Below are 72,089 nucleotides of genomic sequence, written 5' to 3' on the forward strand. Positions count from 1 at the left end.
CAATTCAGGTAGTAAGGATCAACTAGAACTAGAGATGGATCCTTTAATGCTCACTACCTTTCTGGAGACATGCATGAAGGTGCTCCGTGATAGCAAGGTTGTGAAGGGATTGCAGGAACTTATCACTAGGTGTGTTGGGTCAGGAGAAGTGTGAGTAGTTTGAAAGCTTGGAAAGCACACATCACGAACAGGAAGGGAAATGAGATTGACTGAGCAAATCAAAGAATATAAAATGGATCAAGTGACTCTAGATCTAGGATCAGACGTGAATGTACTGCCAAAATAGACATGGGAATGCATGGGTAGGACCGCGTTGCAATGGTCTCCTATCTAATTGTAAATGGTGAACCAACAGAAGATCCTACCAATAGGAAGATTGTAGGGGTTAATGGTAGACATCGAACGTGCGAGCGCGCTTGCAGATTTCGAAGTGATAGAGATTGTTGATGACAACAATCACTATCCCGTGCTAATAGGAATAGATTGGGCCACTCATATTAATGGAGTGATAAATCTAAAGAAGCACAAAATGATTTTTGAGAAAAATTCACTATGCATAGTGGTAACTTTAGACCCTATGGAAGGATAGCGCTAGACAGAGCCAGTGTGCGACGACAAGAATGATGATGAGCTAGACTGTATCTACAAGATAAGTGCTTGGGAACATGATTAGCTAAATCCTATAGCCGATCGCAGGATTTCATGGGAGCGTGAAAGATCCTGCACATCAGATTCAGAAGAGGAAATAGAACGATGGCAAAATCGGTTACACGAGGTAACCACGCTACATTGTAACATGATGGTAAGATCACTGCGCTACATGAAAACATAGGTAAGGGATCTGCCTATGTAAGATTGGTTGACAGCGGTGGATGAATTCCTGAACAAATTTGAAAGAGAAGTGAAAGAAAAACTCCAGTTTGATGCTCTAAAATGGGCACTGCGTGCTACACCTGCAAAGTGGTGGGGCATGCACCAGCAGAATTTCAGGGGTTGGCACGAATGCAAAAAGATGATGCACTTATGATTTTTGAAGCCTCAGATGTGGATGGAAGTTTGGCATCATGAATGAAACAACTTTCATGCCCACCTTTCTAGATGGGTACACGCGTATGGTACGCAGCCCGCACGAATGCACACCGTTCTCATGGTAGAAAACAAGAACAACAAGTAGAAGCAGGAAGGACAAGTGCACGAACGATGAAGTACGATAAAACCTAGTGTGCCAAAAACCATACACGGGGAAGCATTTGACAAGATGTGCGAAGTGTTGAACAGGGTCCACTATGTGAGACGCATCGACTAGGATCTGCGCGTGCCAGCGATTGTATGGGCTTATAGGACCATGTGAAAAACTCTAACTGCGCAAGCACTTCCGAAGCTGAAGTATGAAGCAAGGGCTGTATTCAATGTGGAGCATGCGAAGCCGATTCCATGCATAACAACACCCTTAGATACGACACTCTGTGTAGTCCGGAACAAATAAATCACACAGCTACGAGAAACAAAACATATAAGACTTGAGGAAGAAATCTGACAAGGAAACTTTAGACTTCGCGAACTTGAAAAAGACTGGGTAGGGCTAAGGGAGAAAATCATTTTAATGGACGCAGAGGTTAAGAAGCTGGAAAATGAAATAAAGGAAGCATTTCTCGTAGAAAAACTGATGATGGCAAGGCAAGGTGCGTACGATCGTATTGATGAATTGGAGGACTATCGTTGTAAATTGGTTAGTCTACTCCCGTGGCTTGAACCACATATCACCAAACGAAGTGACCAGGGTAGCACGTTGCAAGTAGTAAAGTGTGTGGTGCTGATCACCACAATGACAGATGAGGATTCTCTGTGAACCATGGTCGATGTCACGCCCCTACACCTGCGGTAGTCTTTCAACCGCTTGTAGCAAGGTGCGGCACCACCGAACGCCTTCTTTTCACCAATACTAACATTCGTGGACTACGCCTACTTTCATATTAACATACTTACCTTGTGTTTCGTAACTAAGTAAAAGCAATTATCCTTTATACTTAATGAAGCCCATACTCATTCATTATCATCATGCAATTAACCAAGAACATCAACAATTGCAACAAGTATAAAGGGGAGGGGCAACTCCCTGTAATGTGAGTCTGCCCGACAATATATTATATCAGTTTTTCAATAAAACAATCATCAAGTATACTTGGAAAACCTCCAAGTCTATACTTAGAATATTTTACAACCAAGGCATAAAACAACCTTTTACAATCATGTGCACCCTTGCACAAAGAGAAGTGCTCACCCGAGCCACTTATACCTCTCTACCAAGTCCTGCACAAATCCGCATCCAAACTGAACCCCGACACACTTGCCTTCACCTCACCCGGCATAAGAATTCACCAAAACCGCACTTAGGTAGAGCGCATGAGCTATGCGCAGCTCCTCTTACTCCTTGTGCAGTTTTACCCCTTGCTAGTGCGTAGAAGTGATGATCCAATTTGTTGTGTTGAAATGAACCTTAAACTCCATTAATATATACCATACTCAACGTATGCTTTAAGGGGGTGTGCAGCCCCATGGCCGACCCCATAAGTTAGCACATACGCCCACATGTAACTCTATTACAAGTCGGCTTTACTTCTTTTAACCATCGCATATATGTATATGCTTAACACTTAGTCGAATTAAGTGTTTTTCCTTATCGTCGCATTTAACGTCGCATATTGTTGTAAGATTGTCGTATTTCCTCCGCACAAGACTTTGTCCGCGCGCCCGCGCGCCCGCCCGCGCGCCCACTCTCGTGCATGAGTCCCCGGTGCCTGTCGCACTTCGCTCACGAAGGCCTTACATCCTCCTCCACCTGAAATCGTTGTCGTCCTCAACAACATATCATCCTGGTAGCCATCCACCAAGATCATCACTCATCTGTGATGTGAACTCCTCTTTGCAAGGCAAACATCCTTGCAACATATGTAGAGACTCTTCTCCACTATGTCCCGGCTCAATGACCAGCTGCCACCAAGCTCACCATACCAAGGCATGTACCTCTACGGTATGCTCTCCATAAGATGTCATCTTGATCCATATGTCATCATGTGAACCTCGTCATGATACTCCAGCATAATGCCAACACATCTCTGTACACTACGCGTCCCCATGTCTGAACTAGTTGGGTGATCAGTCCAACCATACGCCCAATCCATGAGAGTGAACATCCTCATGTCATCATCAGCTGTTCCTCAAACATCTGCCACATCCTTGACTCATCAAGAATCTATCTCCATAATCCATGCTCAGGTCCATGGAAACTCCATCCATCCCATCTGCAACATGTCATGATGCTTGATGCCAAGCCATCCCTGCACCATCAGTCATACCTGCTCAAACATGTTTAAGGACTCACTGCCATGAGCAGCTAACAATGAGCCCCATCTTCTTCATCCATCTAAGAAGATGTAGAGGGAGTAGAGCCTGAAGGCTCTCCCTCACTAATCAATTCGATCCACCTATCAGGATCCTCAATCTCCATCCTTTGTAGATAAGCAACCCGGTCTTCCTTCTGGACATCCGGCCTCACATATACCTCCTCCTCATCATCATCATCCTCCACCAACTCTAGCCTTCTTGTCAAATCCAAGATGCTATCTGAAAGTGTCTTGATGACCAATGATTGCTCGACAAGCTTTGTCTCAACACTAGACAACCGCTTGTTCATCTTCTCCTTATCCTCCATTTGCATCACTCCTAATTTACAATCAGGCCTTGTCACACCAATGGTTGGCACACCAATGGGTACATCTTCCCTTCCATCATAAATGTAGAGCTTCTTCAAATGTGGAATGATCATAGCATCGAATTGTTTCATGAATTCCATCCCCAATACAGCTTCATAGTCATCAATCCGCACTATAGTGAAGTCCACCTTCCCGGTCCATTCACCAAGTGTAGTGTCCACTCTCTCAGATATACCAAGAATCTCAATAGGAGGAGAATTCACTGTCTTCATTTATGCCTTTGCCGGTACAAAATTCAACCCAATTCTTCTCGCAGTATCTTCGCTCATGAAGTTGTGAGAAGCCCCACTATCCACCATAGTGAGTATATCAGCACCTCCAACCTTCATCTGAACATACTCCAATCTGTTCCTCTAAGGATCCCTCCTAGAGGCCACTTCCGTAGTAGCAGAAGCACCAAGTATCTGCATCATCCCTACAGAAGCATCTTCATTCTTTCCATCAGACTCAACCTTCTTCTTCAAGGCCTTGAGATGCCTTACCTCAAGGGCTAGGAAATCCCACTTCTTCTGATTCAATTCATGTCTTATCTCTAGTTCCTTGAATTCTGCTTCAAGCAAGTCCATTTCCTTTGCAAGTTGAGAGGCTTCCTCCTCATTCTAGTCAGGAACCCCTTCTTTAGCCAAGGCATGAAGAGCACTCCTTGTTTCAAACAACCTTTTGCCATATTCCGCAAACCCTTGTCTTATTTCTTCTGACTCTTCAAGTAGACTTCCTTCAAACTCTTCAAAGGTTGCAAAACCCAATCTCTGCCAGATAGACATCTTTACCAAGTCACCTGCAACCTGAACCAACCCTTGTTCCACTTCGTGTGAAACGGTTTCCTTCACCTGCAAGTACCTGTCACGAGCAACCCTGCTCACCAGCTTCAAACCGAAGTCTTGTTCTCACCTGTTAAGTGTACACAAGCTTCAATGCTTCAACACCTGAACCTATTCACAAGCTTCAATCTTCACGAGAAAACCTTGCTTTGATACCAACTATCACGCCCCTACACCTGCGGTAGTATTTCAATCGCTTGTAGCAAGGTGCGGCACCACCAAAGACATTCTTTTCACCAATACTAACATTCGTGGACTACGCCTACTTTCACATTAACATACTTACCTTGTCTTTCGCAACTAAGTAAAAGCAATTATCCTTTATACTTAATGAAGCCCATACTCATTCATTATCATCATGCAATTAACCAAGAACATCAACAATTGCAACAAGTATAAAGGGGAGGGGCAACTCCCCGTAATGTGAGTCTGCCCGATAATATATTATAACAGATTTTCAATAATACAATCATCAAGTATACTTGGCAAAACTCCAAGTCTATACTCAGAATATTTTACAACCAAGGCATAGAACAACCTTTTACAATCATGTGCACCCTTGCACAAAGAGAAGTGCTCACCCGAGCCACTTATACCTCTCTACCAAGTCCTGCACAAATCCGCATCCAAACTGAACCCCGACACGCTTGCCTTCACCTCACCCGGCACAAGAATTCACCAAAACCGCACTTAGGTAGAGCGCATGAGCTATGCGCAGCTCCTCTTACCCCTTGCGCAGTTTTACCCCTTGCTAGTGCGTAGAAGTGATGATCCAATTCGTTGTGTTGAAATGAACCTTAAACTCCATTAATATATACCATACTCAATGTATGCTTTAAGGGGGTGTGCAGCCCCATGGCTGACCCCATAAGTTAGCACATACGCCCACATGTAACTCTATTACAAGTCGGCTTTACTTCTTTTAACCATCGCATATATGTATATGCTCAACACTTAGTCGAATTAAGTGTTTTTCCTTATCGTCGCATTTAACGTCGCATATTGTCGTAAGATTGTCGCATTTCCTCCGCACAAGTGTCACACCCGTCGCACACTTTGTCCGCGCGCCCGTGCGCCCGCTCTCGTGCACGAGTCGCCGGTGCCCGTCGCACTTCGCTCACGAAGGCCTTACAGTGGAGGACGAGATGGAGCCCCGCACGAGTTGTACGACCACCTGACTAGCCGTCAGAAGAACAGCCTTAACTCTCTAGGTAGATGAAATGGAGTGCAGGACTATAAAATATTATTTTTTGTAGCTGTGTGATATTGGAGATGCGCACAAAATCAAAACATCATAGGGTTGCGACTGCGCATGGAGGGTTGTGTTGCCACACGGATTCGCTGGCAAGTGACCATTGGTGTCACTATTCACGATGAGATGTTCGATTTGAGGCTAAATGGAGGGGGCAATGGGCATTTAGGACGCGAGTTATGGGCAATATTTGTGAAAATTTCCACCAAGAAAGCATTAATGGCTCAAAATTGGGGGGAACGGTCAAATTCGAATTCGAAAGGAATTATAAAATTCAAAGGGCTGGCCAGTGAGTAACACTTGGTCATTTTAGAATTGAGCGCTTGAGCAGAGCACAGAACATTGAAAGTTGAGTGATAATTGAGCCCCTAAGTACACGAGAGGCAGAATACAACCTAGATATGATGATGACCACTAAGGATGGGTTGGGAATTAAAGAGGTAACCACCGACGAGGCCACGTAGACCGAGATAGTGGAGGATGTTCCAGAAGGCGCTGGGGTAGTAATAGAAATCCACAAATCACCACGAACACAGAGGCTCAAGAAGGATAAATAGGCAATGTGTCTAGTATGCATGTCCCCGAGGAATCTGCGGCACAAAAAACTATCCATGGTAGAGAAGGGGAAACCAATCACAATAGAAACATATGAGGAGGAAGAAGATTTGCAGGCCCTGATCGCTGCAACAACAGAAGAAGAAGACATGGAGGAGGACATCCAACCATTGCGCTCTGCAACAAAACTACCCATGTATGTCCCTCCACGGAAAGGAAAAACCAAAGTGCCGAAGGACCTGGACGAAATGAAGAATTCACTCCAGACCCCGCTCCTCCCTGATGGCATTGTATTTGAGGGCACGCACCTAGGCTTCATGCCAACCATGAAATTTGAAGACTCAGACCTCGCTGACCGCGAGAAGTTCCCTCATCTAATGAAGCAAAAACTGAGGGGGCGGTGATAACGTTAGAGCTGCGAAATGGCTGCGCAGTGTGGAAAAGGCTGGATTGCTGCACTTATTATGGATACACATTTCCCCCGTGCACCCATCACCATTTTCGTCATCAGGCAGCTGCTCTTCCTGGTGCATGATGGGTATCTATTGATGGAGGAGCCTATTCCCATCATAGCAGACCTCATTCACTGTATCTCTCAGCTCCCTTATAAAGGAAAGGACCCCACGACCATAGCTGGAAAAGGTAGCGATTTGGCTCTTGCAGAAGCCATGAAGAAAAAATATAAGTTGGAGAAGAAGAAGAGGGGCTATTCCATCTCCATCATTAAGGAAAAAGGAGTGCGCGTAGCAACCCAACTCCCGGCTGACAAAATTATGAGAAAATGTTGTGTCGATGAGGTACCAGTGCAACAAATGTGACTGATAGATTTTCGGTTAGCATGTTGAAAGGACTTGGCCTTAATTTGGTTGCTCTTCCGCGAGAACACTGTATCAACTATAGGATGGGATAACGGTAGAGTTGCACGCTAGGGAGAGCCGCGTGATCCAAGTCCTTGGCGAGAAGAAAATAAACATAAAACAACTCAGCTTGCAACATGACGAGTTGGTGTCGCAAAATCAACAATTGGTGCAGATGGTAGATGACACTTGCCAACGCGTCCCGAAGTTGACCATCGCAGCAAATCTACTGGTAGAAGTGCGGATCGACAGTTTGGCAACCAGAGTCGGTGAGGCTAGGGAAGAGACGATAGAGGTGCAGTTGGAGCTGAATCTCTAGATCGCTAAGCTACGATTGAAGGTGCAGCCTTCCACTCCCCCAGAAATCAGAGAACAGTGTGCTAGTGCTATTGAAGTAGGGTTGGAAGAAATTGGAGGTGTAGTGAGCGATTGTACCGACATATTGGAACAGGTACCTGAGGTCCTCACGACTTTGTAGGAGGGCCCCAACATCTAGTAGCTAGAGATAGAGGTGTGCGAACTCCAACAACAGTATGATAGTGTCAGAGGAACTACGCAGACAATAGTCCCCACTCAGTGACTTGCGAGAATGCAGAAAGTGAAGGCATTAAAGGAACATGTGGATGTGGCACGCCATAAAGAAATAATTCTCAAAGCATGCGTTCAACCATGGATTGATGAGGCCTTCACAATCACGGCAAAAATCGAAGGTAAGCTTGCACACATCCAAGGGATGCACGCACAGATGCAAGAAAGCACGCTGGCCACAGAGGTCTCAGAAGAACGATGCAACAGGTTCAACAAGCAGCAGCTTAGTGCACTGCAGACATTAGTACTATTCGAGAGCAGTTGGAGGGACTCCGAGCCGACAGAGTGACTTGAGGGAAAGTCACGACATTTGTGCTGAGGGCCTGTTGGGCATGGAATCCCCCCACAACATGTTTTGGGGCTCAAAGCCAAAGTTTTAAGTTGATATTATTGTAAAGCTCCACAAATTGTGGGTGTGAAATGTATGTTAGAGTCCTGGAGTTGTCCGCCCTAAGTTTGAATGTAATGTCGGCCTATCCATGGTCCGCGAACCATGGGATTGTATAAATAGAGCGAAGCTCTAAATTGTAAAAAAAAGAATGTAATAGAGAATAGGCATGAAGGGTCTTAGAGATTAACTGGAAGTGCGTAATGTGTCTTGTGTCTTAGAATAGGAAAAGGCTTTGTAGTTGAGTGCACAAAGGCCTAATAGAGTTCGCAACTGAGTGCGTGGACCCCTGCAGCTGAGTGCACAGGGTGAAATAGAGTCTATAACCGAGGGAAGAGAATAATAAAGAGGAGTTTTATCTAAATCCTATGTATCTGTTCTTGAGTTATTACATTTTTGATATCAATTGTTAATGTACTGTTTATTTACTGCACACACTTGTATGAATGATTTATATTGCTAAGTATACTTTACACATGCAAGTAAGATACGTTAATCAACTAATATCGGGTTACTAGTAAAGTCTTGGGTAATAACATTGTTTGACGCCCGAGTAGGGCTGCGCGAAGGCAGTATCTCAGGCTGTGAGGTATAGAAAAATGCGTGTAGTAGGGTCAAACCGCGGACCACTTGAACTCATCAGACATCTCCAGGGTGCGGAAACTTGGTTCTAGCACCCTCCCATACTACTTCGAGTGAGGCCTGAGTCCACGCTCGACAGACTGTTGCCGAAAGGGCCATTAGTACCGGGATTTGTTGGCTAAATCACCTCCGAACCTGGATCAAGCCCCAACAAGCCAACAGGCCCTACGGGTCTATGGGGGTGAAGGCCCGATTCTCAGAAGCGGGCCTCCACCCCCATGGGTGTGTTAGGCCGCAGTGGTGGGTGCTGCCAACGAGCATGATCAGCCCCACCGTGCCCACTGTGGATGTAGTGGCCTTCTTCCTACCATGAGGCTGTCGGGTAAACTTGGCTCATTTAAATTTTTATTTAAATAAAAATCTAAATTTCAATAAACCTATTGAATTTTAAAACTTGCACACAACAAAAGGGAAAATAACATTTGAAATGTGATAATCTCCTGTTGAATATGTTGTCAATAACAATGTAGTTGCTCCACAAATTCACTCCAAGTCTTTTAATGTACCTCAAAAAGCCTTGATGTGATGTAAGTAATAGAGATAATACAATTTATGATATAATGGAAATTACGTAATTGCTTTTACTACACAGTTAATGTGGGATTTAAATGTTTTAATAAAAGCTTTAACATATAAAGATTTTTATGGCGATATAGCAAATTTTGATATCACGAACATTATGGAATTTTTTTACCGCATGGTGAATGTGGTATTAATTTGTTTTTATAAATACTTTAACATATAAATCTTGCTATGACGATATAGTAAATTATGATAAAGCAAATATTGCATAATTGTTTTACTGCATGGTGAATGTGGTATTCTTTCTTTTTTATGAAAAATTAACATATAAATCATGTTATGACGATATAGCAATTTAATATAAATGTGTGATAGAAAATATAGTAAAAATTAAAATAAACATTCAATTGTCTAGTAAATGCTATATAGTTTAAGTAAAAAATTAATTTAGGTAAAAGATTTATTTTACAATTTTAATTAAAATATTAATTTCATAAGAAAGGTTTAGTTAAAAATTTTCAATAAATTTTAGAAGAGAATTATGGAAGAAAATACATGAAACAAAATTTTTGGAGGGAAACATTTTGGCGAAAGATTTTAGAGGGAAACTTTGGAGGGAAATTTTCATTCTTTAAGATATATATTATGATTAGGAGAGAGTGTTTTTGTATCGTTCAACCTTTTCTCTTTGAAAGGCATGTATTCTTATGATAGTTAAGTTTCACTTTGTGAAGCATCAACATCTTCGTCGCATAACAAATCTATTCATATTGATGAATATAACGAAAATTCTTCCACTATGAATAGAGAGTCAAATATTCCACTTAGTCCCAATCCTAAGGACTATGAGATCAACATTAAAGGCAAGATGAAGAATTTCAAATAAATAAAGAGCCATGGTTTTCACTTAGTCCTAATTCTATGGACTATGAGAGTAGTAGTGATGAAGAGAATGATGAAGATTTTCAAATAAATAAAGAGTCTCAGTTTCCACTTAGTCCTAATCATATGGACTATAAGGGTAGTAGAGATGAAGGGCATGATGAAGAATTTCAAATGAATAGAGTGTCACGTTGTCCACTTATTCCTAATCCTATGGACTATGAGAGCAGCAATGATGAAGAGCACGGTGAAGAATTTCAAATGAATAGAGTGTCACAGTGTCCAATTAGTCCTAATCCGATGGACTACGAGAGCAGCAGTGATGAAGAGCATGATGAAGAATTTCAAATTAATAGAGTTTCATGGTGTCCACTTAGTCCTAATCCTATGCACTATGTGAGAATCAATGATGAAGAGAATGATGAAGAATTTCAAATGAATAGAGAGTCATGGTTTCCACTTAGTCCTAATCCCATGGACTATGAAAGTAGTAGTGATGAAGGTCAAGATGAAGAATTTCCAATAAATCGAGAGTCACATTTTCCTCCTAGTCCTAATCTTAAGGAATATGAGAGAGGTAGTGACGAATCACAACATGAAACACTTAGTCCTAATCCTAAGGACTATGAGAGTAGCAGTGATGAAGGGCGGGATGAAGAATTTTTAGTAATTAAAGAGTCAAATTTACGATGTATTCCTAATCCTATGGACTATGAGAGCAACACTAACAATGCACATTATGAAAAATATCCAATAAACATCGAGCAAAATTTTCCACATAGTCCTAATTCTAAGGACTATGAGCATAGCAGTGAAGAAGGGCAAGATGAAGAATATCCTCCAAGTCAGTATTTCAAAAGCACATATGATCATAGTGAGGATAACATTCCTCATAATGATGATGAAAATGCTTATACAAATGATGATCCAATGTTGGAGATGTTGCCAGGAAATATTGTATCGAAGAGTAGAAGTAGACATTTTTGTATCAATCCAAGATTTTCTAGATATACAAGGGTTAGAGAAGAATATCTGACGAGAAGAATTTCTATCAATGCTCTAATTTCAAGTGAATGCTGTAAAAAATATTGCTTGACACATATGGATTTCAGGTTTACATTAGAGAAAAGGAAGATATATTTGTCAATGAACAAAAGCATGCAAAATTTATATTTAGTGGCGTGCATGCAATCTATATTGTCAGGATATGATTATTGTATTGGGTCTTTATTTATCTATAGAAAGGCTTTCAAAATGTTCCATTCAATGGGTAATTTTCATCTGTTAAGAATCCAAGAAAATTTGGAAAAGGATCCCACATTTTATTCAGAAGTACGTCATAAACGCCAGTTTGGGCCATTATCAAATACTACAATGTCATGGAAGAAAGATTTCTTTTCAAAGCATGGAGAGTGTATGCCAAATAGAGAGACAATAAATATTCCAGATAATTTCTTAGGACGAGAAATCTACAACTTATACAAAGAATATGCAGAAGGAACTGAAGAACATGATTGATTTATTACATATCAATATTTTGTGAAGATATGGAAGTTAGAATTCAACAATATCCATATTCATTATAAGGCAAGGATGGTGATTTGCAGTACATGTGCTTCTCTTAAATAAAAAATGGATACATGTGAAGGGTTAGAAAGAGGTAAGCATTCATAACTTTAACTTTTAAAATTGTATAGTCATCAACTATTAAAACATAATTCTTAATGGCTTTCTTTTATCTTGTCTAGATTCCATTGCCAAAGCACTTCAAGAGCATTGCAAACGAAAAACAAGTGAAAGTAAAAAGTTGTACAAGAATCGAAAGAAGCTTTATGATGATCCAAAAAATATTTGGGTTTGATAATTGCTTGTTTGGACCAAAAGAAAACACTTCTACCACATTTTGTTCGCACGCACAAAAATTTACAAGAGGAAAATTTTATTCAGTATCACTTGGTCGGTTGTATGGTATTCAATGGGAAAATGTTGCCAAGGCTATACTTCACAGCTCCAAATATTCATAATGATGCAAATATGACAACAACCATAATTCCTGATGTGATTTTACATTGATCTGGTAATCTTCCGGAAGTTTTGTATCTACAATTGGACAACAATTGTCATGAAAACAAAAATCAGATTGTTTTTGGATATCTAGACATGCTTGTTGAATTGAGAATCTTTCAAAAAGTAAAGGTTGGTTTCCTTATTGTTGGGCACACTCATGACCATATTGATCAGATGTTCAGTTATTTTTCTGTCACATTGAGGAAGAAGGAAGTTGGGAGCTTGCTATCATCAATTGAATGTATTAAGAAAACATACATGCCAGAGCATACTTTTGATGTGTTGGAAGAAACTATTAACATGCAAAGGTTTATTCTGGGATCACATGATGAAGAGAAATACATTGAACAACTTAATGAAATTAGCTTCCAACATCAAATTCATATCAAAAAAATTGATGGGAAAACACTAATATGGGGCAAGAAATATTCAACTATTGCAGAATGGGCATCGTCATCAGGTTTGGCATTTTTGAAGTTCATTCCAGATCATCTAATATTTGCGTCAAATATATTGTTATTACAATCAGTTGTTGAAGTTCATAATGCACAGACACAGAATAGAGATATAAAGTATTTTAATTGCCTACAAGAAATTAAATTTTTTTTATTAGATATACATATGAGTACTTTGATATTGTTGATTCAGTTTGGTGGGAGTATTTTTCAATAATCAAAGTGATATCATTTGAAGAACAACAAATGAAGATATACCTTTGAAAAATCCATTTATTTTGCCACAAAATGTGTCAAATGAACATGAGGAAAGAAACATTTTTGAACAACAACAATCTCAAGGTATTATTAATTCTTCACAGGCAGAGGAAAGAGAAATGTATATTGGTTCCAGAAGATCGTGTGCACAACGTGAAGCCATGGAAGACCCTTTACATGGGTTTAGTATAGGATATTAAGGAGGGTTGCATGATTAGAGTGCTAGCATATGGAGATCCTAATGGCTATCCATTTTGGTTTGCTAAGGTTATAAAGGTAATTATAGAAAATGAAGATGTTGTAGGTATTGAAGTACATTGGTATGCCACAATTACACACCCATTTAATGGTGTGTATATAAGTCAGAGATTGTAGTTGATAAAAAAATTGGCAGAAAGAGAAAAAGAAAGGGTACAAATGTAAATCGTCGCCACACAAACCTCTTAAAATTGGAGGATGTTGACATACTTGTTTATGACTTCAATTTAACAAAGAGAGGAACTCTTTGGTTCAAGACGATAGATATTATGAAGAGGTTGCTACCAAAAGGAACAATGTTGAGATGGGAGTCCGTTGAAACCAGTCGTAGATCTAGAAGAATTTTGAAACTTGAAATGGTGGGCATGCATGTGGACTCAGATGGGGCACTAGTTAATGAAAGAGAAGAATATGGAACATCTTCATCTACATTGAGTCATTCATCTGAAGATGTGAATTCTGATGGTGTGCAAGAAAATATGAGTGATTTTGAATAGTTGTTTAAGACAATTTATATAACTGATGTTTGCATCGTATCTTGAAATAATTTTTTTGATTCCCATATGATGTTAAATGAAGTTATGAGTCATTTTTATGTTTTTTGGATTATATGAGTTCATTATGACGGTTTTTATTGTTTAGAATATCTACAATGCAAAAATATCTTAGAGATTTAATTTATGTTTCATACATTCTACAAGTATTGACATTTTGATTAATTTATTCATGAAATTTGTTCATAATGTGCTGAAAACTTAGAGTTTTTTAATTCTATGGTTGAAAATTTTCCAATTATTATATATATATCCTTGATGTTATGGTTGAAAACAATTAGAATTTTAGCAATCTTTAATGCCATGTTATTATATGTTTAACATCATGGATGAAAACTAATGGAATTTTAATGTGTTTCAAATCCCATTATTTTATTTTTATCATCATTACTAAAAAATGTTGAAATTATATGTGTAAAAGAAAACCATTATTCTACCAAAAACATTAGTGTGCTTTTTTCCTAAAAAACAATTGCTTTTTGCATAAAAAAATTTGGTTTTACTGCCAATTTTTAAAAATGTTGAAACTTGACACTAAAAAAAACATTGTTCCAGTATACACACTTTTTGTTTTTAGCACTGTTTTTCATGTTTTTTTTGGGGTTTTTTTCCTACAGTTCCCATTTTGCGTTTATAATTTTCATTTCAAAGTTTACATTGTTTAGCATTGCAGCGAAAAAAGTTTTCATGTAGACGAATGGGCATTTTTATGCCTACAACCATACAAACAAATGTCCCTCAAGCAAGCTAAGAAGGATAATAAATTATCACTCAAGTACTGTGGTCCTTACAAGGTGTTGCAAAATATTGGTACTATGGAATAAAAATTGGATTAGTGTTCATCTTCCCAACGACACCAAGTTTTCAATGTTTCATGCTTAAAGAAGGTTATCAGTGAGAATCTCCCAATTCAAACAGTGTTGCTAGAACTTGATGAAGAAGGAAAAATGATATTTGAGCCTGAAGCAGTCATAGAAACAAGAACCCAACAGCTACGAAGTTGATTAATTTCAGAGTATCTCATTAATTAGAAGATCTTACCCACTGAAGATTCCACATGGGAGGATGAGAATTTTATATAGAAGCATCCATAATTACTAAAGCATTGAGGAAGAAGGTTTTTTTAAAGGAGAGGGGCATGTTAGGTCCCTATAATACAGTTTATCCCCATTATTGTTATTGTTAGTGTATCCCCCTATTGTTATTGTTGTGCCCATGTATCCCCCATATTGTTAATTTTTTTTAATCCCACTATTGTTATTCTTGTGTGCTTACATTATTATTGTTATATAGGCTTTGATTATATTGTGACCCCTTAGACTCCTATATATACCAAGGAGGTCTTATTATTTGTATCATCCAAGAATTGTTCATTTATGTAATGTAAAGGAGGTTTCCCCCTTGAAGAGGATAATTTTTAAGTCATTGTCCTATATTTTCTTTTGTTTTGTGAGTTGGTTGCATAACAACTAGGCACACATTTTAGCCTCAGATCTTCATAGAGAAGTTAAGAAATATCAAAAGTCCCCACCTAGACAATGTCTGAGTTCCTTTATGCTTTCATATCATGTAAAATTTGCTTGTTCTATAACCCATTTTCTAGTCATGATGGCGAATTGGGAATTTGCAGATGAACTCATTCATATGTATTATTCTAAAGTTTAGGATACAAAGGAAAAATATCATTTATATGACATATGTAATTACTTCATTCAATTGTGTTTTATACTAAAAAACTAATTTCCTCTTAGCATCACCCAGGATGTAATGAATTCTTTCAAAGATATTGGTGATTGGTAATATAGATGAGGAATATTCCTATATTTTTTCTATGGGTGTGATGATGTGCCTCATCTATTGCACAAATCTATATCTAAAATATTGCTCGTCAAGGAAATAACATACTAAACTATTTCTATTGGTATTATTTCTTCCTTGAAAAAGAGTCAAAAGAGAATTTTGCCTTATTTTCCAATCGCAGTTGGAATTTGTATAGTAGGAAATCCTCATCATGTTGCACTTGAGGTTAAAAGGATTGAAGACATTCATTTGATCTAAGTGCACCATTTAAAATAATATGTTGCAATTAAAGCTACTGCATATAGTCATTATCATTGTCCTTTTAATATTCCATTTCAAGGAGCTCGAATGTTGAGTAAGTGTTACAAATATTTTAGGAGATTCAAGATCCCAAAAAAATAGCTAAGTTCACTATTTTCCAAGTAAATATGAGATATTCATTTTTAAGAGAAAAATAAAAACTACTATAGATTGATCCAAGGTCTAGTATTTGCGAGACAAATTAAGATAAAAAATCAAAGGCACTATTTCTCTAATTAAGAAGATAATAATTTTTGATATTGAGGAATTGGAAATTGAAGAAAAATAAGCACAACTAAAGTGGAAAATACAGAATTTGAAAAACAAACCAGAGTTACAAAGAGAAGAAAAAGAGGTGAGAAGAAGGAAAGATGAGTATAAGATATAGTGGAAGAGAAAGAAGTGTGTGGGGAAAGAGAGTGAAGAGGAAGAAGAGGAATAATGAAAAGAAATGAAAAAAAAAAAAAAAGCATAAGAGAAAGAATAATGATGGAAGAGAATAAAAGAAAGTAAAAGAAGAATCTGTATTTGTGGAAAAGGAGGAAGGAGAATTTGGGGAAATCAAACAAGAATGAATATAAATCACACTAAAAAGGAAACAAAATAAAGTATATAATATAATATATGAGACGGAAGAAAATATTTTGGAGAAAACTAAAAATAAGAAAAATTTTATTTTTATTTTTGATGTAATGGGACAATTGAAATCTTTAATAACTGCATATTCTCTCCGCAAGTAGGAATTCTCCACTACCACCAACATGATCATGATTTTCCATAAAACATTATGCTTAATGATAAATTGTATACCATGTGGCTATGGTCAACAAAGAAATCATGACAACGATGTTTCATTAAAAAATTATGTTTAATGTTTAATTGTGTTCTTTTCATCAAACGTTCCCTACAATAACATAACATGACATGATGTCTATTATAGTAGCATTGAAAAGTATCAAACTTATGTTGTTTTCAATTCTCTTCCTTTTATTCAAAAGTTTTCCTATTTACATATTTAAGTTGAAGAGGCGATGATTATTTGATAATGTTGATAATAATTAGACATGTGAGAGCCTCAACAAATCTTACATACATATATAATTATTTTTATGGGTTTTAGCCACTTATAGATTAGGAAGCATATTCTCTTTGCCTTATACGCTAGATTACAGTTAAAACTCTTATTCCTAATCATTGAATGTATAAATGATCTCTAATTTATAATTGTTATATATTTTATATAAATTATTAAAACTCCAATTATATTTTTTTTTACATAAAATCTAATATAAGTTTTCACTTACTATTTATATTAATATATATATATTTTTCTTATTTGTAATAAAACTTTGAAGTAAGTTTATCTAAACTAATATAAATTTGAAACATTTAATTTATATATATTAGTAATTGATATAATAAATTAATGTTATGTAAATCAATATATGATGATGATGGTGGTGGTAAATGTCTATTGAGACCAAATTTTGGTTTATCAGACCTAAAGAAAACGGAATATTTAGTTTGATTTAAGATTTTATTCCTGTGCTCCAAAAGCTTGGAGAGAAGCCTCCCAAGCTCACTATAATTTTGGCATTGAAGAAGGCTAAGAAGGTCAGTATTGCAACAAAGATTATGAAACTGAGATCTAATGTGGTTGTATGAGGGGCACTCTAAGAGGAAGTGATTTTCATCCTCAACGTTCATATTCTCACAGAGACGCCAGATCCTTTCCATCCATGGTGTTTTAGGAACTACCCAATGACCTGTTTCACTATGGAGCTCATGAGAGTTCGTTCTAATCTTGGCTATATTAATTTTCTTCTTTGTGCTAGTTAAAACCGAGAGATACTTTTGATCTTCTAGGGTGGGGTTGATGACCTCCTTATAATATCTTAATTTTCTTTTAGTTTCTAAATCTTTCTCACACCACATTTTTTCTTTGAACTTATAAGTAACAATATTTTTAATGTTATTAATGTTTTGCAATGCAACATTCTCGTCGATCTCCCAATGGTTCAACCAGGCCCTGGTGTCTTTATACTAACCTCGTTTGAGCCTTAGGTGGTTTTTGTTGGAATTTAAGGCTAGCTTAGGAAGTCTATGGTCTCCTATGTTATTGAGTTTGTGCTTGTACAACAGAAGCCTAGTCATAGCTAGGCTCTCGATAGGGGAAAGACCCACTTCTATAAGGAGACTAGGATAGGGTGTATTGTATTGGATTTGCTCAATCTTTCTCTAGGATTCTCCAGAGATGCTGCAACCCCAAACCTTGCATCCATATAAGATAACAGGAGTGACTAAAGTTTGAAAGAGTAACTTCTTTCTATCCCACATTACGAGGTTTGTTGTTTTACAATTATTTTCAAGACCAAAATAAGATTTCTACCCTCCAATAATCATTTTCTCAATGCTATAGTTCCAGTTGAGCTTGTGATGAATATCAATTCCTAGGTACTTGTAAGAAGACACTTCCTCCAAATTACTATTGTCATACATAAAATTAGTGTAAGTGTCCTTCTTGGATAATCATAACTTTTGTTTTGTCGGTGTTAACAGTCATACCCATGGTAGAGAAAAAATCCTTAAGAAGTCTAAGTTTCTTATCAAGATTAGATGGGCACCTTGTGAGAAGAACAATATTGTCAGCATAGAGAAGAAGGATGATGACTATCCCAGCTAAGATCATGCCAACACAATCTACTTCCTCTAAACAACCTTCTAGCTTGTCGATGTAAATGTCAAATAGGGTAGGGGAGGGGGCAACCTTGTTTAACTCCGATATTACACTTAACCTTATAGCGGCAGCTCTCAACACAAAAGGAACCTTTAGCTCTTCTAATCTATTACATAGGTTGTTTCTAGGTTGTTAGTAGTTGATATTAATTGACAATAAATTTATGTAATTTAAATTATTTATTAAATAATGATTTTCAAAGTTGAAATTATAATTTTATATAAATCATTTTATTAGACAACAACTTTTATATAAATTATTAAAAGCTATAATTGTAATTTAAAGAAGAAAAATATTTTTAATTATTTGAATTATAATAAAATTCAACATTAAAATAATTCGAAATATTATACATAATTTATTTTGTTTCAAGATTTAATTTAAAATAGTATATGCGACTTACTTTATTTTAGCACAAAGATTTATTGGGGAGCAATACCCTACCACGTGCATTCATATTGAGGGATATATATTGACGGAAAAATGACATAATATATTGAGCATATAATAGGGGGTAAAGGAATTTTATATTGGCATGTATAAAAAATGGAGTTCAAAGTTAATGCAAAATATAAAGGGGTATAAAAAATGTTAATGAAAAAATTGGATACCTTCAATATCTAGTGAATGTAGGAATTTTTTAAATTGTGAAGGTATATTGGGTTCGTATTGGTAGGGGGTTAGACAATGTGATTTTTAGAGGAATTTTCAAATATATAGTCAAATTAAAGGTATTGTCTAGTATGCCACGAACACACCTGATATGTTAGAGGGTTATTGAGTGAAGCCCCCGTGTATTTTAGAATGTTTAAACATTATGATTTTTCTTGGTGAAATAATTTTATATGATTTGTGGTGATATTTTGAGAAAGTTGTAATTTAATTTTAACACAAATTCACTCAAATTATATAAATATAAATGTAGATCCATCTTAACTCTGATTTGACTTGCACCTTGATAGATTTGATCCCTCTTGGTACTTGATAAATTGAGAGTTAAGATGGATCTACGCAAGTTATGATATGTTTATGCATGTGTTTGTACTAACATTTATTGTTTATATGGAAAAAGGATATTTCTAAATATGAAAATGGATTCACAAATTCATTTGTCAAGGCACAGGTGTAATATAAAATTATAACTTAATATTTTAACCTATTATTGGTCCCTTCCAAGGCATGACTCTAGCAACTGATTTGCTTGTTGACCACTATTAGTTTAGTTTAGCATTGACCAATACAACTTATAATGTTTGACTTTGAAAAACATATATTTATTTTTCAATATTCTTGTAAACAATTGATTGGACCATAAACTTGAAGTCCTTATTGTATTATTTCCATTGTGGATAATTGCAACTTACATAAATTTTTGATAGAGTTGCAATATTTATATGATGAATCTTATATATTTGTGAAATGATTTTTCATTGTTAATCTTAGGGAAACCAACCAAAATTAAAATCTTTCAAAATTTAAGAAAGTGTTTGTATAAAAAATGTATAGCAACAATATATAAATAAATATACTTACTAGGAGTTACTACACACCATTATTTATGTGTTATTTAGCACTTTAATAAGTGGGGGTGAAAATGTAAATGTGTAGACTTACTGGTGGTTATTGTGCACCAAAATTTATGCAACTCCTTTCCCCTTAGTTGGAAATTAATTTTTCCATTTCGTATACCGATTTGCAATTTTTATGAAAGCATAATTGCCACTTAAGTGACACGGACTAAGCTTCCCTAACAATATGATGCATTTCTCTCGATCAAAAGAGAAACTATTTTTTCCTTGAGCACGTTCTACTCGTTATCCCATAACTGACCTAAGTACACACGAAGCAATTTTTATGAAAGAATCATTGCCACTTAAGTGACATAGACTAAGCTTCCCTGACAATATGATGCATTTCTCTCGATCAAGAGAGAAACAATTTTTCCCTGGGCATGTTCTACTCGCTATCCCATAATTGACCTAAGTACATAGGAATAACTGCAGTTTAGAGTACAATTTTTTTAGCCATTAGGAAGAGAACATGCATGTTGAGCATTTCTTTTAGGTTAGATAATATAACACATATAAAGAGTAGAATACTAGATTTTATTTTGTAGTGGAACACTTGATTTTGTTTTGCGAGATTTTATGAAGAATTACAAATACATATAGTTTACATTCATAACCTTTATATTATTTATCTTAAATATGTCTCATCTCCTAATTTATTCGATGATGAAATGTGTAACTGCATCGACATGTATCCAAAACACATGGAATATGGAAGGAGTAGTAGGTGGAAGCTTGGAAGACCATTGTCCGTGTCGTACATGAGAAAGGAGGCATTTCATTCAATCAACTTTGGCATAAACAAAGGGTTTCCCATATGTATTGCTACCTGTAAATTCCTTCCATGTGCCATATGTGTATTAGATTCTAGTTGTGTATTTACAAATTCCTTCTATATTGACAATTTATATTGGAATAAAATCAACCTCGATCCCTCTCAACTCTAGATCTATCAAGTGCTGAGAGGGATCCAATCTCTCGAGAACCTATTTTCTTGCAAAACTTGAAGAATGGTTTGCACCTCCAGAGATTTGGTCCCTCTCACACCTTCATAGATCTATAGTTAACATGGATCTAGGCTAGTCTAATTATTAAATTTATTTTTTAGTTTAATTTTTATTTTTATGTAATTCAATAACAAAATCTCTTCCATACTGGGATGGAGCATGTCTCTGGGCCCAAAAATGTAATGTAATGAAATTATATATATATATATATATATATATATATATATATATATATATATATATATATATATATATATATATATATATATGTGAAATGAGAGGTGGTTTTCCCGCATGTGGTATTGATGAGCTATGGTATTGGTCCATAGTAAGATATGTTTAATAATATTCATGGTAAAGAGGAGGTGAATATCCATGGTTAAACATCTTGTTATATTGTGAGTATTAAGTTTAAAATTATTATTTTAATTTATATGGTAAAATGAACCTTAATTTACAACTGAAATATATATATATATATATATATATATATATATATATATATATATATATATATATATATATATATGTGACGGAGGTGTAGATATATCTCATAAGTAATTATAATAATTTTATTTTATTTTAGATTTAATAAAAAAGACTACAAAATTAAATTCAAATTAAATATTTATAAAATACTTTGATTGTGAAGTGAGAGATAGTTTTCACGCATGTTGTATAGATAAGCCATGGTTAAACATATTGTTATATTGTAACTTTATTATAAGTATTAAATTTTTAATGTACTTATTAGTTAATTCTTAACTTATTGGTGCTATATATATATTTTATATATTTTAATGAAATATGTATATTATGATTTTATTTTATCTAAAAAGTTATTCGTAATTTTATTAATAAAAACAAAAATCCTTCATGGATTATCAATTGGACATATTAATATAAAGTCAACATATCAAGCCATGATGTGAAATTGTTTACAAACTTTCGTACCCCTATTTTATATTAAAAATTAATTTTATTGATTAGTATCGAAACCATTTCATTCTTTCAAAGGAAACCATTTTATTTATTAATTACATTAAAATAATATTACTATTTTGAGATGGCTCTTCATAAACAATCACACCATCAAAAATTGATGGTGTGATTATTCTGGAAGAACTATCTCAAAACAATATCAATCACATTATCTCTTAGAGGAAACCTGACTACGGGAAAACCTCTAACGTAACCTCTAACCTCTTTGAGGTTGAAAGATGACCCTTCAACTCGGAAATGGATCTTTCCCTAAAACTCAACTACTCAAGCTGACCCTTCTACTCGTACATAGATCTCTCCCTAAAGCTCAACTACTTTAGGTCATTGTAGTAGTAGGTTTCACAATTGAGTTATGTGGCTAGATTTATCAAAAAATTAAGTTTGGTCAGGATATGTGAAAAATACTACCATTGGGCATGGAGTCTGATACAAAGACACTAGCTAGAGGCCATACAAATCAGTCTAACATAAGCAAGATAGTTGCAGGTTTCTTACACAAATCATTAATAAGACACTAGCTAGAGGCCATACAAATCATTCTAATAGAAGAAAGATAGTTGCATGTTTCTTAGACAAATCATTAATAAGAAATGGGATGATAGAATCTGTTAAATTTGCGATACTAAGAGAGTTGAAGATGAAAGCCACTTCCTTTTAGACTACTAAGCTGGTTGCAGGTTTCTTAGACAAATCATTAATAAGAGATGAGAGAATAGAATCTGTCAGATTTGCGATACTAAGAGAGTGGAAGATGAAAGCCACTTCCTTTTAGACTACCCCACTCTTACTCAGATCCACTCTCAATTCCCTAACATCTGCGAGACTTCCAATCTTCCTAACTTATTAAGTCATCCCAACTATAGAGATTTTGGAGTGCTTATTTCCGTTCTTTTTTATCATATTAGTGGACGTTAACCATCATCATCATTAAAGAAGAATACCATGGGTTATCAAAACCATGAGAAAAACCATGGATTGTGAAAAGTTTGATGAGTTTAACTTATTTAACTTTATAATTATATAGTTAAAATTATAATTATTAAATAATTTACCGTAAAAAAAATACCATGGAAAAAATAAGAGTCCCATAATTTAATTTATTTAATTTTATAATTATACAGTTAAGATTATAATTATATAGCCTTTTCATAAAGGTTGTAGATTTGATCATCTTGATGTGGTTCCGCTCAAAGTTTCATGAATTTTCATTTGAATTAATGGTCATAGTTTGGCTTCTGCAAATGCAAATTATACTAAAAGAAGAATACTATGGGAGAAACGATAGGTTGTCAAAACTCTAAGAAAAGCCATGGGTTGTGAAAACTTGGATTTCTATTTTTAATTTATTTAAATAAATAAAATTATAATTATTAAATAAGTTACATTAAAGAAAAATATTATGGGAAAATAGTAGTCTTATAATTTAATTTATTGAAATTTTATGCCTCTAAATAAGTTATATTAAAGAAGAATGTCATGGGAAAAACTATGGGTTATCAAAACCATCCATAGGTTGTAAAAACTTGGAGTCCAATAGTAAAAAAAGAAAACCATGGATTGTCAAAACCATAGAAAAGCCATAAGTTATGAAAAGTTAGATTTCTATATTTTAATTTAATTAACTTTATGATTATATAGTTAAATTTATAATTATTAAATAAACTACATTCAAATACTATGCAAAAAGTTAGATTTCTATATTTTAATTTAATTAACTTTATGATTATATAGTTAAATTTATAATTATTAAATAAACTACATTCAAATACTATGAAAAAAAAATTGAAAGTGCAATAATTTAATTTATTTAAACTTCTAATTATATGATTAAAATTATAATTTATAATTTTAGGTTTATTTTAATAATTTAAGTTTGATCATGAAACATTGTTTACAATAGAGGACAGGAAGGGCACCTTTCGATACAACCAAACCAATAATCTATATGGCTTATTATATTTAACTAATATATAAATATGATTGACTTTTTTATTAGAATTCTTGATTATATAATATAATTATGAACCATTATCACAGTGATCTATATGATTTATTTGTATTCAAATAATATAAGTATGGAACCATTATGTGTAGCTGCATTGAAAATAACTTATTATATTTTTCTAGGTATGGTATTATACCTTTTAAATTCTTCTTGATTGAATATTATTTTATTTTTAATCTAAAAAATTTGTAACTTTAATTTATTTTAACATTATGAATTGAATTTTATTATTTTTTATTATTATTTAAATTTATTTATCCACACTATAATCTATTCGTTTCTTATTTCACTATCTCTAATTTTTTTTACAATAATAATTTCTCGTGTCATTGTAATAATCATGGCATAAGTTTTAGAAATTGATATAGTTGTAATATTATTTCTGGTGCTATTGTAATAATTATAGCATAATTTCTAGAAATTGATATAGTTGCAATATTATTTCAGGTGTAATTGTAATAATCATGGCATAATTTCTAGAAATTGATATAGTTGCAATGGAAGACCAGACGTGTCCTTGCTGGCATGTATCCCCTGAGGATTTTTGTGCCTCTAAATATGGTGTCTTTTTCTAGGGACAATGTGAACGTTGCGTTGTCCTTCACATTCATATAGCCATTAACTATGCCACTCTCACTGCTCACCACCATCACCGACTTTTGCCACGTTGGCTTCATTCTTCACCTTGACTGTGCGTCCATCCCAATTAATGACCCACTATTAGCGATTTGTTATTTTGGGAATAGCCACGACTATTCCAACTGCTCCTGTCATACCCCTACACTGGCGGTACTCTTCCAACCGCACTATAGGAGGTGTGGCACCACTGACCACTTTCTTTTTAACAATACTTGTGATCGTGGACTATGCCTACTTTCTATACTTAGTTTATTTTTCAACTTTCCTAAGTATACTTTCATTAACACAATGGAAAATTTCTTACAAAACAGATAATAAACTGGGAGGGGCAACTCCCTGAAATATGAGTTTGCCCGATAATATCAATACTTCACAAAATATTAAGTTTTACAGTCTTTGTAGGAAACCCCAAGTTTCCTTGGTACAATATCTGTCAAATCGTGTAAGTCGGCCTACACCGTTCGCACTGCCCGAACCACCATTTGGAGTGCCCAAGGATACTTCCACTCGTCGCACCTCGTTCACTGTCACACTATTCAGCACGTCGTTCACCCTCGACTCATTCAGCCGAATGCCCTCAATTCGTTCAGGAAGAAGCCCTTGCACGCCCCCGCCCGTTCGGTCGTTCAGCCCGGTGCCCTTGCACACCCTCACCTATTCACTCGTTCGTCCCGGTGCCCTCGTACACCCTCGCCCATTCGCACTTGTTTAGCCCGACGCCCTTACACGTCCTCGCCCGAACGCCTTCGAATGACTTCGCCCGAACGACTTCACCTGAACGTTCAACCTTTTGGTCATTCACACAAACGCCCAAGCCCGAACGCCTTCGCATGACCTCGCCTGGTCGTTCAATCAAACGCCCTCGGATGCCCTCGCCTGGTCATTCGGCTCGATGCCCTCGCACACCCTTGCACAGTTGTTCGGCCCGACACCATTACATGGTCATTTGGCCTGATGCCCTCACACACCTTCGCACAACCTGCGGCTCCATTTTCTACGTTTGCCCCAACTCATTGTTTCGGCCTAAGAGTTTGCCTACACTTTACCAAATTTCAGTCCTCTCCAAGCTAGCTCGCCTTCCAGCTCACATGAACACTTGGAAACTTCACTTGATTGATTTTTCCACCATTCCAAAACTTTACTTATATGGCGGTTGGCCCATTGTTTGGGGCGTCGACTCACCAAGCTGACCCACAGTTTCGTCCAACTCACCCCAACTTTGCATCGACCCATGGTGTGGGATCGCCCCCACATATAAACTTTCCACCGCCCAAAACTTAGTCATTTTCACAAGATGACTTCGCATCACACGTTTCCTATGTTCGGTTGGCTCGTCGCACCATTCGCACGTGCACTCAACTGGTTGTTCAACTGCCCAGCTTGTCACTCGCCTTGTCAGTTAAACGCGCCCGCCCGACATGCCTAACTTGTGGGCTTGAAATACTCCCCCACTCTAAATGGTTGTCACCCTCGACAACACCATCCTACGACATCGCAAAGTGTCGCTAGCTCCAACATCGAAAGATGCCCATGCTGCCTGCCTCTGCTTTGCCATCGCATAAACCATAAAGGCTTATGTCTCCATGAATTGGAAAAGTCTCTTCAATCCATGATCATCAACCACATTCATCGCAATCCCCACATGCTGCTCTCACTGTGGAAGGTTGGTCCCTCCAACTCAAGATACATGCTTACTGCAACATATCGTGTCAACCTCATCATGTACCGCCATCGTGTGAATTGCTGCCATGATACTCCAACATAATGTTAACATATTTCTGTACACTTTCGGACCCCATGATTTGAACTAGTGGGGTAGCTAGTCCAACTGTCATGCTCAAAACCATGAGAATGGACATCCTCATGCCATCATCAGTCATTTCTCAGACTCCTGTCACAACATCAATTTGATCAAGAATCCATCTCCATCTAAGTAAGCCATGCCCAGGTCCATGAAGTAAACTCCATCTCGTCTGCAACATGTTGTCCATGATGTTTGGTGTCAATGCACAACATGAAATTAGTCGCATCTATCCCAACATCATCATCCATATGTGTAAAATCCATCTCCTCAAAATGAAGAGATCCTCTCATCAAAACCCGACTCTCGATGTGTCACATCTAGGTCCATGAAGCAACCTCCATCATATCTGTAATGTGCCATCCCTCAAGTCTGCCAAAGAAGCAAGTATACACCTGTCTCATCATCCATGTGCTGCCCATGATCATAGACCAATCAACTCCCATGTATCAAATGTGGTCAAGTCTCGGCTCAACCCATGCCCAAGTGTTGCCACGAGGGCATCATCAGCATTGCAACTCCATCACTCCAAAGTGTTTCATATCGATCATCCTCATCAGGTCACTCTCTCAAGCACACCCATACATGTACTCAAAAGTATGCACCCCATACTCCATCAAAGTCCCTGACCTCAACTTCTCAATGCATCAGATCCTCTAAGTCCATCATAATATGAAGTCCCCAAAAGTCACAACCTCATGTCATCATGAGCTCCATGAGCCATCTCCAACCAACATCCCAGAAAACATACATGTCTCGGCCCAAAGGTCCTTGCAAGATGCCTCAGCTTTCCATGTAGTAGGAATGCTCCATAGTCTGTGCACAAATCCAACGAAGTCCATGGCCTTGTTGTACAAGAGTGCACAACATCCCCATCGGCTCATAAGTAAAAAATCTCCATGTCACATCAAAAAATCCACCTGCATAACATCCTTGCTTTGGCACTCCTCATTGGATGCCCATAAGTGACACCTCTACAAGTGCTCCTACATAATGTCCTTGCATAAGACTACCATGCTCCATGTCTCCAACTCGATGTCCATGACTCAAGTTGCCCATGTTGTCTAGCTAAGTGGACCCATCACAACAATTGGTCATCCTCATCCAAGTCTGCAATGCGGCCTAGTGAACTCAGTCACCCAAACCATATCATCATCACATGAGTCTCTTCCACCATGGCTCCCCCATTGAAGGTTCCACCAAGACTTCCTCTTGGTCTTTTCCATGAGAATTCCACCCAAGTATCATCATACCTCAAGTGTGTGCCCTTCTCCAATCTGTCCATGTGTCATGCCGGGCACTTAGCCAATTTCTCCATATGGCTAAAGCATGACCCATTCCTCCACAATGATCATCATGTTCCTCCCTTGCCAAGGGCATTTGCACCTTCTGCCATAAGGTCACAAACAACTGCAACAAGCTCTATAACAGTCAATGGTCCTTGCCTCTCCATACAAGGTCTCATCGTAGACATCCATGATAAGATCCTCCATAGCATCAACAAAATGATTTTGCCCTTCCCTGCATATGGTTCATCTACCAAAAGCTCCAATGAAACACAAGTATTAGTAGTACTTACTTCATCGTGAGGCTCCTCCATGTGAGTATCTTCATTCACCAATGTCTGCATAATGTACGATCTTGGTCCAACTTGAAAAATTTCAAGTTCATTCTTCATCGTTGTCATATCTGCAACATCCTCAAACATCACTACTTCCTCTTCTTCGTCATCGCAATCTATAGCTGCAACCTACTCCATTGCCCAACCAAGTCGAACAAGTTCGTCTTCAACATTCCTTTCCATGACTTCAAGTTCATCTCGAATCTGTGGGTTCTCTTCTTTCATCCGCTTCAACCTATATAAGGTCAGCAAGAGCCTCCCTCGACATTCTTCCAAACCTGCCATGTCTTTTCATTCAGCTTGGCCCAAGCACGAAGATTCACCCCTACTAAACCTGTCACGAAGTATTACACTTCCTTCGGTAAGCCTGGTTCGACTGAATCAAGCTCTGATACCACCTTTCACGAAGTGCAGTGGGACCAGCTTTTCTAGAAATCCGATTCTTTGAATTAGGGCTCTGATGCCAACTGTCACGCGCCTACACTAGCTGTACTCTTCCAACCACACTATAGGAGGTGCGGCACCACCGACCACTTTCTTTTTAATAATACTTGCGATCATGGACTACACCTACTTTCTATACTTTGTTTATTTTTCAACTTTCCTAAGTATACTTTCATTAACACAGCGGAAACTTTCTTACATCATTCATCATTATTATATTTTACACATATATGCACAACAAGTAATAAACCGGGAGGGGAAACTCCCTAAAATATGAGTTTGCGGATAATATTAATACTTCACAAAATATTCAGTTTTACAGTCTTTGTAGGAAACCCCATGTTTCCTTGGTACAATATCTGTCAAATCATGCAAGTCGTCCTACATCGTTCGCGCTGCCCGAACCACCGTTCGGAGTGCCCAAGGATATTTCTGCCAGTTGCACCTTGTTCACTGTCGCACTGTTCAGCACGTCGTTCACGCTCGGTTCATTCAGCCAAATGCCCTCAACTTGTTCAGGCTGACACCCTCGCACACCCTCGCCCGTTCGGTTGTTCGGCCCGATGCCCTTGCACGCCCTCACCCGTTCACTCGTTTGGCCCGGTGCCCTCACACACCCTCGCCCGAACGCCTTCGAATGACTTCACTCGAACGTTCAAACTTTCGGTCATTCACACAAACTCCCTCGCCCGAACGCCTTCGCACGACCTTGCCCGGTCGTTCAGTCAAACGCCCTTGGATGCCCTCGCCCGGTCGTTCGGCCCGACGCCCTCACACGCCCTCGCACAGTCGTTCGGCTCGACGGCCTCTCACAACTTCGCACGACCTGCGCTTCGTTTTCTGCGTTTGCCCCGGCTTAGTGTTTCGGCCCAAGAGTCCACCTACACTTTGCCAAATTTCAGTCCTCTCCAAGTTAGCTCGCCCTCCAGCTCACATGAACACTTGGAAACTTCACTTGATTGATTTTGCCACCATTCCAACGCTTTACTTATATGGTGGTTGGCCCATCGTTTGGGGCGTCGACTCACCAAGCCGACCCACTGCTTCGTCAAACTCGCCCCAACTTCGCGTCGGCCCATGGTGTGGGCACCCATGTGCGGGACCGCCCCCACATATAAACTTTCCACCGCCCAACACTTAGTCATTTTCACAAGATGAGTTTGCGTCGCACATTTTCTGCGTCCGGTTGGCTCGTCGCACTTTTTGCACGTGCCCTCAACTTGCCATTCAACTGCCCAACTCGTCGCTCACCTCGTCGGTTAAATGCCCCTGCCCGACACGTCGACTCGTGGGCTTGACAGCCCAAGGAGATAACGCCTCATTAATCATAATCAATCACTCCCTCAACCTAGCCAGCTAAGGTTATGAAATTAAAAATTTGAAAAAGACAAAGAAAAATCCAACTCCAGTTAATTAAAAAAAGGGTTAAAATGCATATATTGAGTTGAAGGATTAAACATGATATCATCCTCTTTGTAGAGTCATGGCACATGTGTGTTTGAACATGGGGTTCCCTTATTTCTAATAACTTTAGGTCCGCCGAATGTGTGACTTTAGCTACGACTTTAACCATCCAGTGGCATGCATAATCTGCTGGTTTCCTTCCTTTTCCGACTGCACTTATCATTTAATGATTCTCATGTGATTAAATTTCTTTTTAAAATAATTTAAAATCTCACATATTTTATATGATTAATTTTCCTTTTACAATAATCAAGGAAAATAATATAAAATATCACATCTTTTACATCATATTTTATTTTAATTGAAAATTACAATATTTAATTTATTTTAATGAATATCACGTATTTTAACTTGATAATTATGCGTGCCAATATGTCTGGTTTAATATTGTTGCTTCTATGATGACATGTACACTCTTTAATTTTTTAAACGATTTTTTTTTGTGTGCCGTGCAATATTCTGGTAGACACCATTCATCAGGTCTACTCAGCTACTTTGTTGACCGAAACGCTACATCGAGGGTGGGTGTATTAGCATCACTAACCAATCTTGACCCTCTGCTTTTGCCAAAGTTTTGAAATTTTTCCAAATTTCATTTTAGGGTTGTTTTTAATGGTTTAACAAGTTGAGATGAGAAGGAAAGAAAATTTTGAAGTTCAGTAAATTTTATAAAAAATAATTGATTTTTTATATATATTTATTTTAAGAGGAATCTTATAAAAATAAGTTTTAAATATTTAACTTTTTATTAACTATAAAAAGTTTTTAAATAAAATTAGAAACTAAAAAAATATATTTTTGAGTTTTGTATATTTAATTTTTAAATATATATATATATATATATATATATATATATACAAAAGATTTTAGATTGAATTTCAGTTAAGACGTAGTTTTTAATTATTAAAGGACTTTAGACATCACAGAGAGATCTAATTTAGAATTTTGAAAAATATTAAATGTTTTGAAGATAACATATAAGTGTGGTTGTAGTTATTAAATGGTAGTTTTAAAACTATTTGTATTAATTACAATTATTTAAATTTCAAAATGAATGAGAAGAAAATGAACACAAGGTATCCATTATATATATATATATATATATATATATATATATATATATATATCGAAATTGGTAACTATGGCTTGAATTGGTTTTTCACTGTATATATGGATTCAACACGCTCAAAAACCCTTGGGACACTTTAATCGTGAAAATTTCACCCAACAAACTTGTCATTTTAGAAAATCCCTACCAAATTATAGAAAAATTAGATCAGAAAATAAACTTAATTTTTTAAAAAAATAACACTTAATGACTAATAATATAGTTAAAAGGGAATTTGAGTTGAATGTGCTTTTGTTGACCCATCACTATCTCGTCTAGCATATTGGTAACCTGATATAGATTTATAACAACCAAACAGAAAGGAAGTAAAAGCCACATCACAGACAATAGTTAAAGCAAGAGAAAGGCTAACCACCATAATTATCTAAAAATCATTAATTAGAGGGGAGAATTCTTTATAAGAATTTCTACCGATGGAGACTATTATATCACCACCAACTAAAAACTCTAAATTTTTCACACCACCCATCTTCACGATGTTGAATTTTTTTTTTTTAAAGAGAGGGAGGTTTGTTATATGAGTATAGATCAATTTTAAGTATGGATATTTCATTTGTTGGATCTTTTAAAGAGAGGGAGGTTTAATATATCAATATAGATTCATCTTAAGTACGGATCTAATATGAACTGAGAGGGATCAAATTTTTCTATGTGCAGATTTCTTTAGAGTGAAAAACATAGTGTTATTTTTCATTGGTTAAATTATATTTGTGAATGCTAAATAAAGTATATATATGACCAAATAAACTTTATAATCATAAAAACTTATTTTTTCATCATATATAAATAATTATTTTAAAATGATACATAATTGACATTAAAATATTTTAATAACATGTACATCGAGACATTTTATCATGCAAATTAAAATGGTTTTTTATTATTAATATATTTTTAAGTATATGTGAATATTAATTCATGTTAAAATATTTTATTGATAGCCCACATTGAATACTTTTTTATATACAACATTGACATATTTTATTTTAACATTTTTTTTCTATATATAGATATATATGAAGTTCATATCGACATAAATTAGTTAACATAGATTTTCAAATAGTTTATTTAAATTTCTTGTTGAAATATTTTTTAAAAAGTATAAGATTTAAACATCTTACTCACACATTTTTTTTACTTACAATTACTTTAGAACATATTCATTTTTTATTTACTATAGCCAACATTATTTTTATTTGGAAGAGGAATTAATGGACAAGGGAAAAACTTACACATCTTTATACATCCCTCATATTGAGTTGTAGAATAAGCCTCTAGGCTCAACAATATTTTCATTTAACTTCAGATTCTACAAGCTACAACTTCAAAGTGTACAAGCAAAGGATTCAAGTATGGAACCCAGTAGGCCTTTCTTCCTAATGTCATTGCAGGCCTTATATTAACTTTTGTAAAGTTATATCTGAAAAGGTTTTGTTTTGGTTGTCATTGAATGTCGTCCAACATTGGACTTTCACAAGAATGGACAGAATATAATACAAGATAACTGGCTTTTTATATGATACTCTTTCCATGTGAAATGATCTCTCTTTTCTTGTTCATTTCTTTCAAATTGTGTAATTCAATAATGATGGAACGTTGCCCATATGTTTGTTTTTCTATTTTATGTGCTCTTTGGGTGACAAAGAAATGGTTGAAAACACAGTTGATTTAAGTTCATATTGATTTCAATTTACCACTCCTCTTTAATCACAACTACCACCATTAACAATTCCCAAACCGTCTTTCAGATGGATAAAATTTTCACATGCTAATGGCTTTGTGAAGATGTCTATGAACTGTTCTTGTGATCTGTCGTGTTGCAAAACAATTTCCCCATTATTAATTAGTTCTCTGATGAAATGATATTTAGTGTCAATATGTTTTCTCCTATTGTGAAAAACAGAATTCTTGAATAGTGCAGTTGCATAATTGTTGTCGCAATAAATAGTTGTTGTTCCATTTTTTTTCATGGGATAAATCCCTCAACATTCTTCTCATACAAACTGCTTGACACGCTATTTTTGTTGTTTTTTGCTGCGACATATTCATCTTCTGTTGTCAACAGTGACACTATCGATTTCTTATTAGAGGCTCATGAAATGGCTCCCAAACCCAAATGAAAAAAATATATTGACATGCTCTTTCTATCATCAACACTTCCTACCAAGTCATTGTCAGTGTAGCCAACCAACCTAAAATCACTTGCAGTAGTGTATAAAATACCATATTCCTTTGTCCCATTAACATACCTTAAAAACTTTTTGGCTGCTTGCTAATGCATCTCCTTTGGTGTCTCCATGAACCTTAACACCAAGCTCAATGCATACATTATATCAGACCTAGTTATTGTCAAATACATCAAGCTACCAACCATAGTTTTGTATAATGTTGGATTGACATCACTGTCTCAATCTTCTTTGGTCATTTTCAACCCCATGACAGTTGGAGTTGGTGCGGGCTTTCTATTCTCCATATTAAACCACTCCAAAATGTCTGCTACATGCTTTTCTTGAGAAAAAAAATACTTTTTTTTTGTTTGCTTCACTTATATGCCCAAAAAATACCTTAACATACCCAAGTCTATCATTTCAAACTCACTTTTCATGACTTCCTTGAAATCAACAATAAGGAGATCATCACTCCATGTAAAAATCAAATCATCTACGTATAAAAAAAGAATACGAATCTAAACACCACTTTCTTCGATGTAGAGAGTAGGCTCATTGTCATATTTCTCAAAGCCATTGTCCATCAAGTAAGCATCTATTCTACTACACCATGCATGCGATGTTTGCTTCAACCCATAAAAAAATTCTTCAACCTATACACCTTGTCTTTTTGGCCTTACCTTATGACCAGGTGGTTGCACAACATATACTTCCTCTTTGAGCACTCCATTCAAGAATGCTAATTTCACGTCCATTTGATACAATTTCCATCTATGTTGTGCAGAAATTGACAACACTGTGCGAACTGTCTCCATTCTCACAACTAGTGCAAATGTCTTCGTATAATCTTTTTCATGTTGTTTCTTATATCCTTTGACAAATAACCTTGCTTTATTACTTTCAATCTTTCCTTCAACATTGCTCTTGGTATTATAGACCCACTTCACTCCAATGACTTCTTTTCCTTGCGGAAGGTCCACTAACTCCCATGTATTATTCTTTTCTATTGCTCTTATTTCTCCATCCATTGTCGCTACCCATTTTTCTTCTTTGATTGCATCCTAAAAATGGATTGGGTCATCTACATGACAAACTAATGCAAATAAGAAATTCATACCCATGTACTATCAACTTCATTTTGCTCATAAATTTCACTTAAATTTCTGAATTTTTGTCTTTTTATGCTTACAGAAGATGGACTTGACATGCCCCTTGATGTTGCGCTTGAATTAGATGACACTACAAGTCTTTGCAATGTACTTGGAGTAGTATTTCCTTGACTGCGCAACATTGTCTTATTATTTTTTGACGATTTCATACGTTGACTTCTTTGTTTAGCTTGAATAGGAGTAGGAGCAGTCACCATTGAGGAATTACTTGTTGCGTTCAATTCCTCTTTGTCTTCCTATGGTATACATGTTTTCACATTGATTGTGTTCTCCAATATTTCATCCCATGCTTCCTATTGTATAAAATGCACATATCTACTGATTATGACCTTCTTGGTTAATGGATTGTAGAGCTTGTATGCCTTGGATTCATCACTATATCCAAAAAATATGCAATTCTCACCCTTGTTGTCCAACTTATTCCTTAACTCATCCGGTACATGTGCATAAGCCACACATCCAATCACTCTCATATGAGTGACATTATGCTTTCTTCCACTCCATGGCTCTTCAGGAACCATATTTTTGACACTTATGGTTGGACACCTATTAATGATATATGTTGCACATGTGAGAACTTCAGCCTAATAGTCATTTGGAAATTTATTTTCCTTCAACATACTCCTTGTCATTTCCATAATGGTCTTATTTTTCGTTTCTGTGATACCATTTTGCTGAGGTGTATACCTTGTTGTAATTTTTTTGTGAATTCCATTATCCCTACAAAAACGAAGGAAGTCATTTGAGATGTATTCTCCATCTCTATCGGTCCTCAAAACTTTGATGTGATGTCTACTTTTCTTTTTAGAAAGAGATTTGTATTGGCAAAATCAAAACACTTCACCTTTATGTTTTAGGAAGTAGACCAATGTATTCCTCATATAGTCATCTTTGAAAGTCAAGAAATAATAGTTTCCACAAATTGATGGTGTCTGCATTGATCCACATACATTTCAATGGAAAATCTCCAAGGATTTCTTTGTCCTTATTGGTTTTCCTATTGGAAATTATTCTCAATGTTTCTTTCCAAGATGCATCTTTCACATAGGTTGTACGATTTTTCTATGAGTCGAAATCCCTACGCCATGCCTTTCCTATGCAACAAATTCAGATCTCCAAAGTTAAGATGACGAAATCTTAGATGTCATAACCAATTTTCATCCTTGACCTCTACTTGAAGGTTTATTTGTGTGACAACTGCAATTTTTCTTTCATCCTCGTGAATTAATTGACAATTGTGCTTGCACACCTTCTTCATTCAAATCTAGTTTTATCTTGAGAGGAAAAATTCTATGGCTTTCCATCTGAACTTTTGTAATCATTTGCTCCCTTGGAGACTTATCCAAAACTGTGCACTCTCCATTTTTGAAAAGCAAATTGTAGCCCCCTTTGCATGAGCTATCCAATGTTTATGAGGTTATGCTTTGGACTAGGGAAAAAATAAACATCTGAATTGTACTTCTTCTCCCTCTTCTTTGTTAGAATGTTGACTTTCTCTTTTCCCATGACAGAGACTTTGTTATTGGTCCCTAGTGTCACATCAAATTTCACACTTTCATTTATATTGGAAAACATGCCTATTTTACATGTCATGTGGTTGCTACATTCTAAATCTAGAAACCATACATATCTTTGTTTTTCTTGTGCTACATTACAAGATAAAAACATGTTATCTTCGTTCTGATTTTCCTTTATGAAATTAGCATTTGGTTTGTTATTTATATCATGTTGTTTCTTTTTACATGCATTTGTATAATTACCATACTTCTTACAATAATGACATTGAACTTGAGATTCATCATAACTCTGACGTTATGCTTGCTATTAGTTTGGAACTTGACTTGAATTTCGATTGTTGCCCCTTCAACTTAAACTTGAAGGGTTGCCTCTTCCACCTCTATGTGGGCTTGTGCCTCTTCCTCTGCCTCTACCTTGACCAATTGAAACTTTTGTCTTGAAGGCATGCTCCAGTGAGGAGTTTTTTTTCTCTATACAATCTATGTTCATGAGAAACTAGTGATGCATGATGTTGATCTACTGAAAATTGTGAGAGATCCTTTGTCTTTTCTATAGTCGCAACAGTAGGGTCAAATCTTTCTTGCAGACTTCTCACAATTTTCTTAACTATTCTCCTTTCTTCAAGTGTCTCACCATGAGACCTGATTTGAGTAACACGTCCAATTACTTGTGTGAAAAATGAGTTAATATTCTCAAACTCTTTCATACAACCCGTCTCAAAATCCGTTCTTAGCATTTAAGTTTTACTTCCTCCAAAAAAAATGCCTTCAAAATAGCGTTTAACACTTGTGAATTCCTTGCGATAAAAATCTACTTTGTTACTCCTTATTGAACTTGCTTTGATAGTGCATCTAAATTTAGGCAGAGGAGTCTCCTAAAAAATGTCTCCTCAAAAACAAAGTCGTGGATATTATTTCACACAATTGACTTGCACAACTAAAATAGAGCTAAAAACTCAAGAAAATTTATGCACATTGAGAACACAGTGGACATTGAGAAAAGAGCAATAACAGAGTGGTTTCATGACAAAAACTTAGACGTAAAATTTATAGGAAGATATCCCAACAAAATATACTTTTGAGTATGCTTTTCACAATACAAGAAAATATGTCAGTTTGGGGTAGCTCAATTGGAAATGAAGTTAGAGTATGCTTTTCACAATAGAAGAAAATATGTCCACTTGGGGTAGCTCAATTGGAAATGAAGTCTCACCCAAATTGGAATTCTTGCACTACTACATACAGGAGGGTTTTAAGACAATATTTGAGACAATTTTTGGGTAAATTGTCTTAACTTAAGAGAAGAAAAATTGTGTATTGTCTTAAATATTGTCTCTAAGCGGGTGTCTCAAAAATTATTATCTTAAATATTGTTGTCTTAAAGATTATTGTCTTAAAACATATTGTCTTAAAGAATATTGTTTTAAAGATTATTGTCTTAAAAAATATTGTCTCTATGAAGAGAGTATATAACACAACCATTATTGTCTCTTAAGAGACAATTTCATTTTTGTCTCTCTAAAGAAAACACTCGATTAGAGACAATATGTCTTTAATACTAGCTATTGTCTCTCTACAGACGATAATTTTTTTATTTAAAGATCACTTTTGTCTCTTTAGAGACAATATAAAACAATGAATCCAGAAATATCTCACCATTGAAATAAATCGATATAAAATACATTTAATTAAAAATGAACTACAAAATCACTGATTAATTCATGTTAGTGCACAATGGAATCGAACCACCAACCTCATGCTTGTAAAGCAGACGCTCTTCCATTGAGCTAGCACACTTTAAAAAATTGTGTGAAGAGTTATGGCAATCCTTAAAATTACATTTATAGTCATTGATTTTAAATTAAAGAAAAAAGAAAAAAGATAGAAATTAGAAACTATGAACAAACCCAAAGACCAAACCAAGTGAAGAGTTATGGAAATCCTTAAAATTACATTTATAGTCATTGATTTTAAATTAAAGAAAAAGGATAAAACATAAAAATTAAAAACCACAAACAAATCCAAACAGCTAATGGAAGCTCTGAAATTTGTGACCAAGGCACTGGTGTCTTTGCACACCCTTTTGTTTATGCACAAGGATCTCAGGTGGGATAACGTGATGAAGAAAATTGAATCACATGAGTGGTTTATAATAGAATTTGAGGATGCCATTGGTGCAGCTCAGATTGACCCTCATAATCTTAGTGGCTTGAATCATGCTCCTGAGATGTCTAGGGGTGTAGATGGGGTTAAAGTTGATGTGTGGAGTATTGGACACCTTATCAAAACAAGTGGGTTGAATTTGTCTGAGTTGTGAGGAATTTACAGAATAGATGCTTGGATCAAGACCCGTATCAGAGGCCTTTTGCTGCAGATTGTTATCATCACCTTCTCTAATTGGTGTCTTCCTTGCCTAATTACTGAGATTAGACATTGCCAACCATGGTCAATCCTCAGTCCTATGTATCCCATTATTACTATTCATAGGATCCAAAATCACATGATTACTGAATGTTGTATTATTAGAAAATTTGATATATCTAACGAAGAACTTGTTTTAGATTGTACACAAGGAAGACACCCCTTCCGAGAATGCCATTAGTTCACAATGGCGATCTCATGTAAACAAGCTGCACTGTTCATAACATTAAGCTACATTTCATAGCCTTAAGACTCGATTCTAATGGAAATAAGCATATTTCCATGTTGTTCCTTAATAGGGGGATTTTTTAAAATGGGTGTTCTGATTTGTAGCTTCGATATAATTTGATTTTTAATTCAATGAACTACATGCTTATTTTCTTAAAATAGAAACGATGTGTTTCATAGTTTGGTGTATGCCACGCTAGAGAAATTGAAACAATAGCTCTCTCCCTTTTTTTCATTCAAAGAAAGCTTTATTTTTTTATGGTTTATGGTGAAGGGTAGATGATATTTAATGCTCAATGTATCAAACAGTAATGAATGTTAAAGACCCTGTAGTGAAAGGCAAAGCACAAAAAATAATTGAGGACTCAATTTTCCATAATACCCAAGTGCAATTTACCCATGTAGAAGGCCCCACACAGTTGGACATCATATAATAACTAAAAATAATAATAATCTGAATGACCTGAATACAAACATCCCATGTAAGACTAGTGATAGAACAACCCAGAGTGCACTAGGACATTTTCAATTCACTTGGAGACCGATTTATGCAGTCTCATGAAAGAAAAAAAGTTTTGCAGTTGGCCCCCATTTCTAAAATTCAACACAACTGGAGAGGAATAGCCAAAACAGAGCAGCTCAATGCACCCTTTAAAATTTCACTTTGTTTTCCATTTTTCTGCATTATATCATATAGACATGTTATGCTCAATTGAAAAAATGATTCACCACGACCACCACAGCAAAATCTCATTGTTTCAATCCACTCCAAACTTATTTCACCAACTACATAGGTTTACACACGCATTCATATTATGATAGAAGAGAAAAAGGCTTTGCTAGGTACTGGAAACTTTAGATTCAATCTCAGAGGGCAAAAGTAGAAGGAAAAAATAAATCCAGATCTGCAACATCGCTATATAACTGGGGAAAGGGAAAACAAAAGTGATACAATGAATCTAGTTCTTACCTCAATGCGAATGAAACTATGAAATTACAAATACGTAATGTAGGAATACTTTGCTTGTCATCCAGAATCCAAATTAAACTCTATCCACTAATTCCTCCAAGAAAGCTTTCCAGCAACTAAAAATAAAAAAAATGTAAGAATAAGCCAACTATCAACAACCATATAGGTAAGGAAAGTCTACCCGTCCCTAAGGGCAGGTGCCGAATAGAATTGCGAGATTTTTCCATTAAGTCTAGCAACCTTGTTAGATCCTTTGGGGGCAGTGACTAGGCCGAGAGTACCCCAGGTGACCAGGCCAATATGACGTTATCATAAACATGCAAAGTGTAATTGAGACCAAAAGGGATTTAGGAGTGCGACATACTACATTGAGAGAGCCTCAGGTCACAAAGTCATTATGAACTTAATCGTAAACAGGCAGACTGTAACTGATCAAGAAATGTCGCACAAAATACTACATTTGTTGAAGCCCGAACTTTACTGACTCACACCCAAACAATAAATGGATATGACAAAAAAAATGAAATAACTAATTTGAGGATGTTCTAGTTTCAATTTTTCCTTGAAACAATTTCCCCGGCACTATTGGGAAAACAACATATGTAAACCAATCAAAATGTCCATATCCAAAAGACTGAAAGAATATGAAGATGAAGTGTGGGTTTACTGAAAAACCACTCTTTTCCTGAAACCCTCTCTTACGGGCTGTAACAAATCATTCTCAAGCAGCCCACGGATAAGAAAAAATTCACAAATGCACTAATAAATAAAATAAATAATACATAGAGAAAGGAGTGGGAAAAAGGTTTTCAAAAAAGATAAGAAAAAAATAATTAAAAAATAAATAAATAAAATAAAATAATCCCAAAAAGCAATTTTCAGAGTGCATGAGAACTTACCCTCTCAAGGTCATCCTGGATTTCCTGTAGCTTTTCAATGGAGAGAACATGCTCACCGTCTATGTGCTCTTCCTCTTATCCTTTTGATCTCTTGGACTTGTCCATCCTGCCTAGTCCTTCTGACCCAAAAGTCCTAAAAATCCAATAGAGTTGAAGGCACAGGCAGATTCGTGGAGAGGGAATGGTCCTAACATTCATTATTAACTCTAGAAACATTGCACACTGCATCATGCCATCCTCAATGAAGAAAACTTCCAAAGCTTAAAATTCAGATCCTAGCATTCATTATTACCTCCAGAAATTTTGCACACTCCATCCTGCCATCCTCAGTGAAGAAAACTTCAAATGAAACATTATCATTAAAATACCAAACAAGTTGTTGATTATTTTTTACTTCCAGCTACAGAAGAGCATTTTCCAGTCCAGGAGATATGTTTTGAAACAATACCATTGGCAGCAGTGCGTGTGCTGAGCTACCAGGCTGCAATGGTGGCACCTAATTTACCAGGACCGAAACTTAGAAAAAGAACTCAAAATAGATGTGCATCTAAATCCTATTAAACTAGCAATATTTATAGTAATAGAACTAATATCTCAACCATTTTCACATTTTATGAACTGCACCTATAGAGGTCCAACAACTGCAAGACCAAAAGAGTTATTCTAAAACTTCAAGCTGTACAAAATTTTACCATCGTGCCATATAAGTTGCCCATTGATCTGAAGGCCTTGACATACTGATGATGCAAGTAAAACAAGCAATGGAGGCCTGCACAAAGCATTAACCAAATATCACAAGTTGCTTTAATCAGGTTGACGCTTATCATAATAAATACAATTCACATCTAACAACCATAAAGCCAATTTTTTCCATTTGTTCTTTACCAAATAAAATGGAATTGACTATCTAATACCCACCCAGAGTCTACTGCTCACTAATCTCTAGGGACAAGTGCATTGCCTAAACCTATCAAATAACTAAGAAGATCTAGGACAAGAGGTGGAGTTGCTGCTATGGGTACTGCTTTTGGTTGAACATTGGGACCTTTGGCAGGTGAAAGATTGATTTCTGTCTCAGTGGCTGATCATTATTCATATGGAAGGTAATAGTTTACTTGAAATTTTGGAGGTAACAAGGTACAAGGCACATATGGAAACACATATGGGAGGTAACCTGTACAAGCATAAAAAGTTCTTATAAGAATATGTGTGCTCTGACTTCTCAGCAACAAAAATAAATTATTTAATGATCTCTATACCTATTACTTACCACTTCAGATAGAAGTGTTGAGTGTGACAACTACCAAAAAAACATATTATTATTAGACATTTTAGAAGAAAACTCCTTGAACTAAGCATAAAATATAATACTTATACTAGAAAAACATATACAAATGCAAACATCTCAAACAGTGACAGATGAAATTAAGCCTTTTCATTGAAATAACTTACCACTTCTCTGGTATCCATTTTAGAATCCAAACTAAATCCCAAAACTTTAAAGACTTGTCATTCTTTAACTTCTTTCCTTCTCATTCTCCAGCTCAAAATGGTGAGCCCCATGCTTGTGATCAGAGGGCATAATAGAAATGGCAGCCAACAATCCAGATGATGCCATCAACTGCAAATCCTCCTATGCTAAATATTTATTGTATCTTTTCTGGAGGATATAGAGCTTGTACCATGCATAAGCATGATACAAATGACTTTCTAATATCCAAAATATCTTTGTTAACTTTGAATAGCAGATTTTCGTCATTTGAGGTTTAGGAATCTTCTTGACCATACACAAGGCCATGAATATCTTCTATAGAGTGAAAAGCTTCCTACATATCATATGCCATCTGTCATAAGAAATAGTATAAGGTAAAAATATATTAAAAATAAAAATAATTTAGCTCACAGATTCTACAGAAGGTTCATGAAATTTCATTCAATCCAAAGCTTCCTCTGCAATAGGGTATTTTCCAATAATTAATTCCTACAAGATCAAACTATATCAACCTTCCCATCTAGACAAATATAATCCTATATCTAATTCAATGGATAAAATTTTAGATTTCTAGCCCCCATTCGATGATGATACCTTCTTAAAGGTGTGCCAAAAATATACTCAACGTGACAGTATTACTATTTACATCATGGGCAATATGGGTAAACTCCCAACCAAAGATAAATGGTTTCTAGAATATGATTTTGCTACACATTTCCCTCATCCCATTTCACAATGGCAGCCAACAATCTAGATGATGCCATCAGCTGTAAATCCTTCTATGCTAAGTATTTATTGTAGCTTTCCTAGGGGATATAGAGCTTGTACCAACATGATAAAAATGACTTTCTAATATCCAAAATATCTTTGTTAATTTTGAATAGCAAATTGTCGTCATTTGAGGTTTAGGAATCTTCTTGACCATACACAAGGCCATGAATATCTTCTATAGAGTGAAAAGCTTCCTACATATCATATGCCATCCATCATAAGAAATAGTATAAGGAAAAAATATATTAAAAATAAAAAAAATTAGCTCACAGATTCTACAGTAGGTTCATGAAACTTCATTCAACCCAAAGCTTCATCTATGATAGGGTATTCCCCAATAATTAATTCCTGCAAGCTCAAACTATATCAACCTTCTCATCTAGACAAATATAATCCTATATCTAATTCAATGGATAATATTTTAGATTTCTGGCCCCCATTCGATAATGATACCTTCTTAAAGGTGTGCCAAAAATCTACTCAACATGACATTAATAACTATCTACATCACGGGCAATATGGATGAACTCCCGACCAAAGATAAATGTGTCGTCCCTTTTTCCCAGAAGCATTTATTAGCATACCCTTTTTAGTTGAGATAAGATCCTTTGGATAGTGGGATACAATCTTTAGTTCTTGCGAGGGCATCAAAAATCCCTTGGACAATTGACTGCTAGCATATTTACAATAGTTTTTGCTCACTGACTTGATATTTGTCTCAGGGGAGTTTTCCTTGAGGGTCTTTTGTGCAACACTTTTCCTTAAGGTAAAAGTGTGTATACATTGTTGTATGTAATCTTGATCTTCCATATCATCACTACAAGAAGATACAGATCCACCCGTTGAATATGCAATAAATGTGAAATCAGACAGCTCAAACTGTTCACATTTTGTGTTTTCATCGAAGTTGGCTGATGTTGCTTGTTCTTCATCAGAATTTATCCATATTTGTCCATACTGCTGTATTTTATTTTTCTATAGTACAACATTCATCCACACTGCCCCCTGAATGAGATTTGTCCTCATTGATTTCTTCAACCTTATCCTCATTATACATCATACTTGATAATCATCATTCTAGTACAGAACAACCTTTGGATATTATTGGTGAATAATTATCGTTAGTGGGTTCTCATGTAACGATTCCCAATACCAATGGAAAAACGTATAATTTGAATCACTCAAGTAATGAATCTCAATTTAACAACATTATAATATAATTACATTCTACCATAAATACACATAAAAAATGCTCTTCCTTGTAGATTTCAGCTTCCATGTATTTGATGGATTTATGGGAATGAAGGGAAATTAGAAAGCTAATGATATCCTACAGTTATGTATGGCCTTGTCTAGTACCTATGGCCTCTTAGAAAACCAATATCGAGTTCAAACTCGACCCAACAAATGAAAATAATGCTTAGGGGAGAGGGAAACAACTCCAGTAAGTAGAAATCCAGCTAAGAACACTCCAGGTAAGGAGAGAGAAATTCTTGACAGTTGTACAGAAGCCAAATTAGCAACTCCTTGAGGAAATGCAACAGCTCCAGAACCATCGCAGTTGATCTCTAACTCAGCAAGAAAGTGGATTATGAGTATCTCAGAGCTGATGTATTTCATAGAGCATCAATCAATAAAGAGTTTCTGAATGATGCTAATAAAAATTCAATGGAGAATTATTTATTTTAGCCATGAGCACAAAGAAAGGGAGCACATATATTATAACTAAGGACTAAGGATGATGATAACTCCTACACCATAAGTTTATTATATCTTAGCAACATACATTAGATGAGAGCCTAGCACATTGCCTTCATTGTCAAAAGAGAGATGTCCATGTGCAAATTAACCCTTGATCCATGTAAGACTATTGCATCATAGATGCTATAGGAAAATGAAGGAATTGGTCATGGAAGTTAAACACTGAATTGAGCTAGTTTCGGTGTTGTCCAATTATGGCTATTGCATCTTGTCACAGGCAAAGATTGCAGGACATTTCAGCATTACAAAGGCAACAATCCAAACACAGTCACTCTTTTTTTAGTTAAGCCAAAGCTCATGGAGAAAAATATCTAGGCGTTTTAGCCTATATTCAACCTCTTTTTGGTAGCACCCAAGAAAGTGAAAAAGCTTGAAGTTTGTAATCCAACAGGAGAAGAAAAACCAAGGATAAAAAGAAGTCTACAACACTTGAAGAAACCGAAGTTTGTGACTAAGCCGAATCTCAATCTAAAGCTATCTATTCGCAGCAAGATCTGGATATCTGTGGTAAAGAGTCAAGGGTTTGTTGTAGTAGCCGAAGATCAGTAATAGAAGGCAAAAAGTATATAATTGGAAGTCAACGTATTATAATAAGAGACTTAACCTGCAATAAGGACAAAAATTTGGAAGCTGCTTCTGACTTTGACTAGGCAGAGATTCAACTATTGACCTTGACATAAAGAGGAGGGTTGACTCGGAGGGAGTCTTTGGTCTTGTGTTGGATATCTCATTTTGAATAAATTCAACAAGAGGAGGATTGTCGAGTTTTCCCCTGTTGAGAGGTTTTTCCCTAGCTTGAAAGCCTAAATCTCTGTGTCTCGTACTTCTTTGTGTTCTTGGAAGAACAGTTTGTGCAATTACTTGATGAAAAAGAAATATTAACTAACAAAGAAAATAATACTTATATAGGAATTTACTTCCAACTATGAAGGAATACAATGAGGACAAAAAATTTGTAAATCTTAAACCTGGCTAGGCCATTGGACCTCCAAAAATGTGACTCATTAAGCCATAAACTAGAAACCTTCTGTCGAACTCCGAAAACAAATGAATCATAATGAATAATCAAAATGAATAGAGAGAGACAAGACTTCTAGAATCAAGGGCCTTTACACTTTACATTTGACAATCTTTTGTAGCATGAATATTGAGGTCACAAATATTCATTTATATTGCATTGTTGTAAGAAAGGATGATCATATTTTATATATTTTTTCTAGTAAGGCCTGTACTTTGTCATTTCTAGCTCAAACCAAGGTTTCATGTTCCGATTGTAATGAACAACAGCTACATTGTCAATCTCTGAACGGTCCACCCTAGAATTATATCCTAAACCAAGCACATGCCAAGACTTGTCCAAAGGATGGGTCAAGCCATAAAACGTGATCAATCTAGGGGGTAGTGCTCCAAGCTTCCACAACAATCTATCCTCATTCTGACATACAATAAAAGAAAAACTTAGAAATCGAACAAAGAAAAACCCATTAAGTTTTCTAGCTTTACTTCAGATTTGCTTCAAATACTTTAAAGTAAGCATCATAGGAATTAACATAAATAAACCACACTACATACTTACCATGTTTTGCCACTTCTGATATATTCTAGTTATATATTTTTTCTTCCATTATTTAAGATCAAATACATTCTCCCATATGCCCAACCACAATCATTAGGATCAAAGTGCCTGGCTATGTGTAGATTGGAAAAATTAAGATATTTGTCAAATCAGTGAAATCTTTCTCCACAAGTTCCACTAAACCATTAACCTTTCCATGAAGATCTACTGACCAAAAGGGCGTCAAATCTTTCTGCACCACAATATCATCATCCAAGAAAAGGATCTTGTCCATTTTGGGATAAACTTGTGGAAGATAGAAACGAAGATGATTTAGCATGGATAAATATTTTGGATTTATATATTTCAAATTGGAGCAACGTGCTAAGAGTGTAGTTAGGTGATTTGCCTTGAAATAATACTCTTTCATAGTTGGATATTCAAGTTGGCGAAGCACAGGACAATAGGAGGAATTGAGCTATTTAAAATCATCAACATTTTCTACATGTATCGCAACTTTCCATGGGGGATTAAGTAAAAACCACATTTTCAGGGCCCCAAAATTTAACTTGTCTATGACGAGATGAAATACATGTTTATGAGATTCCTACAAACACAAGTAAATCACCTAGAATGAGATCCAAATATTAAATATAAAATGTAGCAAAACTGTTGGACTTCCAAACTTTAGAGTATTTTAAATTAATAACACTTCACCTTAGCATTCATGACAGTTGAATTCACAACCACAGATGCAGCCAATACATTGTCAGAAAATAATGCATAGTAATAAAGCGTCGGATCCTCCAACTTTTCCTTTTTAGGAAATTCTCGCTTTTTAAGAGGAAGCAAGTAATAATCTATGGTCAATCGCATGGACAGATAGTGCACACCCTTGGGAATAGTCTTTGGTGCCAGCTAACTTAAAAATGTACTTTTCTTTTTCAGGGTCCTTACTTGCTCATCTACAGACTGAAGCATGGCTTGCAACCTCTTTTTTACTGTCGCCTAGTCATAAAATTGTTCTCTAGCCTTGGATAGGGCATGACCCATAGCCTTGATCTTCTCGGGTGCACTGGAACATTCATATCAATTATCGGCCATGAAAAAGAGAATGAAAAGCAGAAATATTGACACATAGACTGCAACTATAAAAGAAACAAAGGATATGAACACCAAATGCAAATGGAAGCACTTATTACTCTTGATTTAGAAGCAGCCAATGTGAAAAACTATTACCTTTGAGGTAGATAAGAATCTGCATTAGCCTCACCCAATGTACGTTGAAATTCTTTAATACGAAGCATTAATTCGTGGTATAAATCAAGATTATTCCTAGCCTCGGAAATGCTTAAATACACCCTAGCCATGATCAGTTGGTCTTGCATCAACTAACGGTGGAGTCAAAATTCTCGGTGGAGTCAGAATTCTCATTCTCATTCTCCCACCTCCAAATGTTGTATTTTCCTAGGACATCAGAATCTACCTCCTTGGAACATTTAATTGCTGCGTTTTCAAGCTCAACTTGTTTTTCTTCATCTTGTTGGATAAGCTCTGTTGACCTTTTCTCCCTCCTCTTTTGTCTCAATTGCTGTAAGCATTAAACTACTATAAATCAAAGCATAATATGCTAGAATCTAAGAAATATAAAATTTTTTTATTGGAGAAGTAACATTCAAAAAGGATTTTGGAAAAGAATATAACAATTCCATTTTCCATGAGAACAAAAAGTAGCGATCTAGTGCAGCAAAGAATTTTACCCTCCTCAAAACTTTTGTTGGACTTTCTTCAAGCTGTAAAATGGTTTGCATTACAACAACCATTTTCCTGAGAGTTTGACTAGACATTACCTTATAGTAGGCTACCAACAACACAGATCAATTAACCAGGGAAAATCAAAACTTACCATCAAGAGTATTCTCTTTGACGTCTTGATGTTCACTTCTTGTGTCATCCTCTTGAAAGCTCATAAGAAGTTCTTTGTCATTGGAAGTTTTTTTCTGCACCTCGTCATTCATTTTACCCCCCTCGGGATTTTCCTCACCTTCTTCATTGAAGATCACACCATCTTGTTGCGAATGAAACTTTTCTAAGCTGTCTCCAGAAGTCATTTGCCTCTGCTTGATGTACACTGTTAGAAACAGAGAAGCACCCCTGCCAATGTCATTTTTCACTTCCTGCTTAATACAACCCTACTCAACTACATGGATCATCATGACATAGGTTTCCTTACATGTTCAACAGAGAAAACAACCAAAATATTCACCAATAGTACCTCATAGTTAGTAATATCCCTTTGGTTTACTTCGAAGGGATCTTCTAATACCCATGAAGAAGATAAATCATTCCGTCCAACAATATTTAAGTTTAGATTTCCCGAGTCCTCTGTGTTCGCCGTTATGACTTCAATCACCTACCTAGTAAATAAATTTTATTTTCAATTCTCTGCTTAATAGGGGAGAAAGAAAATTTAAGATATCCAAAAGCAGCAGGTTTCTTACACTTGGCTCCTTTGGGAAGAGAGAGTCAATTCTATCTGTTAAACTCTGCTTTCTCTAGTTGTCTACCTGTTCCTGTGAACCCCACAGTTAAATAGATAAGAGTGATTTTAAGCATATGACAGAGCTCCAGTATCCTCAATAATTTCTCTTTATTTCAATCCACTCAGGTCGATTAAATTTCAGATTAGGGACACTATTTATTTTCTGGGATTAGACTAACGTAAGTGTAAGTGCATTGCCTAGATCCTGAAAAAGAACAAAATGACCATAGAAAAATAGAATTCATTTTCAAAATGTGGAAAGAGAATACCATTCTAGCAGATCCATCTCCTCAGAAGTTGTGCCCTGCTATTTTAAATGACAAAAAGCGCATAAAAGGTTAGGTAGCAAGACTTGACGGAGAATAATATCTATAAAAACACTGAAACGCTAAAAGGCGGTTGCTTTGCTATCATGCATATGCTAAGATTGAGATTTCATTACACATCAATAATAAAAGGGTGTGTATAATATCTATCGTTTGTTTTGGCCAATGTGCTATGAACACTGTGGGAATAGTATGAAAATGATATGTATAGCAGAAAGTAGCTGGTGAACAAGATTGTTGTTGTGAATTGGGTCTAGGTTGGGTGGATCAGAACTAGTTTTAGCTTGACTCATGAGAAGTGGATTTAGCTTTATGGATGGAAAGTGTGTCTGGATTGGATAATGAGTGACCGTGAAGAATGATTGTTACCCTTCCCACCCAGATTAAATTCCCATAAGAATAAATTCCCATGAGTAAGATGATGAACTGAACTCTTAACAAATATATTTTTATAATACCCATCCAACTTATGAAGAATCTACTGCACTCTTAGTACAATCCTCCTTGGAACGAGGAGTGCCCAGTGAATTCAATGAGTAGTTGCCCAGCGAATTTACCAGTCATATGCATTTCCCTTTGTTAAAAAAGGGAAAGAACATTGTTATTTCTTGCTATCGGGATCAATGGTTTCATTATCTTTGGCAAGGGAAATTACCCCAGGGGTAGTTGGTAAAACCTTTACTCTTACATGAGAGAGGTACAAACTTTGAATCTTTCTCCTGGTAGGTATTGTACCGTGTTAATGCAAAGATGGAGTTCATAGCTTCACACAGATCAAATGAAAGGAAATCTAGGAAGAAACCTCACAAAATGTTTCGAAAAATGCTAGAGGTGCTAAACTTTTGACAATAAGTGAGAAACGTAAGTTTGATAACATCCGCCCCTTCAGATCTTGCGAAAAAGCTAAGAGGAAAATCAAATTCCAAAGCAGTTCCATGGGGTTTTGGTTCAATGGTTAACTGGGGGTGGTGAAGGAAAATCAAATTTTGAAGCAGGTCCATGGGGTCTTGGTTCAATGGTTAACTGCGGGTGGTGATAATTCCCCACCAAGGCTCAAATCACATAATACATTGTTCAGCGGGTCCTCAATGAAAGGGATCTTTCTGAAATAGTATAAGACAACTACAATTCATTGTAATGGAGATCTTACATGGATGTTGTAAGAAGTCTACAAATCATTGTAATACTACGAGATTAAGAAAGGGCATGATTGCCAATAAAGATAAATTAAATGCTAACCCACCCAAAAAAAAGAGACAGAAGCAACCTGACGAGGGATGAGGGCAGGAAGAAGCTTACCAGCGAGGGAGGAGGGTAGGAAGAAGCTTATCAGTTGTAGATGTAGATGCAGATTGATGAGACCTAGCTGTCAGATAAACCAATGGAACGATCACAAAGATAACAAGGAAGCCCACCATATCTATTTGATGATGAAAACCCCAACCTCCCCATCGTCCATTTCTACCACGCTGGCAGCCCTGCCACCCTCCATTCCACACAACTACTCTTTTCACAGGCATCTTTAGCTCTCAACCCTAACACCAATTTTCTCCTTCTCCTCCTCCTAAATAGATATCGACCAATGCAACCCTTACTCAATCATAATCATCTGCATCAAACCCATATCATGGTTAGCAAAAATATATGAAGTCAGAAATAACCAAAAAAACCCTCAAGTCTCATATATATTTCAGAGCATTTGATAGAAAATTTTACCAAAGGCATTACGAAATGGATAGATCAACTGATTTCATGCAGTTTTGAGAAAGAAAGGGACACTGACATGGTAAAAATCTAGATGAAAATGGGCAGAGGGGCCAGAAGTAGACATATCTAAGGGTCTCTATCTTTGTTATCCTTTTTTGTTAAAAAACCAAAACATATAAGTAAGGGAAACATGTCATTATGATTCAGATGCCAACATAGATGTTCTTATTAATGGGGATCCTCATGAGTTTGGCTGACTGTTCATCCACTATGACATAGGTAGAGGAAGAACAGGCAAGCAGCGTTGTGTATATATGATGCCCCTCAACTTACTAATTTAACTAAGTAGGTACCAAATTTTCATGCCTTGCATTGAGGCATGTAAAGGTAAAGGGAATGCTAGGGGGTAATTTGATGCAAAGCAAGGGTGAATTATGCCTCCATGAATGCACACCATGAGACTATGTTTAAGATTCGTGATTCTGAAGCTGTGAGAAGACGAGAGTGTAAGCACAAGACAAAAGCTAAACATATTGTGGGTTGAGAAGAGGGCCAAGAAGGCCCTTTCTAGTTCTTACTCTTTTAGATTGGAGAGACAAGATGTAAGAGTGTTTATAAGGTAGCAATAAAGATGAGATGGATTTTCAAGAATAGGTTGGCAGGGGTGTTGTTGGACTGTCACAGTGGAAAAAAATGATCTAATGGATAAAATGAATGCCTGCTTCCAAAGAAAATTTCAATTTTGAGGAGAAACTTGGGAGGGGTAGCTAATGGTTCCCTAATCTAGGCCAAGTGTTTGCAATGGATTAAAGATCAACTTCTACTGCAAAGTCTAATGAGTAATATGATTATGCAATAAATGGACATGAAAAATTGGAAGTCCAAGTTTAGGGCTCATTACAAAGAAGTGGTTCAAACAATCACCACTAAGTTTTGAATGGGATCTAAAATTTGACTTTCTCAAAATTGAATGAAGTTGGAACCACTTTGAAACAACCCGAAACAATTAATGTTAATATTAAAAATTTAAGTAAAATTTGACATTATCCTTATCTTTTCTTTTCAAAAAGGAAAGATAAGGAGAATGTGAACTTTTACTTTAACTTTAAAAATTAAATATTACCATTAATTACTAGGGTTAAGTTTTATAGGGCCCTAGGGTTAAGATACTTTTTTCCTTTCCAGTATTTTTTATTAAAAAAATAATATTTGGTGGTCATTAGCTATGTTGCACTACATTCTTCAGAGTTGGTGTCTCGGGCTTGCACTGTTAACTATAGGCATTAAACTCTTTGTAGAATGTCATAAGGTTTGGGTGGTACTGACCTAGCACAGGCCCAACAGGGGGCACAATTCTGGCTTGCCCCGCCAGAATGGTATCAGAGCTAAGATGAGGGCAACATATCAGAGCTAAGGTGAGGTCAAGCCCAAGCAAGGAAGAAAGAAATCACAAGAAGCTTTCTGACAATTCTAACATCCTTCCTCTTCAAATATCAGTCATCGTGAAGCACTGAAACTCCTACTACAAAATTATAGGTTGAAGATTCGAGAAAGGGAATGAGATTAAGGCCTCATCAATCAATTATCTCTAGGACAGAGCTTTCTGTCAAATTGGTGGTCAAATGATCTATATCTAAGGCCTTTTGTCATGACTACAACCATGAAGCTTTGGTTTCTTTAGGTTCAAGTCTTCTATTATGAAATCTCCCTTGAATTGAATTTGTTTTGGAGATAGTGTCTCACTCGAAATTCCTTCTTTGTTGCAGGTTTATATAAAATTAGATATGAAGCTATAAAGTTCCTAGCATCTAAGCTCATATATATAATACTATTCTTGAGCTCATTGACATTCCTTCGACCTTGTATTAGGCTTTTTCGGTCTCACAGAGAAGTATTAAAGGCTACAAAAGGTGAAGTCTCCTCATCCCTTGTGACATCAATCAAGAGGGTTTGAAAAAGAGTAGTGTTCAGGGTTTTCCATTGGGAAGATGCTTATTGAAGGTAAAGGATCAACCTTTGTGTGTCTATGATATTCTGGTATCAAAGGAAAGGGGGTTAATGACAACTAAAGATCATTTCAAGGACCTTGTAATCTGAAACACAACATTCTAAAATCTCATTGAAATAGGTATGATTGTTATTGGTATCTAAGCCAAATGCATCTCAACATTTCTTCTCATATCAACTCATTGAGACAATTAGGACACACGCATGGGTTTAGCTTAGAGCCATCACTTTTTATATAATTTTTCCATCTTGGGTTTAAAAAGCATTTATATAATCTAATTAGTAATTTCTAGTACCCATGCTCGGTGCATGCTACACATTATTTTTCATAGCTGCCAAATTTTCATTCCATCAGTTAAAGCTAGGATAGAATTAGTCTTAGTCAAAGAAGTCTATTTTATTTGATGGATTCAAATTGAATTTAATTTACTTTGGTTTTTCCTTTCCCTTAATAGAATGGCTTTGATTGGTAATGTGTTGAGTGAATAGCAAAAGGAAAGGCCTCTGAATCCTATCCATATTCTTCTTATCTACCTCCAAACAACATTGCTTGAGCAGCAACCCATGGCTGCATCCCTACTGGTATAGAGGGATCCTCTAGTAGTTGTGACTCCTCACATTGAAATATATGATTTTTATTTTCTCTACCAATCTAGATCCATGTTATCCCTAGATCTATCAAGCACCAGAAGGATCAAATCCATCAGATGCAAACTTTTCCTGTAGTTTTTTCACTGCCAAAAAAAATTGATTTGATGATCTTTTTTAATAATAATACATCAACCTTATAATTATTATTATGTTAAGTAACATCTTTGGCTAACATATGCCACATCAATGTTACAAACACACATGGAAAACATGTTGCCAATATTCATTATGAAGCACATTAATGTTTGTCTTCCCTGAGAAATACCAAATTGACTACAGGTACAACCTCGACAATACATTTTATATAGAGAAGATCCACTCGAATCCATTATGGCTACACTGCATTCTGAATCAAATGGAAAGGCACAAGTGTAATCTGTAGAAGCTCTTTTGATTTTGGGACGACACCATATCTTGATATAAACCTATTAGAAGCTTGGCTGCTTACAAAAGTTGGCTTTGAACATGATTTTATAGATTATTTAATGGAAAAATAGGAGTCTTTAGAAAATAATGTGAAGAGATAGATATGCTCATGACATATTAGTGTTATTTGATAACAAAACATTAATTCGTAAGTTATTTCTTTAGTAGTTAATTGGATCTAGCTCAGGTGGTTGGGAGGAATGTTGTTAACCTCCCCACCTCGATTCAATTCCCACAAGTGACATGATGACTTCTTAACAGACATATTGTTCTAATGGCTTCAAGCCTTGTGCCCCGAAGATTCTAGGGTTTACCTCGAGTAACACCCATAAAATGAGGAGAGGTACTCAAGCGTTTTCCCAAGCAATGTAACCTACCAGTACATTCACACAAAAATGTCCCTTAGTTCAACATCAATTTCATTTTGAATAAATTGATGGCTTTTGATATTGATAAAAATGTTTGTTTTTGCAATAACTTTGTGTTATCGATCAACATAGAGTTATAAATCATTCTAGGTTGCACAATTGGGACATAATAAATACAAATTTCAAGTTTCAACATGTTTCCTCAATAGCCCAATTTAAATTAATCATCGATCAGCTGCACTTTTCTATTAAATAGCTTAACTTTGTTGACTAATTTTTGTTTCTAACATTTAAAATGGTGACTTGTTGATTGATTTCTCATTCAGAATGAAGAGAAAAAATTTTATGATTGGGGGAGAGAAATGATGAGTGTTCTATTGAGTAAAGGAAATACATCATTTTGAGGCCATGGATAGATCTTAATGGTCTGGGATGCCAGTGCTAGTAAAACCTTACTTAAATGCCTTATGGCTGCCACATGGATAAGTGTTACACTTACATTATTGATGCACTAACTATATGGAGTTGGTATAATATTCATGGTTATGGGTGCTTACACAAGTGGGTTTTCATATACCAATGAAGTGAAAGGGAAGCAAGTACCCTTTCTTTAAGACGGGAGTAAGGTTGTAAGCTTTAAGCCAGCCAACAGAGAAAAATTGTGTTAAAGAATACATTTTACATATCCTGTGTCCATTAGTATGAACCGGTTTATAAACATAGTACTGGATTAATGTCATAGCACTTCTAGAAGTTGTTTTGATTTTGAGAAAACATGTTGTATGTTACCATCTGCTTCGAATTTTGCACAAGAAATAGTTGGTCCTTTAACAAGACTTGAGTGTGCCAACGTGGACTAAAGAAGAGATTATTAGCATTGCAAACCCTCTTCTCAGATCAATATGTCAATTTTAAATTTAGCAGAAATTGGCAATAAAACATATGATGTTCTAGAAGCTAAAAGAGAGACAACACATGAATCTATAACTTCTTACCTCTATTGTTGTCATGTTTAGCTTGCCCCACCAGAATGTTATCAGAGCTAAGGTGAGGGAAAGGTATCAGAGCTAAGGTGATGGCAAGCCCAAGCAAGGAAGAAAGAAATCACAAGAAGTTTTCTGACAATACTGACCTCCTTCCTCTTCAAATAACAACCATTGTGAAGCACTGAAACTCCTACTGCAAAATTCTAGGTTGCAGATCCTAGAAAGGAAATGAGATCAAGGCCTCATCAATCAAGCATCTCTAGGATAGAGCTCTCTGTCAAATTGTTGGTCAAATGATCTATATCTAAGGCCTTTTTTCATGACTACATCCAAGAAGATTTGGTTGCTTTAGGTTTAAATCTTCTATTATTAAATCAACCTTGAATTGAATTTGGTTTGGAGATAGTGTCTCACTCGGAATTCCTTCTTTGTTACAGGTTTATATAAAATCATATCTGAATCTATAAAGTTCCTAGCATCTAAGCTCATATATATAATATTATTCTTGAGCTCATTGACACGCCTTCGGTCTTGTATTAGGGCTTTGTCTGTCTCACAGAGAAGTATAAAAGGCTAGAAAAGGTGAAGTCTCTTTGGCCCTTGTGACATCAATCAAGAGGGTTTGAAAAATAGTGTTCATGGTTTTCCATTGGGTAGATGCTTATTGAAGGTAAAGGATCTACCTTTGTGCATCTCTGAGATTCTGGTATCAAAGGAAAGGGGGTTCATGACAACTAAAGATCATTCCAAGGATCTTGAAATCTGAATCACAACATTCTAAAATCTCATTTAAATAGGTATGACTGTTATTGGTGTCTAAGCCAAATGCATCTCAAAATTTCTTCTCATATCAACTCATTGAGGCAATTAGGACACACATGTGGGTTTAGCCTAGAGCCATCACTTTTTATATGATTTTTACATCTTGGGTTTAAAAAACCTTTATATGTTCTAATTAGTAATTTCTAGTACCCGTGCTCAGTACATGCTGCACATTATTTTTCATAGCTGCCAAATTTGCATTCCATCAGTTAAAGTGAGGATAGAATTAGTCTTAGTCAAAGTTTTATTTGATGGATTCAAATAGAATTTAATTTACTATGGTTTTTCCTTTCCTTTAATTTACTCTGGTTTCAATAACCATCAAATCTTCCAAAGACAGAAATTCGAGAATAGAACTGGAGTCAAATAGAGACTTATCGCTGGGAGAAATGGATATAGTCGAAAGTTATTTCCCAAGGCTTGGTGGGTCGACAGGCTCCATGAATTTTTTTCCCTCTTTCCCAGATTTATCAACGACCTTTGCTGCAACAGCCTCAGAGGGGTTTTTACTGCCCGTGCTAGGGAAAATGTATGATTCCTAAGGGGATGTCCAACAACCAAAGCTTTATCATTAGCTACTTGAGTCCAGAATTTCTGGAATAGGTCTATCAACCTCTTTCACTGCCTTGGAGGAGAAGGCGACAACCTATAAAGAGAGGGACAGTTTTTGGGTGATGGTGGAAAGGAAAATCCATGTTTGAACCTTATGTGGGTCTGGGGTTCCATAGCGAAATCAAGGAGCTGCATAAGTTCCAGTTAGGTGTCCCATTCCCTACACAAAACCCCAACAATCCCCTGCCTCTGTCAAACTAGAAGGGAAAAATAGGATACTCGTAGCAAAACGTTGGTCTCCATTGTTGAAACCTCCTCCAGAATTCAAAAATTCATGGTTTGAACAAAATTGTATAAACCTCCACAATTAAAAACTCTAGGGTATAAATAAAATTGTGTCGCCCATTGTTCTTCTTCCATTCTTAAAAGCTCCTTGAGGGTTTAAAAAAAAATGGCATCGCCCACCTCGAAAGTTTATTTGGTGACTGGTACGTGGGAGATAAAATGTCTTACAAAAATGTATTAAATTGCCATGGTATGTTCTAACAGGTTGATATGAAAAAAAAAATATATATATATATATATATATCTTCTAATGCTTCTCAATGTCTTCTATGGGGATGCATAGGTCTTAAATTTCCATTGTATGTACTAAAAAGCTAATATGAAAAAATAAAAAGTAATTTCTTCTAATTCCTCTCTATGTCTTCCATGGGGATCCATAGGCCTTAAATTGCCATTGTATGTATTAACAAGCCAATATGAAAAAATAAAAATTACTTTCTTCTAATTCCTCTCTATCTCTTCCATGGAGATGCATATGCCCTTGATTCATGTAGGTTTCATTGATATTAATGTCAATATATTTGAATGAATGGTTTATAATAGATATCGCCAATAGCTTCATCAATGTTATTAGTCCCACCACATATATTTTTATACATTATGGATATTTTTTTTAGAAATTTTCATCAAATTTGTATATATTTTTAATTCTTAAATAAATAATATTTTTGGTATATATTTTTTATTCTTAAATAAATAATGTTTTTGGTGTGATACTAAAAATTAAATTTTATATGATTTGATTATGATAAATTTAATAAATAAAATGAAAATTTAAAATGAAATTAAATAAATGTCCTAAAAATCTATTCATGTAGTAGTCATTCAATGGAATAGAATCATTTTTAATGCTTTGGAAAATAAAATTAAGGATGTTTCCAGACATTTTTCTTTTCTAGATAGTTTCACCTTTGTTAAAGGGGGAAGAGGCTATAGTCTCTTGTAGTAGTGATTCAATAAATGGAATCATCCTTAAATGTTTTGGAAACCTTTTTCCATGATGTTTTTAGACATTAACCCTGTTTCTAAATTTTTTTACCACTTTCAAAGGGGGAAGAGGCGACAGTCTCTTGTTGCTATTTCACAAAAGGTGTTATGTCACTCCTTGTCAAAGGGACTAGAGTGACACACTTCAAAATGTCACATTTTGCCATGGTTCGATTCTAGATTTTAAGCCAGTGAGGTGGAAGGGTCTCTAAGCTTGTTTAGGTGTATAGTTAAAAATGAACAATTCACTGTCATTCTCATCTTCAGATAAAAGCTCATGGGAAAGCTCAGTCTTCTCTTTTTATCAATCTGATAAATAGTTTACATATGGAAGAAGGTATATCTTGGCTACAAACATGAGCTATAAGGGTTGGGGTGGCATGGGACAAAAATAAAATGGTCTGTTGACAAATGTAGATCCTCTCAATCTCCCCCCAGGAACAGGCCTCATTGCAAAATGGCTACATGAACTTCAAAGGAAATGTAGGATGAATATTGTGCTCACAAGCTGAAGTTTCATGAAAAAGAGATGGGAAAGGATATTGTTGCGACTTTTAAGAAGAATATAAAGCAATATACATAAGCTCAGAAACCCCAAGGAGAAACCCAAGATAAACATATGAGCTCTAACCCTCATCCTGAGTCATCCAATGTTACTTCTTAACAACAAGTCTATTATTGGTTTTGGTGGATAAAGAAAAAAAGGAGAGGGGTGCTAATGATAGGGAAGGGAGAGTGAAGATGAGATAGATGAGATCGACCTTTCCCCTAGACAACTCCATTTCCACTATACCCCAAAGTATGTTTCCTATTCTTAATGAAAGGAATATTACATTAAATATATAAATAATTATAAGCCATTCATTTTGATGCCCTTGCACATTCTTTTTTATTAATGAAAAATCTTCAACTTACAAAAAAAAAAACAGTATACTCACACACAATGCAATAAGAAAGCCCCCATCGATGTTATGCGCTACTTTAAATGGGATTAGTAGCCTTGGATGGCTCTAACAATCATAGCTGAATGTATATGATGTTAACTAATTTAACCAACAAAACATGCCTTTGACAATGGTAACTAGACTTACACTCCATTTACTGCATTAAACAATCAAGTGAGGATTTAATAATTGTAACCAAACATACAAGTCGTTGAACAGGTTAACCAACCTAACACAACATTAATAGTGATAACAAAAATGTACATGTTACTAATCAATTGACCATTGTGTCATGCCTCTAACATGTGCAATTGAACACAAATGTTGTTGATGGGGTTGACCTATCTAACATATCTCCCATAATTGTAGTCAAACATGCATGTTGATTCGGTTAATCTCCTAGATAATGTTAATAAAAAACACATGTTAATATCCAACCTAACATGTCACTAATAGTGACAATGGAATGTGCATGTCAATGACTAAGCTAATTGACCTTATATGTTGTTCACTGAGATGATTAAAACATAGCTCACTAAGCTATCCAAGTTGACAAACCATTGGTTTTGTCATTGAACTAACATGCATTTAATAGACACAACTAAATGTACATGATGTTAAACTAGTAAACCATCATGACATGCCTTTAACAGTAGTAACAAAGTGTGCAAGTTATAGATTGGAAAAACCAAACTAATATACCTATGATAATAATAATTGACCATACATGTTTGTTGTGATCAACCCTTCAAGTTTTCCCTTGCTTCTATACAAAACTAAGCATTCCATGCAACTCTTAAAGTAACTTTGATACATATACAAATTAATTTTGTATTTACTTGTTCGATTTGTATTAAAGTTTTTCCTCTTTAAAGGTCATAGGATTCGATCCAAAGGAAATTAAGTTATGTACACGTCCATAGATTAAATAGTTAAATCATTGAATTGAGGGCATCCCTTGTCTCACAAACGAGGGGGTATCATATATCAACTTGAAAGCTACCTGCATTATAACTTAATATTAAATAATATTCTTATTTTTCAATTAATATGAATGCTTATAATATTTAATATATTGTTAAGGAGATTACCCCTTGACTAATTATTGAAGTATTTAATATTGGATGAGAGAGTTGTAAGGCTGAAATTTTGGCTACCACGGGTTAAATTTGGTGTTTGTATTATGTCAATGCAAAATTAGATTTCACACCTCTCCACGAATCAATCAAAATCATTTACACATACCAATCAAAGGCATTCAATAGATGGTTAAAGAAGTGGTTGGGAGGAGTTCATTGTCATATCCTTCCAAGGGTTTCCAAACTAGAGAAACAAGGGCATGTGTTTGATTTATGGGCTAATGTTTGAAAGATTGCTACGAGGAGAGGAGTTGGTGGGAGTCCTACCTATGAAAAGGCCCTACACCTCTTCCTTTATTTCTTAAAGTAGGCTTGAAATAAGTGATTATAGATATATGATACATATAATATGCAAGCCACTCACAACACAACAATATTCATCATTTGCATGAGACATAACTTAATTTATTTTCAATATATTTTTTCTTTAAAAAAGGCAAGATATGCTACCATGATGCAATACAATGATTCACCAACATTGGGCACCAAACAAATGACTTGGACCATGGATATTATGTACGATGACAATCATCCACTATAAGGTATGACTATTAGCCACTCTGATACTCCTCATTTATGGTCACTCATTGAACATGCTCATGAAATTTGAGATCATTGGACATGGTTAACCGTCTTTGGTTAACACAATCTAGTAGCGTGTAAGGGTCTTGCCTACAATGCAAACTTTCTAACACCCTTTACAACAACATTGCTTCACAAAAGGCATTTGACATTGGTTCATAATTTTCCTCTGTATATGAGAAAGAAACTAAATGTTACTTCTCCCTTATCCAAGATAATTCTCTTGATTACAAATTGAATAATGTATCATGACATGGTCATTCTCTCTTTGTGTGAACTTGCTCAATTAGCATCTAAATACCTTGTGAGACAAAACTCAATGTATGTATTGTATTTGGTATTATGTCAATTATTCAATTTTTATGTCCTGATATTGTGTTAATGGCATTCCAATGCATGGTCAGTCTTGAATTAAAATTTTGACATGGAAAATCTCAATTTTAGAATTTTGGCAATTAGAGGCACAGTGTTGGGACAATGTGTATCCACCTTGGTGGACAGTGGGGCAACCAAAACTTTTATTGATGCAAAGTTGGTGGAGTGTAGAGGCATTCATAGATTGATATATATCTTGAACAACGTGGGTGAGAGAGAATTCCCATGCTTCACCTCAGTTGTCTTCTTGATTGTTGGTTCGATAATATGTTGAGGATATGGTTGATGGGAAAAATGTTGAGGATATGGTTGATGGTTTGATATTGAATTCAAAATCCTTCCTTAAACCTTTAGCCAAAGAGGTGTCTCCTAAATTATCTCCAATAATATCCTATGGAGAGTCATAACATTTAACTTGGAATTATGGTCCACCGTGATCATCTAATAATTAATTGAAATAGAACTAAACCCTGTTAGCACCTAAATCTGCCTTAGGCTGAAGGAAGGAAAAAATTAGGGTAACCAAAAACCACGCTCAGTCTGGTAGCTAGCCCTACCAGAGAAGGAGAGGGCTCTCTCCGAGTCACGCTCAGTGAATAGATAATCAAAAACGGTTTGAGATGAATTACAATGCAATATTTACCTTAGGCTAGTAAGTGAATAGGGATTCGGGAAACAATTTTCATGAATGACCGAGCTTCTGGGATGTTATGGGACCAACGCTCAGCAAAGAATAGAGAATTTAATACAAAGGCACAGATTATTCCGTGAGGCAAGGTAGGCGGAAAATGTAACAATTTAGTTTGAGGTACCGCGGCATGAATAGATTGCCAAAGAAAGTGAAAAGGGCATAGTGACATGAATCCTTTTCAATAGAAGAATAACACTGAACATGAAATTTTCCCACAGGCAGAGCAATAAAATTGAATTCTACCTAATCTCACTCAGAAAATTTCACTGGAAATGAACATGAATTGAATTATGAAACATAACGAAATACATATGAAAACATAAGAGACACATTTGCTACACTCACAACCACAAGAATCTCATGAAACAGAGCCGCTGCCTTTCATTAATTCTCTGTCAAAAATACACAGTGAAGAAACAAAGTTTCTTTCCCACAGTCTCCCGGAAGTTACAAGCCAACCAACCCTTTGCAAATAACTTGCATACAATATATATAATTTGTGAGGAAGAGATAGAACGCCAAGGGGTTGGGAAGTTACTTGAATCATTACAAAATGGAGATGGAGAGCCAACCATCAGCTACAGGTTCAGCGCTGCAAACATGACATTTGGCATTGGGTGACCGTTTGCCTTCCTTTTCCACTTGGATAGAAGCCAATCTGGAGAAAAGACTCTTTAAATTCCGCCTTTGGTGCCAAAAAACCAAAGTGTAGATGACCGGGCCCACTTGGAGAAGTCGCGAACCGAAATTTCACGAAACGGAAGAAAATTGGCAGTTTTTCCTCTGTGTGCTACACCATTTTCTCTGTCATCGCACTACTTTGGAGCCTGTTTTGGGGAACTTGCAGGTGTCCAAAAACATGTTCCAAAGTAGCGTGGCACACAGAGAAAATGGCACGGCGCACAGAGGAAAAATTGCCAATTTTCTTCCGTTTCGCGACTTCTCCAAGTGGGCCCGGTCATCTACACTTCGGTTTTTTGGCACCAAAGGCGGCATTTAAAGAGTTTTTTCTCCAGATTGGCTTCTATCCAAGTGGAGAAGGAAGGAAAATAGTCACCCAATGCCAAATGTCATGTTTGTAGCGCTGCACCTCTAGCTGATGGTTGGCTCTCAATCTCCATTTTGTAATGATTCGAGTAACTTCCCAACCGCTGGGCATTCTATCTCTTCCTTACACATTCTATATATCGTATGCAAGTTATTTACAAAGGGTTGGTTGGCTTGTAACTTCTGGGAGACTGTGGGAAAGAAACTTTGTTTCTTCACTGTGTATTTTTGACAGAGAATTAATGAAAGGCAGCGGCTCTGTTTCATGAGATTCTTGTGGTTGTGAGTGTAGCAAATGTGTCTCTTATGTTTTCATATGTATTTCGTTATGTTTCATAATTCAATTCATGTTCATTTCCAGTGAAATTTTCTGAGTGAGATTAGGTAGAATTCAATTTTATTGCTCTGCCTGTGGGAAAATTTCATGTTCAGTGTTATTCTTCTGTTGAAAAGGATTCATGTCACTATGCCCTTTTCACTTTCTTCAGCAATCTATTCATGCCGCGGTACCTCAAACTAAATTGTTACATTTTCCGCCTACCTTGCCTCACGGAATAATCTGTGCCTTTGTATTAAATTCTCTGTTCTTTTTTGAGCGCCAGTCCCATAACATCCCAGAAGCTCGGTCATTCATGAAAATTGTTTCTCGAATCCCTATTCACTTACTAGCCTAAGGTAAATATTGCATTGTAAGTCATCTCAGACTGTTTTCGATTATCTATTCACTGAGCGTGACTCGGAGAGAGCCCTCTCCTGCTCTGGTAGGGCTAGCTACCAAACTGAACTTGATTTGTGGTTACCCTAATTTTTTCCTTCCTTCAGCCTAAGGCAGATTTAGGTGCTAACATAGTGGCGACTCCACTGGGGATCTAGTTGAAATCAAATCCCCTTGTTTCATAAAAATGCTAAGCTTCCGAATGATGAGCTTAGGATTGGAAAGGATGAGTAAGTTGGTTGTGTCTTGTGATTTTCCTCAATAGCACGCTGGCTTCAAGACGATATACCAGAGCAAATCCAGACCCGGATCCTCCTCATATTTATGAAAACCCCAATTTGATCCCAAGACTCCTTCGTCAAGAAAGCACCATAACTCCCGTGTTCAAATCCCATTCATGTCCCGACATTTTTGAGTATCTTGAAGAGCTTGAGTTTGACGAACGATTTGAGATATCACTGTTTGAGTCTAAATCCGAAAGGGTTGTTGATTATACTGTCCCCAATCCGCAATTTCTTGTAGACCTTGAAACAGAAAGAGCTAATAGATTAATTGATAACTACATTGCAACACAGCCCCAAACTCTAGTTGCAAGCCCCTTGCAAACTGTGCACACTCCTCCAACACCTCCAAGACCAAATCCACCAAGAATGATGGCTACCTGTTTCGCACCCCTTGTTCTACCCCAAGTTCTAGATGACATGCCAATGGATTATTAAAGTAAAATCCCGTTTTTTGATGGCACTCCTAACAGCATTACTGCTCAGCAACATGTAGACAAAATGGCAGACTTCTATGAACTTCATGAGATCGATGTGGAGAACGTGGCAATGAGGCTCTTTGTACAAAAATTTGTAGGTGATGTGAGGAAATAGTTCAGAGGTTTGACGGCTGCAAGTATCACTACCTTGGCTGAACTACAAAGACAATTTTTGAACCGGTAGGAAGTGAAAAAGAATCCCCTTCAAATTCTGGCCGAGTATGAACAAATCAAACGGAATGCTGGTGAATCAGTCCAAGATTATTGTGTTAGATTTAATGCAGTCTACAATGAAATTCTAGATCATCTAAAGCCACCTGTGGGACTAGCAATGATGAAGTTTCCAAATGGTTTTGATGCTGACATGGCGTACCAATTAATAGAGAGAGAATCGGTTACAATGGAAGACATGCAGAAAATTGCGGTCAGCGTTGAGGCAAATCTACTGTCCAAAAGAGCTAGAGCGAAAGCATAAAAGAAAACCACTGTGAAAGAAGAATCTTCTTCAATGGATCAGCTTCTCAAAAAGGTAGAGTAGATGCTGGAAAGGGTAAAACTTGACAAGCCAGAGCCACAAGTTAGGAATTCTAACTTTCGTGGCCAGCAGCAGCCACAATATAGAATAAGACAGAGAGATCAGCGAACTCAAGAGCAGACAACACAACAGCCAGTACAAACACCTTTGCAACAGAATTTTGTGCATGGATCGGAGTCAGATGAGGACGGGAATGTAATAGGTGAAGAAAACCATCTCTTTACTCCAGATGAGCTGCCTACTTACATTACCGAAGAGGAAGAATGTGCAATGAATTCAGCTGCACACCAAGACACTGATTTTATTCTAGCTAGGGACACCGTGTTGGAAGAAGAGTCAGAAGAATATCAAAGGGGTTATATGAATGCTTTGTTCGCACAACAACAACGATATTCTCTTAGAAACAGAGATGTGCGGGCAAAACCAATTCAGAAAAAGGAGGGTGAAACAACAAAAAATGATCCATCGGCTACACAAAGAAAGGGAAAGGAGGCGGTTGTTCCAGAGAGCAGCAAATCAAAATTAGCAGAACAATCACAGCAACCAGCCACATCAAAAGAAAAGGAAAGGAAAGAGATCCCAGTCAAAGAGGTAGAAAAAACTCTCACTTTTTATCTTAGAGAACGATATTTCTAAGTTAAAGGTATCCATCCCCTTGACTGAAATAATGAAGAACAACAGTTATAGAGGAAAAATTTCTAAAATGTTGAATTTGGACCCAATGTCTGACATGGTAAATGTAGAAGATGATCAGCCTAAAATGATTTTTGGACCAGCAATGAATGGTGAGTCTCCTGATAGCGATGTGCCGCCCTTCTATATCAGTTTACGATTGCATGATTTTGTGTTACACAATGCCATGTTCGATTCCAGAGCTTCTCACAATCTCATGCCCAAGGCTGTCATGGATAAGATTGGCTTGGACATCACCTGGAAATATCATGATCTCTATTCATTCGATTCCAGCAGAGTAAGGTGTATAGGACTCATCAAAGACTTAGTTGTGAGTTTGGATCAACTTCCTATGAAAAATGTTTTGATGGATGTGGTGGTAGCAGATATTCCTCCAAGGTTTGGCATGCTTCTTTCCAGGTCCTGGGTAGCGAAATTGAAAGGGACACTACAGCTGGATTTCTCCTATGCAACAATCCCGATGTTTGGAGAAATGAGGAAGTTATATCGGGAACAAAAAATGAAATATATGATCACAAGCAAGGAGAAACCTATAAATCATCCTATTAATTATGTACATACAGATTTAGAGTCTTTTGTTTTGTTTTCAGATAGTTTAAATGAGATAGATAGTCAGATAGTAGAAGCAGACGACATACCGGAAATAGCAGAAAATTTCAGAGAAATTTTGAAGAAAGAAGGACAAGAAAAGCAGGAAAATGTTGGGCAATCAGCTGAAAGTACTGGACAGCAAGCAGACAAGGCACGACAAACAGATTTCCAGCACTTACAAGAGGAGGAAGAAGGCTTGTGGACCATGGATTTCGATGGAGCAGTAGGGAATGATGGCGCTGGAATTGGAATTTGGGTACGCAGTCCTTTCTCCGCCCCAAACAAAGTGCCTAGCAGCGTGAGAGTTTGCTCTTACAAGCTGGCCTTTGAATGTTCAAATAATGAAGCTGAGTATGAAGCTCTGATTGCTGGCCTAAAGATTCTTAGAAAGCTGAATGCAAAGAGGATTTCGGTATATGGCGACTCTGAGTTGGTAATAAAACAGGCCAAAGTGAGTATCAAGAAAAAAATCCTAGGATGCGGGCCTATCGTAATGCAGTTTTAGACATCTTGAAGTTATTTTCAGAATACACCTTGACATGTGTGCCTCGTATACAAAATAGTATTGTTGATGCTCTTGCCAAGGCAGCGAGCAGCTTGAAGATCCCCATGAACTCTAGCAATAAATTTGAAATTCATGTCAAGCATCGTCCAACCATTCCAGACAATCAGCGATATTGGCAAGTGTTTCAAGATGATGAGGAGATCAAGGATTTTCTGCTCAACAAAGGCAAGTTCAAAGAAACCTCAATTGATGTAGAAAACGATGAAGGCAAAGGGAATGGTACAGATGAAGTGCAGATCAATCAAATGGATGTATTGCAGCTAATGAATAACATCATTCCTAAAGGCTTGATACCCCTAGAGGAACTTTTTGATCAGGATGATGTAGCCCGCAAGCCATCATTGCAGCTAACAGAGAAGGGTGTAGAAGAAGTCAACATCGGTACAACGGCCAATCCAAAGTTGGTGAAATCGTCCAAAGCATTACCGCCAAAGATCAAGGACAAATACATCAGTTTGATGGCTTCATTTGTAGATGTGTTTACTTGGGATTATTCTGATTTAAAGACCTATGATACAAATATTATTCAGCACACAATACCCATCAAGCCCAATCAAAAACCATTTAGACAAAAGTTGAGAAGGATAAATCCAAAGTTGCTGCCATCTATCGAAAAGGAGGTAAACAGGTTGTACAAGTCAGGTATCATTGTGCCCATCAGATTTTCAGATTGGATATCTAACTTAGTGCATGTACGCAAGAAGACCGGTGAGATCTGCCTATGCATTGATTTCAGAAATCTAAATAAGGTCTCATTGAAGGACAACTATCCACTGCCCAAGATGGACCATATACTTCAGTGAGTAGTGGGGGCATCTCGTATGTCACTGCTTGATGGTTATTCCGGATATAACCAAATTTCCATCCATGAAGATGATAGAGACAAAACTGCATTCACCACTCCATGGGGAACCTTTCACTATGCCAAAATGCCCTTCGGTTTAAAGAATGCAGGTGCCACATTTCAGCGGGCAATGAACTTGGCTTTTGCAAATGAGAAAGATGTGTTTTTGGTGGTGTACTTGGATGATTTGACGGTATTTTCCAAATTTGATGAAGAGCACATGCATCACCTAAAAATTGTCTTTCAAAAGTGCAGAAAATATGGTCTATCGCTGAATCCTAAGAAGAGCTTGTTCGCCATGGAGGAAGGCAAATTACTTGGGCACATCATTTCAAAGGATGGCATTCACAAAGACCCAGCATGTGTGCAAGCAATTCAGCAAATCGATCTGCCCAGGAACAAAAAGGAAATACATACATTCAATGGTAAAATGAATTTTCTGCATCGTTTTGTGCCTAATCTTGTAGAACACTTAAGAGAAATGACCAACATGCTTAAGAAGGACAACCAGGTGAAATGGACAGAGGAGGTTGTAAAATCTTTCAACTTGGTCAAATTGGCCCTTTCTTCAGCTCCAGTTCTAGTCAGCCCGGACTACACTCAGGATTTCATATTGTTTTCATTTGCTTCTGAGCACACTATGGCAGCGGTATTATTGCAGAAGAGAGATGATCATAAAAGACCCATTGCATTCTTCAGTAGGGCTATAAGGGATGAAACTTTAAAGTACAACATCATTGAGAAGCAAGCCCTGGCATTGGTGAAGGCATTGAAGGATTTCCGGGTATATATCCTACATTCTCACATTTTGGCTTATGTTCCTAATACTGCTGTAAAAGATGTTTTAGTGCAGACCGATCCGGAAGGGAGAAGAGGCAAATGGATTGTACCCTTGCTGGAATATGATGTGGAGATAAAGCCTACAAAGCTGGTCAAAGGACAGGGGTTGGCGAAGCTAATGGCTGAATCAAACTTGCATGCCTTGGACATAAATTTGATCGCTGCCATGTCTGATGAGAATGAGGAAGGAACGTCAATTCAAGTATCCGAAATGTTTGCTTTGTCCGCATGGTATTCGGAGATAATATATGTGCTGAAAAATCTATCACCACCGCCCGGCATGACTAGAAACAAAGCGAGAACACTCAAATTGAAGGCTGCCAAGTTTTGTATTTTGAATTCTGCACTGTATTGGAAAGATCCAGGTGGAATTTTGTTAAATTGTCTGGTGGAAGAGGAGGCAAAGAAAGCCATGGAGGATTTCCACGGAGGAGAGTTTGGTGGTCATCTTTTTTGGAAATCAACAGTGAACAAAATTTTGAGACCAGGGTACTACTGGCCTACTTTGTTTGCTGATGTGCATAAGATGGTCAAGCGCTGTCATAAATGTAAGATTTTCAAAGGAAAACATAAATTACAATCTTTGCCACTTAAGCCTATTGAAGTGAGTGCTCCCTTCCAGTAGTGGGGGTTGGATTTCATTGGGGAAATTCATCCCGCCTCTTTCGGACAACATAGATGGATCCTTATAGCGACGAACTATTTCACAAAATGGATTGAGGCAGCCCCTACCAGACAAGCCACGGACACGGTAATCATTTCATTTCTCGAAAATAACATCTTGTCTCGCTTTGGTTGTCCAAACAAATTAATCACTGATAATGCAGCAGCTTTCAAATCGAAAAGGATGGTAGAATTGTGTCATAAATATCACATAATTTTGGGTCATTCAACTACCTATCATCTGCAAGGCAATGGATTGGCGGAATATTCGAATAAATATTTGGTCAACATCATCAAGAAGTTGCTGGAAATAAATAAGAAGAGCTGGAACAAGAGGTTGGTCCATGCGCTTTGGGCAGATCGGATTAGTCAGCAAAAGTCTGTTGGTATGTCACCGTTTGAGCTTGTTTATGGAGTTGACATAGTATTCCCTGCCTCTCTTGCTGCCCCAGTGGTCAGACTTCTTCAGGAGACCGACAGTGAAGAAGATCCCATGTAGAGAAGGCTGAATCAAATGATCCACTTGCAGCAAACAAGAGAAGAAGTTTTCAAGAACACATCCAAGTTGTAGGAGAAGATAAAGAAAATATATGACAGAAAAGCAAAAGCAGATAAATTTTAGTTGCATGATGTGGTGCTGAAGTGGGATGCAAGGAATGAAGAGAAAGGCAAGCACAAAAAGTTCAAAAATCTTTGGAAAGGTCCTTTCAAGATTGCAGCATATAGGGGTCAGAATGCCTTTCTTCTGAAGGAAATGAATGGGGAAGATTGTCCTGGAGGGCCGATCAATGGTCGGCTACTCAAGTGATATCACTACTGATCTATTAACGCTGCTTCCACTGTCATTGTAAATACCATTTTTATTTTTAGTTTGGTTTCAGTCTGTAAAGTTAGTTTTTGAGTTATTTCAATGTCAAGTAGAGCCAATTTCTTGGTCATTTCAATTTTATAAATAAGTCAGAGTCCTGTGTTGTTTATCGAAATGATGACTCCATAACCCAATGGACAAAAGGCACTGTCTACCTCCTCCAGAGATGTGCTGTTCTTAGCACCTCCAAGGAGCTACCATCCCCCATTGGGGCCAATGTTAGAGTTGATCTAGTTAGCCCTTTGTCAGGGATCAAAAATCTTTGTGCATCTCAATTTTAGGTGTCCCGCTCCATTCACTCAGCTGCATTCCACTAGGGACATGCCATGATCTGACGGAGAAAGTTATGCTAATCATTTTCCCTCATGTATGGCTCCTGCTGGCTCAGGTCTTTGTCCATAATCACCAAAGCTCATGACAGTCAAGGTCTGGTCCTTTACAAGACAAAGTCATTTTTATGTTTGGGTCTAGGAATTCATCAATTTGGTCTTTGAAAACATGTCCAGAACAAGCCATGCAAGCCAGAGGGAGGCCTTACACAGCTATGGTTCAGAAAGCTTCATCATCACCTGAAGAGACTTCGACTCTTCTTCAAAACTCTGTTTTGGAGAAAAGTCAAATAAGGTCAATTATGAAATTTTTTTCCAAAAAATCACCAGTTGACTTTTCAGATGCAATTATGATTTACATGTCCAAATGCTCTGTCGTACAGTCCCTGCAAAGAGGTGCCAAAAATTTCATCATTTGAGCCAAAATGTCAAAGGGAAAGTGAAAATCAGTGTGTTTAAAGGTCAATGAAAAAGTGCAAAACTCAACATTAGAAAAGGGGTTTTCAAAGAGACAAAAATCAAACCCATCTCCTCCAAGGCTATAAATACATGTTTTGACCCAAATCAAAAGCATTGTGCTCTTGCAAGACTTGGAGAAAGCATTTCAAAGGTGTGAGGGTGAGATTGGAGAGTTTGAGTGATTGGAGGCAGGTTTTGGGAGCGCGTGGTGCATATAACCAGGGGCGCGGCGCACTCACCGGGCACGGCACACACGCATCCAGCCCGCCGTTGAAATATTGCACAGGTGCGGTGCATACAAGGCGCGTGGCGCACTGGGAATTGCGTGTGGCGCACACAGTCCAGCGGCCAAGAAACGGTGCCAAACCACTGCAAACCTTGGGGAAGGCTATCAAATTGAGAGGTAAGCCTTATAACATCACTTGCTCATCAAATTGTGTCAAGGATATGGTGTTTGTGAAGAGGTTATAATGTCACCCAAAACGCATAATGTCACCCATGAGAAAACCAACAAGAAAACGAAGGCTGAGGTTATAAATTTGTGTTGATATTGCCAAGGTTTCACTCCACCCACTTATTCCCCTCACCTATCATTTTTTCCCATCCTCCCTTGTCATTTTTCCTAAACCCCTGCCCTAAGTCACTACCATACCCTCCCCCTATTCCTCCACTATTTGGTTAATGCAAAATCACCATAGGACCAGCTTATTGGGCAAGCAAAGCCGTGGGAGAGGGGTGTGTGGCCGAAGAATCAGAAAGTCAAACTATAAGGAGTGGCTTAAGGTGTTTTCATAGCGTGTGGTGCACACACCAAAGAGCGCGGTGCACTCATGGTGCGTGGCGCACACAGGGCCCGCCCACTGTGTAAACATAACACTGGCGCGGCGCATACCCGGCACACGGTGCACTGGGTAGAGCGCGTGGCGCATAGAAATACAAGGCCCAGAAACTATCCAATCTGCATAAAAAATTTTGGATGCTCACCAATTTTGAAGGGTAGGCCACCTACATCCATCCTTGCACCAAAATTGAAAGGGATAGCATGATTGTAGGGGTAGAAATCAAACGCAAATTTTTTTTGTAAAGCAAACAAAAGGGGAACAAAGAAATCATTGATCCTAGGGTTTATGCTACAGTGACAAGGCTGCCAATATGTTTCAAACCCTACCCCATCAACCCTATACCCAAACTACTCCTAAATCTTTGATAAATCTCTCCCTTTAAACCCCTATTCCCATTTCATCATTCCCCTCCTAATACTCCCTGTTTTATTGTCCCCTTGGTGGCAGATTTTCAGAGCAACTACCAGCTTCATTGGAATTCAAGGGCAACATAAAACTCAGGGTACAAACAACAGTAATGGCATCCGAAGTATCATCAGAGTATGAGG

General features: G+C 36.6%; 1 pseudogene across 1 annotated transcript; it reads right to left on the reverse strand.

The window, feature by feature from the left end:
- Nucleotides 1–47,023: 47,023 nt before the first annotated feature.
- On the reverse strand, nucleotides 47,024–48,881 carry LOC149211580 (polygalacturonate 4-alpha-galacturonosyltransferase-like; annotated as a pseudogene). Its single transcript, XR_016250172.1, has 4 exons — nucleotides 48,616–48,881; nucleotides 48,247–48,471; nucleotides 47,580–47,931; nucleotides 47,024–47,415 (listed from the first exon to the last, which is right to left on the reverse strand). The product of XR_016250172.1 is annotated as a polygalacturonate 4-alpha-galacturonosyltransferase-like (transcript).
- Between the last annotated feature and the right edge of the window lie 23,208 nt (nucleotides 48,882–72,089).

The sequence above is a fragment of the Pinus tabuliformis genome, chromosome 1_1 (assembly GCF_031772625.1).
Source record: "Pinus tabuliformis cultivar Carrire ecotype Pingquan chromosome 1_1, CPIR1, whole genome shotgun sequence".
NCBI lineage: Eukaryota > Viridiplantae > Streptophyta > Pinopsida > Pinales > Pinaceae > Pinus > Pinus tabuliformis.